We start from the raw sequence: 72089 nt of genomic DNA on the forward strand, positions 1-72089 counted from the left end.
TGCAAGTATAGACTAGGCCTCTGTCTCCAGTCAATGCAATGTTCTGAAAGTTCCAGGGCAGGAGGGAGACCATATTGCCACAGAGAAATAAGTCTGGCTGGAGACAAATACAGGCTAAAGAGGGACAGGAGCTCTTGCACAAACACCGCATCACCAGGGCTCAAATGGAAGTGATGATCCCTGGATGGATGGAGGGCGAGGGCAACTGTGCATGCGGATTAATGAATTCACGGAGCCTTGAAAAGGCTGCAGCTAGTAATGTGGCAATGATACAGTTAAAATGGAAGTCACTACTATTATGGGACAGAAACAAAATGAGAACTTCATTCTCAGACAGGTTAGTTTCATTTTCCTAGTCAATGTTTGCTTTTTCTTATAGTAACTGTATGTGACTTACAAAAAACGGAGTGAAGTTTCTGTATTTTAAAAGATTAAGGGCACAACCCTATGGTTTCTAGAGAGCGTCCTATAGACCATAGGATTTTTCAAAGTTCCTCTTCTGAGTCCTTCGACATTGCTATGTCCTTGGAAGGTTGTAGTAGTGTCTAAGGCCTCAGAGGTGTCTCAGGGCCTTGCTAGACCTGCCGGCTTATGCTGGCAGGGAGGCGGGGCTGAGGCGCGCTACCGTTAGCGCGCCTCCCCCAGGCTTACAGACGGCGGAGACGGAAGCCCTGCGTCGTCCGCCATTTTTTATTATTATTTTAAAGGGGCCGGGTGCGGCCCGAAGACAGCGGACAAGGTAAGAGGGTTTTTTTATTTATTTTTACGGGGGGGGGCGAAGGCTGGGAGGGTGGGTGGCAGGGTGGGTGGCACGGGGGGAGGGCGGGTGCAATTGCACCGTGCGCCACCCGAGCCTGGGCAATGCCTGGCATGGGGCGGCATTGCAATGCCGCCCCATGCCAGGCATTGCCCGGGTGGTGCTCGCACCCACCCTCCCCCCATGCCACCCACCCTGCCACCCACCCTCCCAGCCTTCGCCCCCCCGCCGATGGGCACAGCGCTCCTATGAGCGCTGTGCCAGGTCCGCGGCTTTTCGCGGCTCCTCGCGAGTAAGTGAGGAGCCGCGAAAAGCTGCGGAAGTCCCTAGACGTTCCCCAGCTCCGGCCTGAGGAAAAGGCACGCCATAAGCGAATTCACTTATGGCGCGTTGAAGGAGGCCTCAGCGCGGCCTGTCTCCGGATTCCCCTGTGCGTCATCTGGACGCACAGCAGGGAAGCCGGGACAGAAGGCGTGCTAAGGCCTCGTCTAGGAAGGCCCTAAGGCTTTCCTCGGGTGAGGAAGCTTCTGTAGTTCTTTCCAAAGCACTACAAGTGGGGGGAATCCCTGCTATGACCTTGGACATTTGTAGCAGGGATCCCCACCTCCACTCCTTGCAGTGCTGTGGAAGCAATCACAGAAGTTTCCTCACCTGAGGTTGGAGTGAGGATGGAAATGAGAGAGACAGGAGGGGGAGGGGCAGGCACCAAAGATACACAGAATCCTAACATCACCCAGCTGCCGTCCCCATCTCCGTGACTCCATTTGATGCTCCAAAACATGTTTAGTGAAAGAAGAAACAAAAAGGAAGACAGAGAGATGAAGATCACTAGGTGTCTGCTGGCAGAGCATTGGATATTCAGAGTGCTCCTTTGGTAAGCCGCAAGAGACATAAACATCAGCTTGTTCCTTGCATTCCAATGTTTCTTTCAGAACATTGCAGTGACTGGTGACAAAGGCCTGGTCTACATCTTCAGGAGGATGAAGTGAGAGTACCCTGACATGAGAGAGTGGACTATGGCCATAGCTAGACCTAAGGTTTATCCTGGGATCATCCAGGGTTTGCCCCTGCCTGAGCACTGGATCTCCTGTGCGTCACCTAGATGAACAGGTTTGACCCCTGGACAATCCAGGGATAAACCTTAGGTCTAGCTATGGCCTATATTCAATGGATTGGGAAAGTCTGGTTTATAACTGGTCTTGCATGTCAAAACACCCCACCATTTGTTAACTGTGGACATGTTCAGATTTTATGCTAAGCCACCATAGTTAAGGGCTGGGCTCAACAATGGTACCTTAACATGTCATGTGGGGGAGGAAACTGCCACAATAATGGTTAAGGAATTACCGCAACTCACCATCCCACTGCGGTAGGGTTAAGGGGACCCAGGGTGGCTTATTGCGATGTGTGGAGAGCTCCCTGATGGTTAGAATGGTCTCCCAAGAGACCATTAATGCTATGGAAAAGGAGGGTGGGTAACGGAATCACATAGTGCCACATGATTCTGTGGTCATGTGGCAGGCCCACATGCAGCGGCTTCACTACCTCTTCCCTCTCTGTTGTTATACCCCCAACCCGCCTTGAGTGTGCGAATGGGACCTTTGTGTTGTTGTTAACAGTTTGGGGAGGGAGTCTCACTGCCTGCCCACTCCTGCTGCGGCCGGGTGGAGCTAATCAACCCAGGGATGCTCTGACTTTGGGTTGTTTACCAAGACGTGAAAACAGCCCACAATGCTGGTTTGAATGTTGCAATAAAAAACTCAGGGACAGGGCATCACTCAGCAGGAGCAGGCAGCCAGCCAGAAGACAGCACACTTCTTCACTCCCACTCATTCCTGGTTTAAACAACTTTTAGAAGAACTGTGCTTTCTGATTTTGTTTTGGTGTGCTCCACACCTCAGAATTATTATAACAACTTCAATTTCATTGCTTGATGGATTCCTTTTGGCAGCTGAGAAATTCTCCTGCTGTTATCTAATGTGCTTTCATGATTATTTGTGTGATGACTAAACACTGTAAAGGACTTGGACTTAATCAAGAATCTACATCAGAAAAAAATCAAAGCAATGTCGGTGCAGGAAGGGGAAGAATTCAAGGGTTTATTTAGCCTCTCAACCTTGGGTGTTATCTATCAAGCACTACTCTGGCAGAGCAGAGGCCTCATTCATAATAGTGCCTTGAATAGTAGCACTACTCTTGGATTGCACCTTCACTTAGTAATTTTCTGTCTACTAGGCACTGGAGAACAGTGTTTTAGTATGATGTGAAATGTCAGTATCTTGCATAATGGTGATTTTCTGCAGGCAGCTAAGAATTTCCTATTACAACAGATCTTCAGGATGTCCAGGAGTTGATAGCGCTTTGTTGCTTTTTATCTGTATGACTTGTCTGTATTTTGCTTGTTATTGCAGTAACTTATTCCTTAGGTTTTAATAAATAGATAGATAGATGCCATCTTGGGCGTTTCTGACAGATATGGAAAAGCAGATAATATTATTTTAGGAATAAATAAGTAGTCACATGGTTCCTTTGAATTCAGAGGCAAACATTACACATTCAGAACTATGTGAAGAGCACGATAACAAGGGCTGCATTGATACATATGGATGAGAGATGTTGGGGTTGTTCAGACAACACACTAAGCCATGGTTAGACCACTAACCCTTTTGCAGCAAGTGGTTATATAGCCACCATGATTAGGAATGGTTCACATGATATGCTAAGCCATAGTGTTTAGCTCGAAATACTTAACCACCATGGCTTAGTGAGTCATCTGAACAGGGTTGTTATTATGTTTAAACTCAAATTTACACCTCACTTGCATCTAAGACTATTCTCACACAGGGTGGGTTCACACAACATGACAACCCATACTCATGGTTGAGTATGGGTTGACTGTGGATTGTTGTTGACCCATGGGTTGCTGTGTTGTGTGAACTGAGCTGCACTAACATCCATGGTTTGTTAACCACAAACAGCCCACATAGAGAACCCATGGTTTGTTGTTGGGTTGTGAATTGTGGGTTGTTGTGGTTAACAAACCATGGTTTATTAGCATGGCTGGGTTCACACAACACAACAGCTAATGTATAAACAGCAATGCACACTCAACTCATACTCATCCTTAAGTATGGGTTGCCATGTTGTGTGAACCTAGTCAATGATTGTTTAATAAGTATACAAATACTTCATAATTTTTATGTCTTTTTGCAAGAATACAGATATCTCGGTTAACTTGACAATGACCCTCACTTAACTCCATTTTGATATGATCACATAGGTATGTTCAGCTCTCAATGCTCAGAGCATCAATTATATACATCAAAGAGTCATCACAAATCAAACATGATATACAGAGCTTTCACGACACTAACACTACCTCAAAGATGATACTTTTCAATGGAAACAGTTAACATATCAAGCTGCTAGTTACTAAGGTTCAGAACTGGTGTTTAAAATGTTCCCCTTGCAATGTATTTTGATAATTTCTGGGAAAATATTTATGTGACCTGGATCATGAGCCTTGTAATAGATCTAGAACATACTTTTTCTTCATATTAAAATCCTCAAAGTATGCATAAACTGGACTTGCTCAGAAACCACACATAATACCTAAGCAAATCATGCACACATATTTGGCTTATCCAGAGCACATCTTTCCAATATACAGAAGCTCATTCCATATGGTATTCCAATTATGTAGGCTGAAGGAGTGGGAGAGCAGACTCAAAACTCTGCCCCATTCACATCCTCCATGCATTCTTTGTCTCTCTGTGTACAACTTTTTTACAATGCATTGTAAACTTGGTGCACCTAGTGTTTATACAATCCAGATCCCTGCAAAAAGCATTTTTATTCTTCTAAATGGTGTGAAAGGAACAAAAGACATACCTAGCAGCTACAGCCCCCTCCCATTTCTACTCTAAAGTAGGATTCGGACCTACCATGGGAAGTAATGGGCTTTAACATTCTCCTTTCTTCCACTATGGGAGAAGTAAAGGAAGAGTAAGGAGAATGATTTACCTGTGACTATCCTGCACCAAGCAGGGGCTTGGATTAGATGATCCCATCTAACTCTGCCATTCTATGTGGATGGCATTTCTTCAGTTAGATACTTGCAATGGATAGCTTCAATCACATAGACTTCATGTGTCTATTCCAGTAAATAGACAAATCTGAGGCTTAGGTCCCCCAGTCTGCTACTGACAATTATCTAGCTCCACAGTAGTGGTGAACCTGGAATTAGTCATAGCATAGGATCCATAACATATGTGTACTGCTTAAATAATGTATCTGTGAGGTCATGATCCTTAATAGTTGTAATTTCCCAGAATTTTGGAACTTGAATGAACATGGAAAGCCCTTAACAAAACATATTAAACTGAAAGGAGATGCATTCAATACTTGAGTGTATTGGCCTTTTCTGACAATTGATTTCTTTCAGGCAATTGTTTTTTGAGAGGTAAAACAGGATTTATCGACGACTTTGTACTTGCTCTGATGGTTGTTGCAGGGCTTATTATGCCTATGAACCACTCAAATTGCCAAATCAAAGCTTCAAAGTTAAACTATCATCTGCAGTTATGCACTTCAATCCTACATTAGATGCAACAGTTCAGTATTTCTGCTCTACCCACTTCTTTTGAATCTGTTACAGAGATTGCTTTTTGTTTAGCTGAAGATCTGATGCCATCTGTTTAATCAATGATCCAAAGCCCTGCTGGTTTAAAAACGGAGTTAAGGCTATCTCCTGTTGGCTCAAGCTCAACAAAGACAGGAAATTAGAAACTTAGGGTGATGCCTTAACTGACATGCCCTGTGATCAGTAATGATGATGTGCAAATTAGGGCTGTGCTCCACTTCGCTTAGGGTCGTAGAAGCAGCATTGGAGCAGCCTGATTCACCTCTGGTAAAGGCGGAGGCAGATCATTTCGGGGGCACTGGAGTGACATAGAGTGGGTTGCTGATTTGCAGAGTGCCCCACTTGTTTTCGGCGCTCCGCCCGCCATTTTGGTTTTCCCCCCATCGGATTGCATTGGCCGAAAATACGACTATAACTTTTTTTTAAAAAAAAAAGATAGATCTCTGAAACTTACTGTGTGTAGACATTGATGATTGGGGGTCATTTGTGCTGATTTTCAGAAGTTTTCGTCATGCGGTTTGCTTGCTATAATTTTTATAGAATAGTTAAAACGGGAGGAGGGAAGCACTTTTTTTCCACCTTGATGATTGACAGATTAAACGGCCAATCGTGATAAGTGATAACCTGATGTGAAGCATCCTCCAATCCCAATGTTGGAGGGGGGGGGGAATAAGCAAAACGGAATACTTAGTAACTTGGGATACTAGCAACTTTGATTTCTTTGTCTTTCAATCGGACTTATTTCAGTGTTTTGAAGCAGTAGCCCCAGTAAACACACACACAACCTTAAATCATATACTAAGTAAAATAACAGGTAGGCAACACACCACTGCAAGGTACCCACCATAAACTTGGGGAACAACTGAATAGATGTGGTGCAAGGGAATGATGTCCATACAGCATGTGGACATGCCCAGTGCACACTCCTGCCCTGGAGGGTCATCAGAATCCTCCAAAAGGAAGCCAGTGGAGAAGCCAATGAGTTACATGAGTTGAAGTGTGATGTCGCTTCTCAAAAGCACATACCTAGACAGGAACGGCCAAATGACTGGTGAATCCCCTGTCCCACTGGGCACGTCCACTTTCCCCTTACTGATGATAAAATCAGACAAAGCCTTTTTTAAAAAAATTCTTGTTGTGGTGATTATTACTAGATTCAGCAGCACTGCTGCTTTTAATTCCACCACTCCTGTGTTTATTTATTTATGTATTTATTTATTAAATTTATATACCACCCCCCATAGCCAAAGCTCTCCTGGCTTTCCCTCTTCAGTGAAGTCAGGCAGGCTTTCATTGTAGTTCAAGTTCTTATTGTTGTTGTGATTATTATTATTATTATTATTATTATTATTATTATTATTGCTATTATTAACATTATTATTGTTGTTGTTTAATAATGGCTATGATCACAGTGCAGTCAATCAACTCTGAAGCAAGGAAGGCAAATGTTTACTCTTATCCTCCTAGCCCCCTATTAGTTATGGGATGCAAAAGGATCTCTTTGTGCTGTTCCCACCTCACAAGGCTGGTTTGCATTAATGGCTTTGAATGGCCTGGAAAGTGAAAACAATCCTTGGCTCACTTACTTGTGCCCCCAGAAATGTCTACTGCATGCCTGCCTTCTCGCCTCCACCTGGGTGCTGTTGTTGTGGGGTATTGGATCTGCTGCCTGGGACTTACTTCCTCATAGATCTATGGCACAGTGTGTGTGTGTGTAGCACCTCTCTGCCCTCCTGGTGCCTAGGAGATATAGATGGGCTGTGTAGGTCAACCCCACAAGCCTCTTGCATGCTTGCTCACAGTGCTTCAGGGGCATAGCCGCCACCTGCTGCCTCTCCTCTTCTGTGCCTGCCTCACAGGGCTGGTTTGTGTGTGTCTTGCTTTGACTCAGGGCATTAGTCCTTCCTGGTGATGAAAAGGCAGCTGCATTGCTGCTGCGCTCACCCTGTTGAAGTTCCTTGTTAATTTTTGAAGTGTTGAAGATTCTTATTTAGGTTTATCTTTAAATATTCCCCACAATTCATGGCATGTTGGGATTTCCTTTGAAATGGCCATGAAAAAGGATCTGTTTAGAAACCCATTTACCTGTCTGCAGCTTACAAAATCCCTGAGATAGATACATTTCTGAAAATGGGGTGGGGAATATTATTTTTAAATATTCCCCAAAAATCAGGGGATGATCAGATTTGCTTCAAAATGGACATGAATAAGGATCTAGGTGGAAGCACACATGGTGCTCACATACAGGTCTGTATCTGGAAAAATCCGTGAGATATTTGCATTTCTGTAAATGGGGTGGGGAGTATTTTTTAATTATTCCTCAAAAATCATCAGGGCATGCTCGGATTTGCTTCAGACTTGGCATGAATGTGGATCTAGATGGAAGCTGTGATGGTGCCCATTTTCAAGTTTCTATCTTGAAAAATGATGGAAACTTTTGCATTTCTGAAAATGGGGTGGGGGATTTTTAAATATTTGCCAAAAATCAGTGGATGCTCAGATTTGCTTCAAACTGGGCATGTATGTGCATACATGTATAAGCTCTCAGGGTGCTGATTTTGACATTTCTACCGTTAAAAGTAAAAAAGTTATAGGCGGTGGCTGCAGAGCCAGGTAAGCCCAACTCCCCCCCCCCCGCTCCCTTACCTGTGACTGTCGCAGTCCGTCACAGGCTTCAATTGAGGCCCCAGCTTCAAGCCAGAAGAGAAGGTTGCGGCCTCTTCTGACTTGAAGCTGTGGCCTCAATTGAAGCCCATGATGGACACAGGTAAGCCCTCCTCTCCCCTGCCCCCTTCCATCACCATCGCCATGCGGAATGTGGTGGCAGTGCCAGGTTAGTCCCCCTCCCCCCCACTTTCCTGCATCCGGTGCTCTGGATCGAGGAGAACCACTTCATCTCAATCCGCAGCCCCCTGACCTGATCTGTCTCTGCCTTTGTCGGAGGCAAATCAGGCTGCTCTGCTATCGCTTCTCTGAAGCGAAGCGAAGCACAGCCCTAATAAAGACCTTATTAAGCAACTGTATTTTGCTGCTAAATTGTGTATAGGATGTAATTGGAAGCAAGCATATAAAGAGTGGTGAATTGATAAAATATATGATTATGAAGAAACGTACCCAGGAAGTGCAGCAAACAAAGAATCCTAACCTTAAAAAGATATTGAGGCGCCATAGTTTCCATTTATTTCCTTTTGCAATTTGATCAAAGTTCAATCAAGTACACATAAAAAAATTTCTATGATACATTCACACACAAGCACACACACACAGATTCCTTCTATATCCAATCAGCTGCATTACTGCAGTTGTTTTGTTCCATAAGAATATCCTTGATATACTAAGGATTATAATCAGTGAGTTGCTTTAGGGTGCAATCCTATACATGCTTAGACAGAAAGAAGTCCTACAATTCCCATAATGCATGCTGCAATTTGTAGGACCATTTTCTGTCTAAACATGCATAGGATTGCAGCCTTACTGATCCTGTTGCATTGACATTTTTTGTTTCCTCTAATAGGGTGACCATATGAAAAGGAGGACAGGGCTCCTGTATCTTTAACAGTTGTATTGAAATAGGAATTTCAGCAGGTGTCATTTGTATATATGGAGAACCTGGTGAAACTTCTAAAGCTGCAGGTGCCCTGCCCTCTTTTGAATCTGGTCACTCTATTATAGCTCCTGCAGCTTTAACTGTTATGATGAAGAGGGAATTTCACCAGGTTCTTCATATATACAAATGACACCTGCTGAAATTCCCTTTTCTATGCAACTGTTAAAGATACAGGAGCCCTGTCCTCCTTTTCATATGGTGACTTTACCTCTAACCATTTTTCAAAATAAAATTCCATGGAGAAAAAATGGAGAGGGCTGTTGCCTTCAAGCCTCAATAAATAAGTTGCTGGCTTTCTTGAACCAGTTGACTGACCAATTTTGGAAACAGAACACTGGATGAGATGGACCAATGATTTGCTCCAGAAGTGCTCATCTCATGTTCATACTTTACTAAGACCATGATTTAAATAGGAAATATCTGATCTCCAAAGACTACACACTGTACGGGAATAGTCCCCTTCCTGACTAATGTTCCCTGCCTTTTCACATGAGAGGGAATTTAGAGCTGCTGCCTCTGTAATTGTATTCTAGCCAGCACAGCTGAGGACTAAGGAAAAGGAATTAATGTGCATCACTTGGTAATGCTGACACATTCTTCCATCTCTTGTGAACAAGCTCTTATTATATGGGGAATACACTGTTACAGTTTGGGTCTTGATGTGCTTCGTTTTCAAAACAGACATAATGTTGACAATTAAAATTACATCATCAGCAGGTGCAATGTCATCGTGAACCTTTTCAGCAAGCTGTATTTATGTGAGTTTTTAAAGGCCACCCTTACTTTGCTAAGCACTCTGGGAATAGTAGTCCAAACATGAGATACGAGCATTGCCTTGCCTCCTCCCCCACACCCCTTGGGACAGGCTAATATTTTGTCCATTATTTCACCTAGCCACTGACACTACAACGCCTCCAGACAGGCATTAAATTAGCTTCCCTCCAATTCCACAAACCCAGATAAAAATGTAAAGCTCAAAAGCAGCCTTCCCTAATGCCATGTCCTCCAGATGTTTTGGAGTACAGTTCCCATCATCCTTGGCCAATAGTTGTGTTGGCTGAAGCTGACAGGAATGGTAGTCCAAAACATCTCAAGGGCACCACACTGCGAAAGCCTGCTTTCTATAGGAAATAAATGGGGAAGGGGGCTTTATTTCCCCCACTACCTTCCCCCTCTTTCTCTGTGGTATCATTTGAAACCTGCTTTCTAAAACAGAAGTTGAACAAATGAATCCTTCTGTCCTCACTTTCAGTTGTCAGCAGTGCTTCAGTGTGAGATGAAATAAATTGCTAGGCACTTTCATCTCCTATAATCAGCTCTGCACAGCTGAGTACACCCACAACCCTGCGAGCTGTCTCTGCCAACACTAATTCTATGTGGAATGGGAAGTCTTTGTTAGTGCCACATATCTAATGTTCTACACAGGAGTGGTTCCCCCCCCCCGTACTTTTTATCCTTCACAGTTTTTCTTTTCCTCTGATAAGCTATTGTACAATCCATTTTCCACAAGGAAGGAAGATTTAGGTGGGACTATTATTTACGAGACATTCTTGAAGTTGGATGTTTTCCTTCTCAACATGCACACCACAATCATTGATGGTTTAGGAACATAATACTCCTGAATCGAAATTGGTTCAGGGAAGTCCTTGGACCAATCCCACAGCAAGACACTTTCCCCATTATAAAATAGCCCCGAAAGCTACAAAAATCACAGCAATTGTAGCCAAACCAGAGATTTGCCACAATTGTTTTTATCTTTCCAGTATACACTATAGTTTGGAAAAGAAAGAAAGAACTGAATTTCTGAATAATCTGGAGGCAATAGAAACAAAAACAAACAAAACAAACAAATCAGGAACAATATCTCTTACCATATTTTCCTTTGAGAGATGAGAAACAGACAGAAAAAAACTTTTGTTTGATTAAGCTTTTCAATTGTTCACTATGAATTTAATGGCACAACTCAGAAGGATGACATTCACTCCCATCAATTGGCATTTTTCTAAAAGTAGCTATAACTCAAATCAACTGTGTCTGTAACACTTTCAATACATTTTGAGCTATATGGAAAATTTTCCTTGATTTTTTTTTTAAAAACACACAACTGTAATCAAAATTCAGCTTTCCTGAAAAATGATGCTAAAATAGAACTATATAGAAACCCATCTTTTTGGGACAAAGACTTTTGGGTTATTTCTCTTTAGGTTCATAATGAGGGCTATGGGGATTTCTTATTTCCATTGATATTCCTCTGTGTGTGTGTGTGTGTGTGTGTGTGTGTGTGTGTGTAGTGTGTGTGAGAGAGAGGGGGGGAGAGAGAGAGAGTATAAAAATAAATATGTACTCAGTGTTTATGCATAGAGGGCCGTACCTCCCTTCAATAGCAACTTTCCCCCACCTTTGCTCCTATACTATTACATGTAACTGGCTTGACTCCAACTTCATTGTGTGACCTTCTCTGCCCACCATATTTTTCAAACCTTTGCCTTTTTAAACCTCCCCCATGCTGGCTAGCATGTTTATCCATGTAAATGTTTATTCAGCACACATACACACCTTTTTTAAAATAAGAAAGGCCAACTGATTTTGTGTTGTTGTTTTTTTGTAAGATGGAAAGGAATGGCTTCGTGATTTTCACAAGTGTCAATGAATAAACCGCATGGGAGGGTCTTGGCTTCATGATTTTCACAAGTGCCAGCCAATCAATACTTTGCATAGCCAGGTCGTCCTGGGAACTAGGAGAACCAATTGATCCCCTTCAGAGCCGGCCCTGTCATTAGGCAAAGTGAGGCAACCCCCTCAGGCAGTTGACTTTAGGTCTCATGGAATGAAAGAAAAATGTTAGTTAATTAATTTAGCATTGTTGATTTTTTTTTACTACCAAACAAGAGGAGAGATGCTGGTACGATTTTCTGCCTCAGGTGGCAAAATAACTAGATCGGCCTTGAGTACTAAGCACCTTCTGTGGGTGGGGGATCATTTGCACTCTGCCTCAGGAAACAAAATGTCCCAAGCAAGCCCTGATTGGGACATGGCTTGACTTCTATGTTTTTGAAGATTGTACATCTGACCTAAACTTGGTGACTGTGGATTCACAGCATGCTCACCCATCAAGATGCATGCCTCAGACACATACTTGGCTATCAAGGTTTTCTGTATGTTTGTGTGCATGTATGTGTTTGCACAGTATGCCAAAGTGAGCACAGTTTGCTGCAACTTACTGGGAAGTGGCAGTGTGACCTGTGTGTGTATTTCCATTATGTGAATCTTGCCACACTGTGAAGCACTTTGTACTTCCTGAAATTTAGGTTTATGATTGTATGACAGATAACGAGTTTTACCAACATGTATTTAGAAGGGGAGACAGGAACAATACCTGAAATCTGATATATGCCTTTATTTATTTATTTATTTATTTATTTATTTATTGCATTTATATACTGCCCCATAGTCAAAGCTCTCTGGGCAGTTTACAAAAGTTAAAAACAGTAAACATTAAAACAAATATACAAAGTTTAAAAGCATAAAAACACAGTATATTAAAAGTTTGCTTATTCAAAATGGAAAAGGATTTGCTAAGAGAACTTGCAAGCCACAATGTTCTTAATAAGAACACTATCACTCCAAGATTTTATGGAAATATTTTCTCTGTACAATTAACCATACAGGCTCCTTTATTTTATTCTGGGTAAAATGAAAACTAGATACATGGGGTGCTCCTGATGAAGGTCTCTTAGTGCTGCTGATCAAAGAGCAGTGCGAATCTATTCCGTCTTTTCCTTCTAGGCAGATTAAGCAGATTTTATTTTTCCTGGTAAGAAAACAGACTGAAGAAGCAGTGGGAAAACATGGGAGGATTATGAACTAAACAGCAATTTCAATTAAAGTAAATTCCATGAATGAGACCATGTGATTACACAATAAAAGCCTCATCTAGAAACACCCATGGTCTTCAATACAGTGCCTATTCCCAGGAAAGTCAGCCATTGTCAGTGGAATTTGCCACTTTATTGAGCTTTCTGTCAAATGTTAACATTTTCCCCAACCCTGGGTGGAAAATACAGTGAGAAAAGTACAGTGATTTGTGAGCACAAGGCTAATGAAATGAACTGTAAGTGCTTGAGCTTCAAGTCCCTTAATAGCAAAACCCAGAAGATTTCCCCCCAAGTAAAATAAATAAATAAAATAAAAACACACACACTGTGAAAACAAATTCCCCACAAGAGCTGTCTCTTGGAAGTCAACATGTTCCAACAACTGTTAATTTTGTCTCATTTCTTGGTGCAGCGTTTATATTACAAACAAGTTACGAGTACTTTTATAATCCATTTCAGAAAAAAAGAAAGAAGGGGGGGGGGGGAGAAATATGGCATACTATTAGCACCCAAGCAGTTGTGGCCAATTTGTGTGGAGAGGAGAGAGAGTGAGGGGGAGGAAGCACTGTTGAACCTCATGTCAGAGAAAAAGAAAGAAAAGAATTTATGTCTTTTTTAGTTCAAAGAACCCCCTCTTACTTAGGTTAGTGGGATTTTGTCTTCCCTCTCTCACTTGCTCTCAAAAGAAACCCTGACATGAGGTTGTTTGTGTCTGTTTGGGTTCTGCCAGATGGAAAGGTTTACTCATTAGAGGCAGCTGTTTTAGCAAATTACCTCACTCAGTCTAATGACAGAGTTATAACAGACTATTGAAGAAAATCCTTTCATTTCCCAGTGAGATCATGATAAGTAGAAACAAGTTCAATGAGATGTTTGATTTACTTTGGAAGATATTCAGTCAGACACATGGGGTGCAGTTGGAGACAATGAGATTTTTCTTTTGTTCTTCCTTTTCCCCCTTTCTGTTTTTTTACATATGCTCATATTTATATATTAGACATTTGTCTTTGCTTTGGAAAGAAATTCAGTGCATATATATATATATATATATATATATATATATATATATATATGGGACTTAACTCTCAGGTATGTGTGTATATGATTGTAATCTAAACAGTGGTATATTGGAGCTAGGGCTTCTCAGGAATGCAGTGCTAACACTTTTTTATTAGTAGGGACATTGATGTCACCTGCACCTCTCCTGACCCAGAGTTCCCTGTTCCGTTTGATGTCAGCTACAATTCTTAGTATTTGGGGGGAAATAATTTTTACAACAACAATAAATTTTTCGCTAGGGATGGCTTCGTCTTAAATGGGCACTTAAGAGCCATTTGCTTCACAAAAGACCTGCTTCTGGTGGAGATGAAAGCTGCCAGAACTGGTTTGGTGATATGGATCTACACAGCTGCCTGCAATTTTCAGATTCACCTTAGGGACTGTCATGATGAGCACCTGCACTTCAAAATGTACTACTATGCCACTGAGTTTAAAATATTTAATATTTTCTCTTGGAAAATAGTTTATGGGCTTAATATTCTAGGGGCATGTCTACACCAGCTTTTTTTTCTGGGGTCATCCCTGGATCATCCCTGTGCATCCAAATGACACACAGGGGATCCCAGGAGTGGGCAGGGACAACCCCTGCAATTTTCCAGGATAACTGGTTGCCCAGTTATTCCGATTTTTGCAGCAGTCCCAGGACCATCCTGAGAGCAGCAGCTGGTGTAACTGTGACATGCAACCCAGAGCCTGAAACGGGCACGGAGCCGCACAGGGTGGCTCTGTGCCAAGGGGGCAGCAATTTCGCCATCCTAGGGATATCATGTGTATTGGGCACTTTTTTTTTACCTTTGTTTTTCACTGCACGTATGCACGCACACCTCCTCTTTAAAAAAAATGGCTGCTGCAACATCCCTCTTTCCTTCTTTTAAACATTACATATTTGAAGCAAACCACATTGCTTGGAGAAGAAAGCAGATTGGAAGCTTGAAATCTGATACAACAGATATGCATGCTATATATTTCCATTTGTTTGTCCTTCATTTGCTATGTATTACAGCTGATTGACTAATAAATCCTAATTGATTGTTATGACAGAAATTCTTAAGTATCATCATTCCTGTTAGGTCTCCAGCAGCATCTGTCCCAATAGTGAATAGCAGCATAATTTTGTAAACAGTTTTGTATGTCATTTCTTTTTTTAATGAGTAAAATTGAGTAGCAGGGAAACTACCTACTCCAGATATCACCTTAAAAGAATTAACAAGTGTTAATTTTAACAATGAGACTAAAAATACAATCCTATGCATGTCTTCTGAGATGTAATTCAGATGCATTTACCTGGAACGAAGGCTGCAATCTTAAACCTACATACCAATGTGGCTTACGTCTGAGTAGACACATATAGGGTAGTGTTGCCTAAGAGTTCTTTAGAAACTGTAAATAAATCGAATTAATTAATCTTCATCAATGCATTGTCAGGGAGGACTAATTTTGTATTAAGTTATCTGTATGTCAAAAGCTTTTACTATTTCCCTTCAATATATGCATTATATTTATTTAGCCATTTATAGTGATTTTCTTTTTTAAAAAGGGGGGTTAATGTTATTTACTTATGCTCTTTTTATTTGGTTTAAGTTGCGTTGAAAATAAATTTCAATTGTAAGATGCAGTGTACAGTTTTAAATAAATAAAGGTGTGTATATTTACTGTCCAACTTTAGGATCAGATCAGACTGCAAATCTTAGTAAAATAAATTTCCATAAGTACTGGCTAGAGGTAGCTTTATAGATATAAGAAACTTATAAGAGATAGTCTACCAATGCTGTCAAGTTCATCCTGCTTCTGGGATGACCTGGGGACACATAGCATGCGTTCGGGAATAAAATGAATTTACTCTGATGCAAATGCCACAAAATGGGAATGAACCTATAAACCCTCGGAGTTTTCTTGCAGCATTACTTATGTAAGGCCACATGAACATAAAGGGAGAAAAACACCATATATTTTTTTTAAAAAAAACAGAATGGCTTGCTTATATTATACATATTATACAGATTGCTATAAAGCGAGGACTGATAGGTGTGTGAAATATACATTAGTGTGTTATACTATACATTTTGCACCAGTAAATGGATTTGACTGAATACTGCATAGTTTTAGAAATCAGAGCCAGTGTGGTGTAGTGGCTAAGGTGTTGGACTGGGAGCTGGGAGATCTGGGTTCTAGTCCCCACTCGGCCATGGAAACCCACTGGGTGACTTTGGGCCAGTCACATACTCTCAGCCCAACCTACCTCACAGGGTTGTTGTCATGAGGATAACATGGAGAGGAGGAGGATTATGTTCCTTGGAGGAAAAAAGGCAGGATATAAATGTAATGAATAACTAAAATGAAATAATAAAACCTTGTTGCAGCCTTTCACCAGCATCCACTCCCTTCCCAAAGGACATGTAGTTGAGGTACTCATCTGTATTTTGGACCACAATTAGTTCTTAGGAATACCTATATCGCTGGTTCTACATTGACAAAGAGACAAGCCACTTTTTAAATAGCCCTTTTGGCATCAGAAAACTCCAGCTGTGGGTGTGGTTCTTTCCCATGCACATTTGCCCTGGCCCCTGAGCACAGGTCAGCATCACTGACTCAGAAAATATATTTTCTGATTTGTCCTCATTCCCTTTTCACCCCTCAGGAGCCAGTGCTCTCACTTGGAAGTATGCTGACGCCTTATGCTCTCCTTTTCTGTGTGAGCAATTTTTAGCTGGGGTGGGGTGTGGAAGTCAGAAGCAAATACGAATCCCAGCAGGATCATCAGATAGCGCTGACCATTGCTGACTGAATCACTGAGCAGACATACCACATTATGTGCAAGGCCTTTCCCAAGATTTGATCCACCAGGCTTTTTGAAAACACAACTGCCTTAAAAAGCAATAAGGCAACTACAGCTTGACTTTGCTTTTCTATATTATGGTTCCAGAAAGTCCTCTGGGATGTGACCCTTTCTTGGGGTTCATTGTGACTAAAATGATAATTCCGAATCAAACTGCCTCAGAAAAATAGAGTAATGAATCTATAGCAATATTCCTCTGTGCAGTACATTACTATTCTAATCATATATTATAGGTAGCTGCATACTTCCTTAAAGCCCGTATTTCATCTGCCTGCCATGCCTTGTAGGAACCCTGCTGCTGAGACAATGGATAGCTATAAAGCTAATGGCCTCTCTCACACTCCCACTTTGGAGGGAGAAATGAAGGGACAAATCACACACAGTGATTTCCATCCATTTACGTGTACGTGTCTGTGTGTGTGTGTGTGTGTTTAAAAATACAAAGATAAAGATGACTTCTTTTTTAAAAAAAGAAAGAAATCCTGATGTGCTGGTTGGCCTTCATTAATATTTATCTTGAGATTAATATTGATAAGCCAAAGGCACAGCATGCCCTGTTGTCTACCCTTTCGGTTCCTTGTTATTCAAGCAGCTTGCCATTAGATTGCATCTTCCTCTGTACCCACAGCTTTAGAGAGCTCTGGCAGGGCTCCAGCTCACTTACGCTTAAATGGACACTCAAGCTTCGACGGACACACAGCTAAATAGAGGCCAATAATTCAATACAGTATGACTGTGCTGGGGCCGCTAGTAAATCCATCAAGCAGTAAATATCATCTGAAGCCAATGCAAGCTTTTATCTTTCCAATTTTGTGTATGTCTGTGTGAAGCCCAGGCATTCAGCGAATCATGTAATTTATTCTGCAGTGCAGAGCCTGGGCTGTCTCAGACACATCATATTGACTTTTTTCCCCCATCTGTCAGGAGTAGTCAGCAGCGCACTCCTTGCTATTCTGCACCCCCCCCTTTCATGCAAGCGCATCACATTTCATTTCATTTCATTTATTTATTTATTTCCACTCTCCAGCACGACTGGGCAAGGACATATTTCCTCCTGAGCAACAAATGCTAAAGGGAAAGGGGGTGGGAGGGAGGGAAACATCTGAATGTCATTACAGCAAGCATGTTCAACATTTGTCCAAACCAGTTTGTTAAATCAGCAAAGGCGCTTCCAAGCAACTGCATGTAATGGTTCAGGAAGGGCTCCCTACTGCAATGTTTTTATTAAGCTGCAAATATGCCCTGTTATTTTCTTTTGCTCTTTGGGTCAGCCAGGATGGCAGCATAATGTAAATAATACTGAACAGCTGGTCTTATTGAATTATGATGTGTATTGGGGTGGATAATACTCATACACAGAAAATGAAATTGATACTGGTTAGAGGGGCAAATTCCCCCTCCCAAGTGTGTGTGTGTGTGTATGTGCTTAAGTCACACACACACACACACACACACGTGTAAGGTGATGGTGATGAAACCCATACCCTACCCTATAAGAATGGCTGCATCCTTTGGGAGGACAGATGGCACTACCATTGACCTTATTTCCAGGGGTCAACCAGAGAGCTGAAACAAATGGTGCTTCTCAGATTTGCAAATCAAATTCATCCCCAGCCCAGCTCAGAATTCAAATTCACACATTATGAGAAAACAACTTTGGATATTTGTTTTCTTCCTTGTTGTTACCATCCTGGGTTTGTACACTGCTTGCAGAGTAACCATACAAAATGCTTGATCACAGATAGTTGGCAAGGTGCTACGATTTGCAGTTACCACTGTTGATGGGCACTAAATCCTTGTAGGAACCCTGTGTAACTATGGGCTGGTTCATACATAGCAGCTTCCCCCAACTTGATGCCTTCAGATGTGTTGGGCTGCAACCATTGGACATGGTGGCTGGTGATAATGGGATTTGTAGTCTGACACATCTGGAGGGTGACAGGGGCTGATATTCAGACTATGTAGGTTATAGATGCCATGCAGGCACTGGAACCATCTCCAGGCATAAGCCACATTCAGTGATGTGGGTAGGGCTGGACCTTGGGGCCAAAGTCCAGGGTCCCTCAGCCCAAGGGCCCCCCAAAGGACCACCCAGGGAGTAGTAGGTGATGAGGGCACAGAAGCAAATTCTATTTTATATCTGTAGTCATGATAGTGCTCTGATTTAAAATTATGAAAAAATAGTTTAAAATTCAAAATTGCACATGCTCAGATGATGATGATGATGATGGCGATGATGATGATGAATAAGGGTTGCGTTGTTATTTTAACATATCAGGAATGTAGAACCAGTTATAAAACATGGAATGACTGTGGAGGGGATGGTCAGGGGTGGGGGAGAAACGTATATTAGTTATGCCCTTTACAACTGAAGTAATACAAATGGCCATCTAAAAAGGCCTTCATTAAGATCATAAAGTCCAGGATTTAAAATTACCAAGTGGCACCACTGGCCACACTCAAAGAAATCTGCCCATCCTCTCCAAAGGACAGATAACGGAAGCAAGGCTTACTTGCATCACCATTTACATGTATAGGCTTCAATTAACACCGATGGTCCTACTACCACTTCTGCACCTTGCTACATATAGAATGTACACCTCTAATCTAATGCTGGGAGTGAGGATAGTGCACAGCAATATATCAAAACCAAACTATAACATTGCTAAAACATTGCTGTGGGAGAATGGGTAGAGTTACTTGAGGGCTTCCTTTTATTTGCTTCTGAACTGCATGAACTCATGTTGCAGAAGTGCTCATATAGGAGAAGGGAGCTGTGCTCATTCCAACAATATGCACAATCTGCTGGCTGGTTAGAGAATGCTGAGAGTTGTAAGCCTTTTTTCTGTCTAAATCTGCATAGAATTGCACTGTTAGAAAGTAAAAAACAGACAAGTAGATGAAACAGTGACAACACAGGCAAGTAGGGGTAAACCTGGCCAAGATCTACAACTTGTGTCATATTGATACGATCCCATCATGGTGACTCTATATTCCTGTTGTGCATCTATACCTTGTAGCACACACAATCAGTGTCGTCAGAAGAGTGTTTTATTGCATACTACTGCCCACTTATAGAAGTTAGTGTGTCCTTTAATTTTTGTGAACCGCCCAGAGAGCTTCGGCTATTGGGCGGTATAAAAATGTAATAAATAAATAAATAAATAAATAGGTGACATTGTCTGCCTCCCGCCCCTCTCGCTCGTTTTTCCATCGCAAAATATTATTATTATTATTATTATTTATTTATTTATTTATTTATTTATATAGCACCATCAATGTACATGGTGCTGTACAGAGTAAAACAGTAAATAGCAAGACCCTGCCGCATAGGCTTACATTCTAATAAAATCATAGTAAAGCAATAAGGAGGGGAAGAGAATGCAAACAGGCACTGGGTAGGGTAAACAGGCACAGGGTAGGGTAAAACTAACAGTATAGAGTCCAAACAACATCAGGTTTTAAAAGCTTTAGGAAAAAGAAAAGTTTTTAGCTGAGCTTTAAAAGCTGCGATTGAACTTGTGGATCTCAGATGTTCTAGAAGAGCGTTCCAGGCGTAAGGGGCAGCAGAAGAAAATGGACGAAGCCGAGCAAGGGAAGTAGAGACCCTTGGGCAGGTGAGAAACATGGCATCAGAGGAACGAAGAGCACGAGCGGGGCAATAGTGTGAGATGAGAGAGGAGAGATAGGAAGGAGCTAGACCGTGAAAAGCTTTGAAGGTCAACAAAATAGACCCCTTTTAATCCATTTTTTTAAAAAATGGAATGTACTGCCATTTCCTGCTGTGTGCAGGAAAAGTGGGTCGATATAAACAGCCCCTGAGTGGGTAACATGGTCATCGCTGCTTCCTCTTTCTCTCCCCGTGTAAAGAGACCGTCACTATTGTGGGACAGCAGCAGGAGGCCAGAGCAACAGTAAAGAAACATGAAAATCCACCCGTCTGATGATGCTCAATGACACCTGTTGCAGTCTTTTGGATAATATGGAATAAAAAGCAGAAAATAACGCAAGAAAAGTGGTATACACAATGTGTAATGTATCCCAACAATTACCAGTGGCCTTCAATGCTGATAGAAAGCTCTAGTGTGGATCTAGCCACGTTATCATTAGGACACCCTTCCTCACGCTTTGCTGACTGGGAATGATGGAAGTTGCTCACCAACACATCTGGAAGGCACCAAGTTAGCTGCACTAGAGACAGGGATTGAGTCAGGTGCGACTTCTCTATTCAGTCAGACCAGCATATATTTTCTCTTTTATTTATTTATTTATTATATTTCTATACCGCCCAATAGCCGGAGCTCTCTGGGCAGTTCACAAAAATTAAAAACATTCAAAATATAAAACAACAGTATAAAACCATAATATAAAATACAATATAAAAGCTCAACCAGATAAAAACAGGAGCAATGCAAAATTACAAATTTAAAACACCAAGTTAACATTTATTTATAGACTGTTAAAATGCTGGGGGAATAAAAAGGTTTTCATCTGGCGTCTAAAAGCATATAATGTAGGTGCCAAGTATATAATGTAAAAGCATATAATGTAGGTGATCTTTGGGTTGGATCAAAGCCATGATCAGTTGTAGTGCTGCAGTGGGACTCCCTACCCTTTCTCCAGTACACACACACACACACACACTTGTGTAACACAAACCAGCCAAAAGAAGATATTTTATGTACAACAACAATGCAAAACCATTGTTTTAAAAAACAATGTACCTTAATGAAAACCATCTTCTGAGCTTTTCTGGAAGCAAACGACTAATATCTCGTCCGTGGTAGAGAAGTCAAATACAATAAAAGCTCCCATTTATCAATTCCCACTTAGCATGCAACACAGAGACACAGAAAAAGTAAGCACATGTAGAAATTCTTTCACACACGCACATGCACATGCACACACACACACACACACACACACAGAGGGGTGGGTAGGGCTGGTCCAAGACTTTTCCTGTCTGAGGTAAATCAGCAAACACCCCCTTTCCTCAGGTATTGCAACTTTTTCTCCCTCTATCCACTACCACTATTGGCTTGCAATGATGGGAGTTGTAGCCCAACACCTTTGGAGGGCACCAGGTTGGGGAAGGGCTGCTCTAAACAAAAAAAGAGAAGTAGGTGGCCCTAAGTTGTTCATCATCAGTTTTCCACAACCCCACAGTCACCTCTGCATATCACATCTCCATCCTGCCTTCATGGTTTATCTGCTTTAGGAGAATGAGAATTTCACTGGCACTTTCTGCCTTCTTAGGGAGGATGTGGCGTTAAGGCTTGTGAACCTTAACTCCTAATTTCCCTGCTTTTTGGTGCTTGGTTGAAAGCTGTAGAGCCTTAATGTTGTTTTGTAAACTGTAGGGTTTTTTGTTTAATGAATTATCATTAAGTCATAGCAAAAATCTATGGGTTTTTTTTCTATTTAGGGTGGCCAGTGTACATATCCACTCCCCCACCCTCTATATTTTTAAAATTCCACATTGCTATGTGTTAAGTAAGCCCTTTGGATATCCAGGACATTTCCTGATGGGTATGTTAATATAAGAGTCTAAAACTGTTGTCTTCCAGGATATTTGCAATTAAATTTGTTTCCAAATCTTCTAAGCGGGAACTAATTAGCTCTGCTGCTATTCCCATTGCATACATGTATGAATTATTCGTCTGTGGTCCAAGCCATAACTATTTAAATCAAATAAAAAATAGATGGCATCCTTTACAGTCCAAAGCTGCCAAGTTATGAGTACAGTCTGCAAAGTACTGAATATTAAAAAAAATCACACAAAAAGATGAATAGCAACTGGTTGAACTTGGAACTTTGCAGGATCCTTAATGAGGAAACAAAAATGCTGGTTGAATATAAATTATGGATTTTAACTTTCTTTCTTTTTTTAGAATCTCTCCCAAACCCTACAATCACATTTGCTGAGATACTTCCCTGTCTTTTTCCTGCTGTGTATGTCTCATCATACAACGCATGTAGTGTTCACATCAGAATACACCCTCAAACCTTTGCTAACCTCCATTTAAAAAGAACTTCACAGCATGCTTTTATATTGAACACAGGGCAAATTGGCATGGTACTTTCTAAAATATAAAAGGGGGGAGGGAAAGAAAAGAAACAAATTAAAAAGCGAAGCTCTGAACAATTTCCCAACACCTGAGAGCAATTAATGTAGCCATAGCCACAAAGCATCATCTATGATTTAAAATGAAATGAATATGTAACAATGACCTTCACCAATAGGTATTGGCTTTCTACTTGCACCTGAATAAGCTCAAGGGAAACAAAAGCACGAGAGAGCTTCTGGCTATACACAGTTAAACACACAAACAGAGCATGGAGTAAAACAAAATATTGTATCTGCCATTTGCAGTCCCATTATTCTGTATGCTCAGCTTAAGCTGGCAATCTGACAATTGTAATTCATGCACTTCAGCCCTTCTCTGTTTGCAAACCCTCTCTCCCCTTTTGGTCCAGAGTGTATTATTATTATTATTATTATTATTATTATTATTATTATTATTATTATTTATTGCATTTTTATACCGCCCAATAGCCGAAGCTACCTGGGCGGTTCACAAAAACTAAAACAATTCAAAGTGTAAAACAGTATAAAAACATGAGATAAAATACACGTTAAAATGAATTAAAACATACCATACATGATTAAAACATCCTGAAAACATTCTAAAATTTCACTGGTAGGCCTGCCGGAATAGATCAGTCTTTATTGCTTTTTTAAATTCTAAAAGACTGTCAAGTTGACGAATCTCCTCCGGCAGGCCATTCCACAGTCTGGGAGCAGCAGAAGAGAAGGTCCTCTGGGTAACAGTTGTTAATCTAGTTTTTGCTAGCTGAAGTGGATTCTTCCCAGAGGACCTGAGTGTGCGGGGCGGATTGTACGGGAGAAGGCGATCCCGCAGGTAGCCTGGACCCAAACCATGTAGGGCTTTAAAGGTAATAACCAACACTTTGTACTTCGCCCGGAAACTAATCGGCAGCCAGTGAAGAGATTTTAAAACTGGTGTAATGTGGTCACCCCTTGGTGTACCAGTGACCAGCCTGGCTGCAATATTTTGGACTAATTGAAGTTTCCAGACTAGGCACAGAGATAGCCCCATGTAGAGCACATTACAGAAGTCAAGGCTCAAAGTTACCAGTGCATGCACTACCATCTTTAGGTCTTCCAACTCTAGGAAGGGGCGCAGCTGGCGTATCAGCCGAAGCTGATAGTAGGCGCTCCTGGCTGTCGCATCTATCTGGGCTGTCATTTGGAGCGACGGATCCAGAAGCACCCCCAAGCTGCGAACACAGTCTTTCAGGGGGAGTGTAACCCCATCCAGAACGGGTTGACACACCTCCAAACCTAGGTTGTGGCCTTTGACAGCGAGCACCTCCGTCTTGTCTGGATTCAGCTTCAGTTTGTTTTTCCTCATCCAGACCATTACCGCCTCCAAGCATTCATTCAGAGGAGACACATTATCCTTAGCTGACGCTGTTATTGAAGGCATAGAGAAATATATTTGGGTGTCATCAGCATACTGATAGCACCCCGCCCCATGCCTCTGGATGATCTCTCCCAGCGGTTTCATGTAAATATTAAATAGCATTGGGGAAAGGATGGCACCTTGCGGTACACCGCACAGCAGCTCCTTTTTTGAGGAGCAGCTATCCCCAAGCATCACCATCTGGAACCTGCCCGAGAGGTAGGATTGGAACCACCGAAGGACATTGCCTCCAATTCCCAATCCCCTCAGGCGATCCAGAAGGATACCATGGTCAATGGTATCAAAAGCCGCTGAGAGGTCCAAGAGTACCAGCAGGGACACACTCCCCCTGTCAATACTCAGGCGTAGATCATCCGCTAAGGCGACCATGGCGGTCTCAACTCCGTATCCTGCTCTAAAGCCAGTTTGAAATGGGTCTAGAAAATCTGTGTCATCCAAAACTGCTTGGAGTTGGTGAGCAACCGCCCTCTCGATCACCTTGCCCAGAAATGGAAGATTTGATACTGGTCGATAGTTGTTAAGATCCAGAGGGTCCAGGGAGGGCTTTTTTAGAAGTGGCCATACCACCGCTTCTTTTAAACACGATGGAAAACTCCCCTCCCTGAGAGATGCATTAATAATACATTGTAGTTGTAATCTCACTGCATTTCCTCCCTGGAGATCAACAACAGCAATAGGATGGTGTGTGTGTGTACGTTATTGTAAGAAAATGATCAAAGAGCATTTGGTACTTTCTTGGGTTGTCATTTTCAGGATTAAAAATTGCCATTCATGTGCTATTCAGACTTGTCTGCATGGAAAAAAACGTAAGTGTAGTAGGTAGTGGTGGGGGTGGTGGCTGACTGACTGACTGCTTTGGAGAGCATTTTGAAGATGTTTCCAACTTATGTAATTTTGTCCTGCCACTGAGGTTCTTACACTGAATAGTTGGGACTACTTTAACTACTGCAAAGCAAAAAATTTGGGAAGCAGAGACTACAGTGCCCAGAAGGATAGGGCTCCTGTACTTTACATAAAGGATGTGGGATTTGAACAGGTGCATTCAGATTCAGGGGTGAGACCAACCTGAACATATGAGAGGTCTGTTTTATGGGCAACGATTAGAGCAGCCTTCCCCAACATGGTGCCTCCCTGACATTTTGTATCACAACTCCCATAATGCCTGACCATTGGCCATGCTAGCTGGGGCTGATATGAGTTGCAGTTCAAAACATCTGGCTGGAACCAGGTCGGGGAAAGGGTGTGTTAGAGGTAGAGGAGCTTGGTGCTCCTTTGTATATGTGCACCCTGGCAGAGGCTCTCTAGACTATTGGGTTGGATCCAATTAGCCCCTCCCTCCACTGGAATGGCTCCCGTCAGTGGAATGGGGAGGTGGCAATCCCCCTGTCTCCTCCAGCCCCCTTGCATGCCCTCAAAATCTGTTCTGAAGGGTTTGGGGAGGAGAGGACGAGAAAGTTCCATTGCACGGTCTGCTCACATGAAATTGGATTTCACTAATTAAACTAATTTAGGCAGATCCCATTACAAAAGGTTCAGAGTTTCTGTGCTTTTAAGTCTTTGTAAACTTTCACTCAAGGTGGCTTGCAAATGTTAAAGTAATTATAAAAATAGGGGTGTGCATTTGCTTTAGAAAACAAATGGAAAACATAATGAACAAGCCAAATTTGCTTCATTCATTTCTGTTGTAAAATTGAATGGGTATTCAAATGAATGAGTTACAAATTAATTTCCCGTTCATCACTCAATTGTTTCATTTGGAATTCATTTGGTTGAATTGTTGCCCTGGACCAGCCTCTACAGATAATAAAAATGAGTGCTGGGCCCTATTTTGAAATTGAAATTAAAAGAGAAGTTAGCACAAGTCAGATTATTCTAGTTGAAGTAGTCTGCTAAATTTGGAATCTATACATATCTTATCACACCAAAAGCAGGAAATCGGTAACAGCTTCTTGGCAAAAGCTCAAGTGTCTAAATTGTTGATTGTTTAAAGATATTCCTTGCCAGTCCTTTGTACCGACTGTCAGTCTGCTTGGCCAGATATTTTGAAAAGAGGTGAATGAAACTAAGGAAATGCTCCTTTTCCCCTCCCGGATTCTTTAAATTAAGCAAGCATGACATTTGTCAGCATGTTTTACAAGTCTGTTGCCTCCCATTTCATGAGCCATCATTTAGGGAGTTACATTTCATTTGTGGAAAGGTCACTTTGCTATGAAGGAGCAAAACTGGTATTTAAAATGATTTGTGTTTGGATTCAAAAACAACTTGATTCATTACAGCAATAGTTATCACATAATACTGAACTATGTACAAATACAGCCATTGTATAAATATTTTTATCTCCATGATTGGATATGGTGTAGCAAATAAAATAGATGTTATGTGCAGAGAATAAGGCATGCTCTCTTGTAAAGCAAAATGGAAGGTTAAAGTACATGGGATTCTCCCTGATGTTTTGTTTGTTCATCTGTTTGTTTTATAAAATGCAGTCACAGAGACTGCATACTAAAGACTGATTAGGGAGAAGGGATATTCACCCTTTCCCCTTGTGCAATTTTTTACCAGAAATATCCCCCTCAGCTGTTGTCTCTCTCTCTCTCTCTCTCTCTCTCTCTCTCTCTCTCTCTCTCTCTCTCTCTCTCTCCCGCCCCCTCTGCAGGTAGCTGCATCTTTTCCCTTGCAGGCCCAGAAGCAGCAGCTGGGAATTTTCAGTGGAGAAGCAGCACAAGATGAAAGGGACAAGTACTCTCTGCCCTGAAGCCATCTTCCATTTTCGTTTGTGGTCGCCACAGCTGCATTTCATTTTTATTTATTTTTTAAAGAAAAAACAACCAAACACTAACAAAAGCACATTGGGGACAAACTATACATGACTGAACCTGGCATGTGTAGTTCAGCCCCCTTTTAAATTTCAAATCACACAGATTTACGCAGTGGATCTCTGCAAAGTGTACTGAACTTGGTCATCTGTTCAAAAAGAACCCTTTTTACCTTCTTCCATGCCAAGAAACATGTGATCTTGATAGAAGCAAGAGAATCGAAGAAAAGAGTATCCAGGAAACACCCTCAATAAATAGATACAGAATAAGCAGAGGACAAAGAAAAGGAAGCAGCCATCCCGAAAAGGGGAGCTGAACTTGGAGGTCCTCCTATTGCAAGTAGTCTGTTGAAGTGCTTCCAGGCAAGGGTATTGTTGGGTCATTGCCCTGCCTCATTCATGGAACACTATGGCCATTTTGACACCTTCAAGATGTCAACATCTTCCACTAGGGACCATCCCGTGTTTTCCCATGACTTCCTCCATCTTTGTTCTTCCCACAGAAAATTGGTTAAGAAGAAAAACATAGAACAGCTGCACCACCGGTGACAATTGGAGCGCTCCAAGATGCTAGGTGAGCCCAGAAAGCTCTGCACCATCAGCTAAGCAACAAAGAGGAGGAGGGAGAGAAGAAAAGATGAGTAACAGACTCGAGTTCTCTGTACGCTAAAATCCCATGTCTACTTCTGGAGGGGGATGGATCATAGCCATTCCCAAAGAGATGTTTTCATATTGAGAGGAGTATTTCCAGCATATAAATAATACTAGCTGTACCTGGCGTAACATACGCTATTGTAGCATATCTTAAAGGTTATTAATTAAATATCATTGCATTTTATTTCTTTATTCATTCATATATTTCATTGTAAACACAATTAACAATCTCATTCTTCTCAGATACAACTCTTAATGAGCTCAATGATCAAACTCTTGAGGGAGGAACAGAAGTAAAATTTCTTGAAATTTTGAAGCCATGGGGGGGGGAAATGGGGGGGATGGGAAAATATGCAATTTTTAGCTCTCTTTACAGATCTGAAGTCACTTTGTTGCTTTAGGACAGCTTTCCCCAACCAGATGTTTTCCACTTCAACTCCCATCAGCCCCATGCAGCTTGGCCAATGGTGAGGAACTCTGGGAGTTGTAATCTAAAATATGTGGAGGGCACCAGGTTGGGGAAGACTGTCCCAAGTATAGAGTGCATTTAATTGATACCCAAAAAATAAAAGGAAGAAGTGATGCCAGGGCTCTAGGGAAACACTCCTCCTCCAACCCGCTTTGATCTGGAAACGCTAAATCCCCAAATGGGTGGGGGGATTCTCTGTGGTGCTGAGGGAAATGCACTTTGCACACACTCAGAGGCATGCTGTCCCCGACTCTTCATTTCCAAGCTGAGTGCCCGGGGCGGGGTGGGGGACACAAATGAAGAATGCCACATCCAGGGGAAGGGGTTAGAATCCAGATTTAATCATTTTTTAAAAGTTGGGGGTGGAATTCAGCCCCCTGAGGTAGCCCTCCCCCTCCCCCCAACCTTCCCTCATACCATGTGGGTGATCTTTAAGCCTCCCCTCACGGAGCGCAGGAAAGCCTGGTTCACTGCCACCATGGTTGCTTCTGAGGCAACAGAACGGAGCGATGGGTGGTGCCGGAAGGGGCGCCCGTTACTCAGCAGCGGTGGCGAGCCCAAAGAAGGCCGCTTGTTTCCCCCTCACAGGATGGCGGAACATCCATTGAGGTGAAAGCAGCCGCCTTAGCTGGACCTTAGTCAGCCTTGCCCACCCCCAGGCACCGGGCGAGGTTCAGGTGCCCATCTTCCCTCTGTCGAGAGTGAGGGTGGCCTTGGCTCCCCCCTCCCTCTCTCCCTGCCTGGCCTACCTCACGGGGTGGTTGTGAGGATAAACGTGAAGGAAGAAGGCCCACGTCTGCCGCCCTGAGCTCTTTGGACAGATAGCCATACAATTAAATGAACCACTGGGGATAAGCATTTTTCCCAATGGATTTGTTACATTCATGTGAACCACCCAAAGAACTTCAGCTATTGGGTGGTATAGAAATGCAATTATTTATTTATTTATTTATTTATTTATTTATTTATTTATTACATTTTTATACCACCCAATAGCCAAAGCTCTCTGGGCGGTTTACAAAAATTAAAAACATGGGGGCGGAGCCGTGCTCGAGCTCTGCCTAGGCGGACCCAACGGTGCTGAGGGAGGCCGAACTCACTCTGTACGGTTGCTTAGCAACTGGAAAAGAGCGTGAGGGCATGCGATGTGGCGGGATGGGGGAGGGTTGTGGGTTTTTTGCCTACCTCAGCTCGGTTGCTGATTGGCCACTGGATCTTAGCGTCCCAATGGTCATCCCTCCCTCCCTCCCCCCACCACTCCCCACCTGTGTTTGAGTTACTGAGCTGTAACAGTGGGGGCCGGGGCCGTGGTTGCTTAGCAATGCTGGAATCTTCATGGAAACATACCCAAGCATTATATAGATGCTGACAATTAAGTATTTGCCCAAGTAGTTTGCTGGAGAGCTACTTCTCTCACTTTCTATGTGGATATGAAGAGAATATGCATGCTCAACACTCCCCTGAGAGGTGAGAAGTCCCAGGGTCAGCATGAGTTAGTGCTTTGCCAAATGCACAAGAGTTCTTTTAGGGTTTTGGAAGCAATAGCAACACGAGTGGGTAAAAGTCTAAAGTTTTATGAAGTAGCAGGCTAAATAAGATTACAGCTAAACATACAATGTTACCAAGCAAATCTGAGCAAGATAGCTTACGTCTCCAACCTGTTATCGGAAGCCCCACAAAGACAATGGAGCGACGACTCCAGTCGGACGATTATGCAGCACCTCCACAGTCCCGGTCTGCACTGAAGCTCAAACCAAGTGGGACTTTGGAAGGATTTTTATACATGATTTCTCCTGGGACTACGTGCTGTTCTTCACAGCACCCTAATTGATCACACCTGTGGTGATGGCCAAAGTCTCAGGAAGTAGTTGCTGCCATTGCCAGGTACTCTGCATGATCGCCGGCTTCCCAGGGCAATCGACTGCTGCTGCCTCAGTCCAGGGAGGTGGTGATCTACACTACTGCTTTAAAGCGCTTTAAAGTGCTTTATAACAGTTTTGACAAGTGCTGGGGCCCAGGACACACTGCATATACAGTTTTCAAAACGTTTTCAAAGCGCTTTAAAGTGCTTTAAAAGCAGTAGTGTAGTCTCCATTGATCCTGGAAGGGTGCATGTGACTTCCGCAGGTGCCCTACGAAGGAGCCGCCTATCACACGGAGGAGCCACCGATCAAATGGAGGAGCCGGCAATGGCGGCAACTACTTCCTGTATTCCCTCTGCTCCTGGGCCCTGGTAAGTACAGCCCTCCCAGGCATGGGATGTTGGAAGTTTTAGGCTGTACGGGGGGCCTAGACCTGTGCAAGAAAATGGCGGATCCACCATGAAATGGCCTCTGTGATTCGGATTTCCAAATCCGAGGCCCGAGGCTTGCACAACCCTACCCAAAAGATAAGCTAAATTAAGTGGACAGCAGCCAACCTGGGGCGGATCTACACGGCGTACTGAAGGCGCTTGCGTGCGCCTGCAGTGCGCCCCGAAAACGATGGTGTAGATCCTGCCCAGAAGAGGCGGACGAAGAGGCGGAGGAGGAGGAGGCTGAGGAATCCGGCCGCGTCCTTGCCGCCGCCGCCACCCACCTCCCCGCCGGCCTCCTGCTGCCGGCGAAAGAGCCACCCGGGTAGGAGAGCTCATCGGAAGAAGGCGGGGGCGGCTTCTTCCGCCGAGCTCTCCAACTCGGGTGGCCCACCTCCTCCGCCTCTTTCTCCGCCTCTTCCAGGGCAGGATCTACACCATCGTTTTCGGGGCGCACTGCAGGCGCACGCAAGCGCCTTCAGTACGCCGTGTAGATCCGCCCCTAATAAATCAAGAGACCATCCCGCATTCCAAAGTCACACCATCCAGAGTTGCAATCTGACCTTGAGGAACAGAATATCAAGCCAAGTAGTTTGAAGGCTTTTAACCCTTCGAGTGACCTGACTATGAAAGAAGCAATTGTTGCATGTCTACCTCCTCAATATTACTATCATCTTCCAGTAGATTTCCTCTGCAGTTAGATATGGTTCTTTGGGAAAGGAGAGCACTGGACCTGTACAGAATTTAAGTCCCATTCATTTCAATGGGTCTGCTCTAAGTAGGACTAACACCGATACAGCACAATGTGCATTTGCCACAGAGGGAGAGTGGGGCTGGTAGGACTTTTCAGAGCACCCGCTAATATCACCGAGCAGGTAGCTGCTCCAGGCGTGCTCTCGTGTTGTAGTAAATGCCATGGCAGGGAAGCAACTGGTGGGTTTCTCCAGAGCACTGATTGGAGATGGAGCCACTGGGCCCACCTGGTAGGAATGGAGGGAGTGGTGTAATTCAACACCCTACCCACTCCATCACCTGAGGCGGGGGCTTCAGTCCACCTCATGGGGAGGCTAGCCCTGAGCAGGGTCAGTTTGAAGTAACCTCCTTCAGGTAATACTACCACCTCTCTCTGTTTATGTGTGTGAGTAAAATTAAGGCCAGAATTGGGGTCCAAATGTTACATCAGGACTTTTTAAAAGAGTTGAAGCATGGGGCAAAGCTGTTATTCAAGCAGCAAAATGTCTTGGGCTGATGCTGAATTAAGTGGATAGTTAAATTAGAGTTGTTAGAATAATGAAGATGCATTCTAAACCACCAACGCAAGTGATCACATGAAATGAATAAGAATATAGAATGATTGTTTTGTGGCTACACTAAGCACACAAGACTATATTTTCCAGCTATGATGATGATGATCAATTCTGAGCAGATTACTGAAGATCAGGGGTAGGCAACATGGTGCCCATAGGCACCAATACACCCTCAGATATCTTTCTTGGCAGCCACTAAGGTGCCCTACTCACCCCACCCCTGCCATGCACATGTTTCTTTAAAAAAAAACTACACTTTTTCTTACCAGCAGCTGGGGTTGCTGTGAGTTAGGTTTCTGTTGGTGCTGAAGACTGTTAGCAGGTTGGGGCTCAGACACCATATCTACCCTGTATTCAGTCTTTTGGACAGGTTACTTGTCTTTTGCCATGCCATCTACAGCAGCCATTTCATGTGTGTTCCTTGGACAGTTTCTCAAGTTGGCCAATGTGTCCACAGCTGCCTACCCCTGCTCAGGATAGACAAATGTATAAATTGCTCAGGCACGTAATGTCCAAATAATATTAACCTAAAGATAGAAATCATCAATTTTATTCCAGTAGATGACCCTGGGTAGTTACTATTCAAGTGTTACTACATAAATAACATTGATTTATGCAAAGGCTATGAGATGATCTTCTTTTTTTCTGGATGCCCAAATTCTGCTACTTCTTGCTCGATCGATAACCTTTTGGCTGAACAGTGTAGCATTCGCTACAGATGTCTTAGCAGAGAAACTGGGCTAAGGCAAAAATGAATAATACGTTTTCTGCAGTGCCAGACTAATGACCCTTAAGTGCTTGGTGGAGAGGGGGGAAAATGAGCTGTGTGAGCTGCTTGCCTTTTACAAAGGGATTCTGGCTCGTGTATCAGGAAGCAACTACTTGTAAGGATTACAGTTGTGAGCTGGGAGTAAATACTGCATATAGGGCCTAATTTTATGATTATGGCTGGCAACTGGCATATTAAGTCCTTTCTCTAATGTGCTTCCATTGGCGTTTGCTTAAGTATATTTGCTCTCACCTCCTTCTCCCATGGCTTATACAGATTCTTCTACCTTTTTAATGTACGTTTTAATCATCCTCATCATTTCCCCTGCTGCTTTCGCAGAGCTCATTGTGTCATCAGAAAGACATTGATCATATGCTGACAGGTAGGACAGAAAGCTATTTACTTTGAAACGGTAGGAGGGATTCACAGGGCAGGGAACCACAGTTAAAAATCTGCATTGGTTGGTACTTACATTACCAGCACTATTCATAACTCTACTTGAGCAAGTCCCTAAAGAGCCAGAAGACTGGGCTTAAATTTCCTTCCAGAAATGCCTTTTAAAAAAAAATCAAAAAAAATCTGCAGTGTAAATCAGGAAAAGGAAAACCAAAACACGAGTTAACGGGCTTCAGAAAAAGAGGATTATTCAACGATAATTAAAGAGAAATGTAAAACCAGGGGGTCCCATTGCTCAGGATTATTTGCTGTCATTTCAAATCAACTTGCTTTAAATCCATCTAAAGCACAGCTGATGTTGAAATGAAGCTTTTTGCTTATGGCTTTTTCCAAAAGGGGGAGCCAGGCAAATCATTTAGCATATTTATATGAGCTAATATAATTGGTGGGCAGCAGTTGTAAATTCCACCTTCCTTGGAGAAATTATTTTCTAACTAGTGTGGGGTCATGTAACTTGGTTATGCCATTTACAGCTTCCATTAGGTCACAATCCCATACCTTCCCTGCTAACTTTCATCTCATACACCAATGCTTGCCTTTCAACACTAGCATTATTATTATTATTCTTATTATTCTCTTATTCCATGGAAGGATTCAGAACAGAATCTTAGATTCTACTGTCACATTTTCATTATGTTACTGTTCTATCTTTGATGGGAAATCAGTTTCACATTGTGTTATTCTTATCTCCTTTACTAAGGCTTAGAAAGGAAAAGAAAAGAAGGACCCTTTTAAATTAAGTGGGCCCAGTTTGATAGCACTTCCAAACCAGGGGAGGGGGGGGAAATGGGAGAAGCATTATTATCTGAATAGTTTACTTGAAAGGGGCTATGACACTGAAACAGTCAAATCCCTGAAGTCTAAGCAAAACCATTGAAGTGCATGATCTATAGGCTGCTGTCATTAATAAGGACATTTCTTTAGAACCTTGACAATGCCTTTGTGGAGGTACCTGGATGATGCCTTTCTCTATCATATGGGAAAAGGTGAAAAAATACATTTATAGAAAATGCTTTCTTCATGCCTTTTCAGGGTATTACTCTGCATTCTCACTCACTGAACATGAATGAGGAAAAAGTTTTATTTAGCATTAAAATGGAAAGATAATAATCCCCTCTAGCTGATTAGTAGCATGTTGTTGTTGTTGTTTATTCGTTCAGTCGTTTCCAACTCTTCATGACTTCATGGACCAGCCCACGCCAGAGCTTTCTGTCAGCTGTCGCAACCCCTAGCTCCCCCAAGGTCAAGTCTGTCACCTCCAGAATCTCATCCATCCATCTTTCCCTTGGTCGGCCCCTCTTCCTTTTGCCTTCCACTTTCCCTAGCATCATCCTCTTCTCCAGGGTATCCTGTCTTCTCATTATGTGGCCAAAGTACTTCAGTTTTGCCTTTAATACCATGCCCTCAAGTGAGCAGTCTGGCTTTATTTCCTGGAGTATGGACTGGTTTGATCTTCTTGCAGTCCAAGGCACTCTCAGCATTTTCCTCCAACACCACAGTTCAAAAGCATCTATCTTCCTTCGCTCAGCCTTAGTAGCATAGCAGCCAACAAATAACTTTCTATAGAAACCTATAGATTCCTCTTTACATCTGTTTCCTTCTTCCACATCCCCGTAGGTGACTTCTATTGCAATACCAGGAGCATTAGCTTGAGTGACAGGATTCCCCAGAAAACCCACTGTGCCACCAATGATATTGGCAGGGCACTAGAAGTTCCTCATGCCAGCACAACATAATTTGTGTTAGTGCAATGACAGTGACTGGCCAACGAGACAACATCACACCAGTCCTTTTCCAGCTTCATTGGCTGCCAGTCCAGGTCCAGGCCCAATTCAAAGTGCTGGCATTAACATTCAAAGCCCTAAATGGCTTGGGGCCAGGCTATCTGAAGGAATGCCTCCTCCCATAAGTACCTGCCCGGACCCTAAGGTCATCTGCAGGGATCCTTTTCCATGAGCCACTGACAAAGGCAGGTGGCTACCAGGAGGAGGGCCTTCTCTGCTGTGGAACCCCAGCTGTGGAATGAGCTCCCTAAAGAGGTCTGCTTGACACCTACGCTATACTCTTTTAGATGCCAGGTAAAGACCTTTTTATTTTCTCAACATTTTAACAGTCTAGTTACTTAATTTTTACTTTGCTATTTTAAATTTGGATTTTAAATCTGTATTAATTTCTGCATTGCTGATTGATTTTATCCTAGTTGTGTTTTTGTATTGTATTCTATATTATGCTTTTATACTGTTTGTTTTATATTTTGAATGGGTTTTATGGTTTTAATTTGTGTAAACCACCCAGACAGTTTCAGCTATTGAGTGGCATAAAATGCAATAAATAAATAAATAAATAAATAAATGGTTGTATACATTGTTTGTGCATATACTGCTTTCATAGGGAAACTTCAGGTCTAATGTCCCTATGAGGTTGCGTTGTACACATTGGCCTGGTTAAACCATCGCTGCTTAACCACAAAATGTGGTTATTATTATTATTATTCTCTTATTCCATGGAAGGATTCAGAACAGAATGTGGTTAAGCAGCATGGTTTAGTGTGTTGTCTGAACCAGACCATCGTTGCCATTGTGTATTACGATTCCCCCCTCCCCCAGTATGAACATTGTATTAATTCAGGAAAAAAAGCAAAATCTCAAAATGAAACTTAAGAACGTAAGAATAACCCTGCTGGATCAGCCTGAAGGCCATTTAGTCCAGTGCTCTGTTCCCACAGTGCCCAAATAGGTGCCTACGGGAAGCTCACAAGCAGGACATGAGTGCAATCACGCAAGGTATTTGTTCTCCTTCATCTGCTTTCTCTGTATCACAGTGCCATGGATTGGACACAATGACGTGTCATTTTCTGCTGTGCCAGTAAATCTAGGACCACCTACTACTACCTATGTCACAAATAGCCAGATGAAGGAATGAAATGCTAATCAGAATGACTTCAAAATGGCTTCAGAAAGTAATATGTTTGACACTGTCAGGGGGCACATTTGTATATGATTCTTTATTGCAAGCAATAAAGCAGCCAGTGTGTTTCTATTACAGTAGGAGTCTGTGACGTGTATCAGTACTCACCGTGTTGCTGTTTCTTGACTCAGAGGCTTAGCAGTGGACACATTAGATCCCGGAAGTACCATCCGGGGAGCTCCCCACAGGTCATAGAAGTTCCTGTACGAGTGCCACATTCTCTGATTGCAGAAACAACTGCTGAAGGCAAAAATAATAATTATGGCATCAGGTAGAAACAGCAAAAGGTGCAATCACATTAAGCCAGGTCTCCAGAGGAAGGTTTTGTGCCAACACAGCTTTGCTCTCCTGCTTTTCCATTGAATTGGGCCTTGACATGACTACAGCAGATGAATTCAAGGATATTGATGAATGAACAAAACTCAGGCACAAGCTATTTAATGATGACGCTCCGCAGTGCTTAGTCAAACTTGAAATGCTTTGGTCATCTTCTCCAGTGCTTTCACTATGTTATTATTCCTGTTGGAATGCTGAAATACAGGGAAGGATGTAATGATGCTAGGAACCAAAGTGGTCCATGAGGGGGGGGGGGGGAGGGAAGACGTTCTGGGAAACACTCTTACCACAACAGCACTTCATTTTTGTTGTTGTTCAATCATTGTAGTAAGAGCTGCACAATGTTAAATAAAGTTTATATGTTCTTCACTTTGGTCTTCTGTAACATCATTTTGCAAATCTTTTGCATCAGCAAATATTACAAGGAATATTATTTTCATAAGCATCAGGAAAAGCTGGATGTAGAATAAGCCTCATGATAAGCTATGTTCTTAGAAGATTTCAAAAATTGTCCCATTTCCACCCAAGCCCCACATCCTCTCCTGTACATAAAATAGCATTAATGCATCTAATGTTGCTTCAGCAGGATAAACAAATTCAGCACAAGAATAAGCATATTAAAAATTACCCCCTTTTTAGCATTCTACGAGCAGAAGAAAAGAGTACAAATATATTAATTAGTAATGAAAATGCTGCTATCATTAATAATAATAATAATAATAATAATAATAATTTATTATTATTATTATTATTATTATTAATAATAATAATAATAATAATAATAATAATAAATTTATTTCTTACCCGCCTCTCCATTTTGATTGAGGCAGGGAATAACAGTAAGTATAAAATACATAAAATACGGTAATACCCATCAGCCCAACTTTGACTGACTGGAGTAGATTCTTCCCAGAGGACCTGAGTGTGTGGGGCAGATTGTACTGGAGAAGGCGATCCCACAGGTAGCCAGGACCCAAACCATGTAGGGCTTTAAAGGTGATAATCAATACTTTATACTTCACTCAGAAACTAATTGGCAGCCAGTGAAGAGATTTTAAAACTTGTGTAATGTTGTCACCCCTAGGTGTACCGGTGACCAGCCTAGCTGCCATATTTTGAACTAACTGACCTTTCCAGACTAGGCACAAAGGTAGCCCTATGTAGAGCACATTGCAGAAGTCCAGCCTCGAAGTTACCAGCATGTGCACTACTGTCTTCAGGTCTTCCGACTCTAGGAGCTGTTCAAGTGCTGTCTCTATGACCTGCTTATTGTAGGATAGTTTGTTTTACGAGAGACTATTCCAGCAACAAAGTCAATTCCATCTGAAATCTATTGCCAAGCATTTGATGACATATGGCAGGCTCTTCGATTCATCAGTTGAATCTTTTGGTTGTCACTGCTGCTACAGTTGTTTCATGGGGTGGTAGTATTTTAGGGGAGAACTATTTTTAGCTATTTTACATTTCATACATTTTAATTTTGTTGTAAGATGCCTTGGGTGTTTTTGTTGAGAAAGGTATCTATATTAGGGTATTATTATTTTCATTCATCATCATCATCTAAACTAATAGAAGAACAATAAAAGAGCAGAGTCTGGCCAGAGCCAATTCCTGGTTTGAGGTGGTGGGGACCCCATGCTGCATTGGTACCTCTCCAGTGACAACAGTGGTGGTGAGTGTGGCAGCAGCAATAGCGCTGGTGGATGCCATTCCCACAGTTCTCCAGAGCAATATCACATCAGGTTATTGTGCATAATTAAAATGGTGGTGGTTGAAGGCCCAACCCAACCCAGTCTAGGGCAGGGACAAGGGCAATATCAGCAGTGGGCTGCTGCCGTGGCTTTGTGACATCAGCCTTGTGATACTCAGTAGGGGTGTGTGCTCTGCACTAAAAATCCAGGTGTCTGATGGACCTCTGACAGACCTCCGAAATTGTGGTGCATTTAGGGGATGGTTGCAAAACTGTCATTGTCGTGTGGTTAGAAGACTGTTCAGAGCCCTGAATGGATCCGTAGGTATCCAAAGGTTTTTTAGGAGACATGAGGGCTCATTTCATGTTGATGGGCAGCTAACTGAACACTTCCATATTTGGAAGATGCTGAAGGGGAAGGGAGGGTAGATTTGAAACTAACATTTGTGGCTAACCAATTTGTGGCTCCCTCTGCCCTTGCCCCACTGATCCAGTGGGGCCAGTGGCCTGTCTCCAGCTGCAGGGTGTGGGAGCCTTGCCCATAGCACTGCCACTGCTGCTGCTGCCAGCCTGACTGCTGGCTTGAAGGGTGTGCAGCCTCTTAAGATCTAGCATATCTGAGATCCTCCGCCACCAAAGAAAAATGATCTCAGGCACTAGGCTTGCATTTTGAAAGAGAGGGTATGGGTGGAGCCTCAGGACCACCCACACCCAACTTCTTCTCTTGCACTTCAGAAGAACCAGCAGCAGCAGAGAAAAGGGTGCCTATTTGGGGGGGGACTAGAAGAAACACCTCCCCCTCTCCCAACATGGCCAGAGCCAGCTTTCTTTGCTTGGTTTTCTTTTCTCTTTGTGTGTGTCTGTCTGCTTTTATTTGCTTCTTGCAGTACCACCCCACACTCCCCTTTGTATGTTAGTGTGTTTGTGCATGCATATGTGCTCATGTTCCACATATGGAGAAAGGGGACTTCGATTTTTGTAGGAGATTTCTAGTTTCTGAAACTTCTGCAAGCTCTCTTGAGAGAAGATGAAGAGCATCTGTGGGGGGGGGAGAGAAATGGTTGGAGGGTTTTTTTTTTAATATATCCTAAAAATCAAGGAATGAAGGGATCTGCATCCAACCTGGCATGGCTAAAGCCCTACTTAAGAGCTATCAGGGTGGAGATGTATGCATTTTTGTTAATAATTCTCATTGACGATAATAGAGCGGTTCTCTGAAAACAGAGCTGTTTTCCGCCAGGTAATCCAACAGTGTGAGGACACAGAGCTGCCTCCAAAAGTGAAGTGAGAAATCACTTCATTGAAGCTCTGCCCCAAATTTTAGGGAGGAGCAGACCCACTCTGCACACTCGTAATACTCAATCACTTGATAATGCTGGGTGGTGGGTCTAGATAACCTGAGTCTAGATAACAGTAGAATTTTGATCTTACTCAAGTATGTATGTGTACACTTGTGGCAAACTTTGTTCCTTTCCAACGTTCAGTCATATAAAACCAACTATGATTTGCTTTAGATCATGTTGGGAATTAAATATTCCCAAAAGACTATCGTACAATCTAATTTATCCAAACAACCCAAGGAAACTTTGAATTAGTCTGAAAATCTAAAAACATTGAGATAATATTTGGATGAATAGGATTGTTATTCACTCAAGATGACTTTACAATCAACTTAGGATATTCATGGTTTTACTGAATTCCAAACCAAAATTAAATTACATCACAAACAATTAGGATTTGAATGTTACAACACCACATCAGCTAATGCATGTTTCTTTTTAAATCAGGCCATGTCATTAAAGATGTGAAAGATCAAGACCTGACATGTGTATTCTGTTGCCAAAAACCACTAGGTTAGATCCAGCTTCTTTTTCACTGGTGGGAGCATTGCCTGAGCTGATTTTCACTCAAAGTTCCCATCAGCAGAGAGGGTTTTGGGGGGAAGATGATCTTATTTATTTTATTTATTTACAATATTTATATACTGCTCCCCATTCAAAATTTCAGAATGGTGTACAATATCTTTGTTGAACCCCTCTCCCTCTGCAGCCCCCAGCACCATGTCATCCCCCAACTTTCTGGTGCTGGGTTGTGTCCTCCAACTTTCTAGCAATTTGGGGGTGGGGGTGATAGGGGATTGCAAGAAAAAGATAAATGATGAAGATGGTCTCCTACCCTATTCTGCCAGCAGAAATGTTCTGCTGCCTTCTCTTAAGAGCAAATAGTCTAGTTCATATGTAACAACTGCTTAACCCATGAATTATTGTAGCCAAGTGGGAACCAGTGAGCACACTGCTTCCCACATGATTGTCACTTCCACTTTACATCTGGCTTTACATCTGTTCCTGGGTTGGTTATTGCAATGTGAAAACCCAGCCCTATGAGTTGTTTAGGAGTTAAACCATGGTGATTATTCAGTTAAACTCTGGGTTGTTTAACTCCCTAAATATCCCATAGTGCCAGGTTTGCATGTCACAATAACAACCCAGGAATGCCCCATTAACCCCTGCGTCCTTAACCCATTGAGAAATACAGATGTAAAGCAGAAGTTACGAGTGCACGGGAGGTACTATGTTCATTCACCCCCATTCAGCCATGACAATTTATGGGTGAAACAACCCATGAATTGTTGTTACACGTGAACCAGGCTTGAACCCTAAGCTGCTCTTCCATTCACACGATGGGAAGAGGGGTGATCTATGAACGCTTTTGCTTCCATCTACGGCCCATCCACCATAACTCACACCATTCCCCATGGTCCTGCAACTCCCAGGAGAAGCAGGCAGTAGGGAATTGGAGAGGGAATGGGAAGGTAGAAAAGACCCGTTGCATTCCGTTGACTCTAGCACATTTCACGAAAGGAAAGTCAAAGGTTGTCAAGTCCAAAATGGAAAGCAAAGACAATTTCCATAGGTTACAAAATGCCTCAAGCAAGACAATTCCTATGGCAGTAATTTGGATCGACATCTCTCCCTCAAATTTGTGGTCAGCATTTTGATGGACTTGTACTTAAGAGAGAACAGCTGCAGGAAACTGCCAGTCTGTGATAGAAAAAAATATGACAATGCTTTTGAAAAAGACTCCTTCTGCTGCCTAGGTCCTGCTTCAAAATGAAATTGTTCTGCTTTAATCCCCAAGGATTAAAACAATATGATTTGGAGCTTTTCTACAAGATGACCACTAACAGCCAGAGGGGGTGGAGGGAGGAGGAAATGAAATAATTTTAAACATTCTGGGTGTGTATGGAGAGAGGGGGGAGGGGAGGATATTACATTTTTATTAAAACAGATAACAGGAATGCTATCAGGACAGCAGCTTTCTATTGCCTGCTGAGTCCAGTAATGAGGATTCAGGGCTTGGTAAATGATAGTGTCAGAATAAGCCTATGGATGCACAGTGAGAGCTGAAAAGCAGATTCATTCTCATGCAGAACTTAATCTTATGAAACATTTATTTAAGAATCACCTACCAATTAAAATTGTCTGTTGTTGTTGTTGTTGTTAAAAAGAAAGCCAAATCCCAGCATTCCCCCCCCCCCCGCCATGCTGCCCTCTTGTAGCACATTTAGAAATGAATTGGGAAAATATGGTCATCTCCTAAAAGGGCGCTATGTACCTTGAGTCAATAATGAGGTGCTCTCTCTAGTTAACAGAATGTGCTCTGTGTAACCAATGGTTATGCTGCTCTTCTTTAGCATGCTCCAGTTGTAATCCTAAACACACCACACACCAGTGAAACCAAGGGGGCTTTATCCAAATAAATGCCTTTTAGGGCTACAGAGCCAGAACAGAAAACAACTAGGTTTTTCACAACAGCATAGAATTGGAGTGGGGAATCTTTGATCCCATTGTAATCAGGGAGAGAGCGACCTCATTTTGTGTGGGATACACCACCGTTTTATCTTTGCTTTGTACTGGATGTTTCCTCTCCCATTCATTTCCACTTAGTTCCCTGTTATCTCCACGTCTGCCTAGCTGGAGAGCCCAAGTGGCACCCACCTTTGGGGCTGATTGGACTCCCATCCATTTGACGGGGGGGGGGGGGTGAGCTGATTCAGCTTGGAGGAGGGAGGAGCAGCTTGACATTTATAACAGGCCATCAGTAAAGTGGAACAGCTCTAACGCTGTAGTTAAAATTCAGAGCATTAAAGAGTTATGACAGTGAAGTATGCTCAGGATGAGTCAAAGCAGTAAGCATGAAGAATGTAAAATATATTAGCTCCTTTTTAGAGGTAGGGCAGGCTCACTCATCCCTCGAATATTTGATTTTGTAATTTTCTGTGCATTCGTTTCAGAAAAGTAATTATTTTTGTATGAGTACGTTTGCCAATAAAATGTCACATAAGCTAAGAGGAGGACAGTAAAACACATCATGCTACACTTTTTCACATGAAACGGCAATGGATTTAACATCAGGTAATTACAGAGGCCCAGAGAGAAATATGGTGTAATGAACAATATTATGCATTATACCATAATAGAAAGCACTCGTATGGCTCTTCTTTCATGTGCTGCCTTTGCACTTCTAAAGGCCAACATTTGAAAAGCCAAGAGTTAGTGTGGTGGTGCATATTAAACGCAGGCATTTCTGCTTTCCACACAAAATGGGAGAGAAAGACAAGAAAAAGTACCAGCAGGAGATACAGCACTTACACACAAAATGTCTACTTTGGCAGGCAATTATCCATGCCGGAAAGGCAGATACTTCTGTAAAAGTCAGAACATATATATATATATATATATATATATATATATATATATCTCACTCCAACATATCCTTACACATACCATGGCTTTTCTTAAGATTTGCTGTGAAATTACACCTGTAATTCCCAATATGAGCAAGATGTTTTAAAAATGAAGAATGCTCTCTGAAACTCAAGGGTTGTGCCTATGTTCATATGACAAGATGTGGAGGTGGGAGGAGGGGTGAGAAACGCTTAACTACGCACATCCAGGAGATATGGGAGAAAAATTCCATGCAGAAATGTCAATCGAGACATATGATGTCCCTTCAGTGGCAGTGGAAGTAAATTCCAATCTCTTCTTTCAAGGCTTATATGAAGACATTAGCACAGTGGAAAGAGAAGTGCAATTCTTCAGACCTAGGCCTTCAAAAAGGTTTCTGTGAAATGAAGGGGTCAAGGCCCGACCTCCATCAGCTCAAGTCTCTTTAGCTCTTCAGCAGTTTCTTTTTGATATTTAGGCTCTGACTTTGGACAGGAGCTTCAATCAGAGTTCACAACCAAGTGATTTTATGCTAAGAACAACTTTGCTCAGCAGTAGGAGCTGGCCCGTAAGGCCCCGTTCTTCTGAAGAACCAAATGTGTCTTCTAAGAAAGGGACTGCAATAAGGATCTACTGGAGGGAAGAAAGGCCTAATTGCTGACCTCATACCTGGATGAAATATTTCTTTTAGTTTCACCTTGGGTTTTGTTTTGTTTCACATTTTTTGCAATTGATTCAGTTTTAAAATATGATTACTTTGAAATGAGACCCACTGATGTTCACATAATTGCTTTAGAACCAAGGGGCTGGATACTTAGTTATACTTAAAGTAGGCCCCTTCAAAACAATTGTACTTCAGTTAGTCATGAGGGAGATGCTAACGGCTGTTGCCGGCGTCTCTTACATTACAGGATTTACTTATGGGTAAACATGACAGAAAGATCTTGACCATAATAGGAGGCTTTGTTGGAGAGCTTTGGCTATTGGGTGGTATAGAAATGCAATAAACAAACAAACAAACATAGTGTGAAATTAAGTGCCATGCAGAACCAGGATTGTAATTCCATTTCTAGCTGATTGCAGAAAAGCAAATATCTCAGCAATACTAAAGGGCTGTCCTGTGGAAATAATCCATGTATCTATCTTTTCTATACATTAATGATATGCATTTCATTTATTTCACTCATCCTAGCCAAAATGGCTGGTATGCTGTTGTGTTGTATATAAACAAACAAACAAAACTAGTGCTAGTTAATCTCCTTAATACTGAATCAATCTTCAGAAAGGTGTCACAACCAACCACAAGAGCAAACTGCATTTCTTTGAGCAACAGCATGATGCTTTCCTATCGCCTGTTGGTACATGGAAAATCTCTTATTAAATGTTCATCATTTTCCAGTGAAGCACTCTTAGAAGAAGATGTAATTTGTCAACCTTTAGCCTAAGAGTGCAATTTTTGTTAACATGCTGTAGGAAAGCAAGCTTTGATATTTTGCACCCAGCAAGCTTCATGCTTGTCTGTTCAGCTTGTGCCAGCAACCCACTATGAACAAACTAGATATTTATTTATGGACCAACAAATGCTTGTCGTTTCAAAGGATAAAGCGTGTGTGGAGGGAGGCCTATATATTGCAGATTTCTTTTGGGGAATGTGTCTCTGTACCATCTGGATTGCTGATAATAGCTCTGGGATACCCATTTTCAAGGAAGTTGGCTGGTTTTGCCTCTCCCCAATGCATTGTTAACTCCAAAACCAGGATTTCACTTTACTTTAAACACACACACACACACACACAAAACCTGAATAGAAATAAAATACAAGGGAAGACTTGGGAACACCAGAGGGTCTACAATCTGTCCTCTTCCCAAATCACTTCAATATTTCGACCACTTTTCCTGCACTTCACAGTTGTGTTTCATATTGCAGCCTACTAACTTTATCCCTTTGAACTGGATTGTAACAACTGAGCCTGCCCTATCTGCGTAGCCCACCCTGGGTTTCATTTCTTGGTCTAGAAACCAGTGATGAATGAGAAATTTGTTCAGTCCAATTTTTTATATGAATTTACTCAGTTTGTACCTCCCAAACCTATACATGAAGTGAAATATACTTGCCTGCCAAAATCCACACTTTTCAGAATTTTGCAATACATTTCACAACTCAGATAATGCGCACAAGCATGTATATTATTAAGAAAGATTGTAGTCACAATTGTATATATTAGGTGAAAGTATGCACAAAAATGCATCACATAAGGGTAGAAACCACTTGTGGAAGAAGTATGCATACTAGAAAAAGTACATATAAATTTGTACATTAGAAACGTGCACAAAAATGCATACAAATTTTCATGTGGACTTTTTTTTGGCTGAATTCGCAAGCTGATCTGGAAATGGGGAAAATGAACTTATGGTCAGGAAAATGAGAGACTCAGCAAAACTGAAAGTGACAAATTCGCCCATCCCTACCAGAAACCCTATATGAGGGATCACAGATTCATGCTGACTAGCCCTGTCCTCCCTACAGATGCCATCCAATTCTGTTGAAAACCAACCAACCAACAAAAATATGTGATAGCCATTTGTTGATTTTCCAATAGCAGTTATTGGGAAGATATGAAGCAAATTCCTGAAGCAAGACAATGAGATGGAGTCAGACCTGAGTCAAATCAGGCAGCCTGCCAAAGTGTGGTCTGAACCGAAACTTGTGGTCAGTGCATATCCATATAAATTGCATGATGTACCATCATAGCAAACTAACTTTTCTTTTAGTTGAAAATTTACACCCACCCACCATTTGATACTGTACCCATAAAGCTGAAAGTATGTGTGCGGGTTTGTATGTCTCGAAATGTTTACCCACTTCCAGATGAGTTAGAAATTTGAAATTTGGCATGCTGATAGGTCCAGCTGTACAATGTATCAGAAAAATCTAAAGACAGGTTTCTTTATTTTATGTATTTTTTAAAATTTAATAATAAAAAATAGGCTTACATCTACAACTCTCAGCATGCCTTGGGTGGAACTTCCAACACGCCTTGGGTGGGAAGCCAGACTTACCAGCCTTTGGTGGCCATTGTAAGAAAACATTTTGTATACTAATATAAGAATCTATTTCTCAAGGACTGAGTGTTCTGCCTTTGAAGTTACACAGAGCCACCTCCCTTTTCTCCATGCCGTAATAAAAATATCCTACCCACTTAAAGATGAATAAGTCACAGATATATTTGTTATTTATCAAATACACATTATTCAGGGACCTGAGCAATGCCAGGTATATTAGCTAGCATAACCTAAATTTAGCCTGGTGGAATGTAAACCCATTGCTTCTTGAAGATGGCAAATAGCCATGGACCAATTAATGCAAGCCTCAAGAATAGCTGCTAAACAATTTATTTTTGACCACTTTCTCAGTGTGCATGTCAGTAGACAAAAGTTACATTTTTAGAACCAACCATTTGCCCTTCAGTTTCTAAAACTCCTTATAATGGAATTGTCTGCAAGAATAAATCATACCTTACTCCTCAGCTATTCCTTCTCTGTGTTTTACAGGATAATTGAGTGCTTTAAATATTTATGGTCCTCATTTTTAGACAGTAGGCACCCAGCTGTGTATGAAAAATGCAGATGAAACTGGAGAGTGCCTAAATGTGAAAAAGAGACTAAGATCATTATTTGGACACTCAAATTAATATGTAGGGTTTATAGGCAGGAATACACCACAGAGATGAGGAGGGGACATCTTAGAAATTGCCATCCTGTCTCTGTGCTCCTATCTCAATTGCAGAGACAGCCAATGGCAGCACAGATCGCTTGCAAACAATCCTATGATTTAATGGATAGATGCCTTGCCAAGAAAAAAAACCCTCATACACTTTGGACCTAATAACATGCTTTTCTGCAGCACATATTTCTGTATAAACATTTATAGATATGCAGTAGGCATGTGCTCCGCTCCGATTAGAAGCGCAGAAGCAGGAGTGAATTGGCCTGCTCCGCCTTGCCCAGAGGCAGAGTAGAAGCGGACAGCGGACTCCTAGAAGCAAGGCGAAGAGAAGCGCCCATTTTCGGAGCGCTCCGGTTTCCGCGGTCCGCTTCTATCGCCATCTTGAAACATTTCGCCCATAGGATTGCATTGCGGAAAAGAAAGGGGGATAACTGTGTTGTTTTTGAAGCTATCTTTCTGAAAATTCTTGTGCTTGGAGAGTCGTGGATGGGGGTCATTTTGAGACTACTCTCAGCTCTCTGCGTGGTGCAGGTCGCGCGCTAGAATTTTTTTAAAAACCGGCGGGAAATACCTTTTTCGAAGGGCTGAGGGGCAGAGTCAACTCCCGGTCATGATCACATGATCCCAAAGTTGGAGGAGGGGATAGGCAAAGTGGGTAACTTGGGATTCTGGGAACTTCTCTTTCTACTCTGAACGGACTTTTCCCAGTGTTTTTTAAAACAGTAGCCCCACCAAATGCACAAACACAACCTGTGAAATCATATACTAAGCCAATAATAAGAGACAGAAACACAGCACTTCTACCCACCCTAACTTTGGGAAACAACTGAAAAGATGTGGTGCAAGGGGATGAGCTCCCCTAGGGCATCCCATGTGGACGTGCCCTCACTCTCTCCTGTACTTGGGGGGCCATCAGAGCCTTCCAAAGAGAGTAACCCAGTGGAGCAATGCCTATCATGAGTTGAAGTGAGAGTTCTATTTCTCAGAGCTCTCGTGGTGGAGCAATGGCTTTCATAAGTTGAACTGACAGCCTTGCTTCTTAAAAGACTGGTTACTAGGACCAGTCAAATTGGCAGCTGCTTCCCCCTCCCCTGGGCACGTCCCCCTATTGCTGGTAAAAGACAGATATAGCCTTTTTTTAAAAGTTCTTCTTGTTGTTTATTCAGCAACACTGCTGCTTTTAATTCCACCCCTCCTTCGTTTATGTATTAATTAATTTATTTATTCCATTTTATATGCATTACTGGCTAATCCTTGGCTCACTTCCTTATGCCCCCAGAAATGTCTGCTGCCTGCCTGCCTTCCCTCTCTCCTCCCCTGCCTGCCTCGCAGGGATGTTGTGTGTGTCTGGCTTTGACTCAGGGGAGAAGTCCTTCCTGTGCTCACTTGGAGTTTTGGAAGTTCCAAATCCATTTTTCAAGTGTGGAAGAAGATTCATATTAGGTTGATGATCTCTACTCCCCAATTCATGGCATGTTGGGATTTCCTTTGAAATGGCCCCATTGAGATGTCTGCAGGTTTAAGCCCCGCCAAAAAAAAGGGGATGATGGGACTGCCTTGAGTCTGGGCGTGTGTGTGTGTCCCTGGATAAGCTATCATGATGGCGAGTTTGAGGTTTCTAACGTGCAAATTGACGGAGCTATCGAAAGGGGTGTGAATGGGGTGTTGGATTTTCATAAATTCCCCAAAAATCAGGGGATGATGGGACTGCCTTGAGTCTTGGCGTGCATCTGTATCCCTGGATAAGCTATCATGGTGGCGAGTTTGAGATTTTTAACGTGCAAATTGACGGAGCTATCGAAAGGGGTGTGAATGGGGTGCCCGATTTTCACAAATTCCCCAAAAATCAGGGGATGATGGGATTGGCTTGAAACTTGGCGTGCATGTGTATACCTCCATGAGGTGTCATGGTGCCAAACTTGAGGTTTCTAACTTTCACAGAAAAAAAGTTGTATACTTTTTTAGCTTAATGCAAGCCTATGGGGGGGAAACGGAGCTCCGATCCGGATCCGGAGCTCCACAGCGGAGCGGAGCGGGGGCGGAGCAAAGCGGGCCAATCTGAAAATTGCGGATCTGGAAGTGAAGCGGAGCGGGGGGGTCTGTGCACACCCCTAATATGCAGCCTTAAATGTGTTATAGAGATCCCCTAAGACATAAAGAAGTGTAGAAGACATCCTAGGGTGTGTATGTGTGTGTAATATAAAGAGAGAGAGAGAGAGCATGCAGGTGTGTGTATGTTTCCTCCAATGTTCAGAGATTGCAGTCTGGAGTGGAAGACCAGCATGGACGGGAGAAAGAGGACTGCTAAACCCTTTCCCCCCACTGGCCAATTCAGCATAAAATTATTTATTTGTTTATTTATTACATTTATATCCCACTTTTCCTCTAAGGAACCCAGCATGGCAGAGGCAATCTTCTTCTGCTCCATTTCATCCTTACAACACCCCTGTCAGGTAGGTTGGGCTGAGAGTCTGTGACTGGTTCAAAGTCACCCAGGGGTGATCTACACTACTGCTTTTAAAGCGCTTTAAAGCACTTTGAAAACGTTTTGAAACCTGTATATGCAGTGTGTCCTGGGCCCCAACAGTTGTCAAAACTGTTATAAAGCGCTTTAAAGCAGTAGTGTAGATCCCCCCCGGTGAGCTTCATGGCCAAATCCCCTGAATATCAGTTCAAAAATCCTAACCACTACACCACACTGGCTCTTCCTTTCAAGCTGTTTCTCTAACCCTGACACACACACACACACACACACACACACACACACACACACACACACCTTTACCTTACAGGTGGGGAAACAGGTACAAGGGGCATTTTGAATAAAGACAAGGCCAGAGGGGAAAAGGTTAAACAGTGTTCCCCACACACACACCTCCTGCTAGTCAGGAGGCTGTTTTTGTTTAACTGAGTATCATATGTAGTTTCAGCTTAAGTCTGACTGACTAGGGTGCTTACCCTTACCAGTCTATTGACCATGGTTTAAACACCCTGATGATTTACTGAACGCCAATAACTACAGGAGGTAAAAATCACCAATCAGCAAAGCTTTATTGTGGTAGTGTTTTCTGCCTCAGTATATCTGTATCAGATATCAAATCTATCTGTGCAGTGAGGTCATTATCAGGAAGCAACTCACAAGCAATAAATGGTGCTATCCAGACAAACTAGTTACTTCATCTTATATAAGAATACAATAGTGTATTATTACTAGAGATCCATCAGATTGATTTTGCTCATTTTTCTTTTAAACTGAAGCTTGAGCAACGTAGACATGCAGAAAATTTTGAAAGCTTGAAAAAGGTCAAAGCTTAAGCTTTGAGCAGTTTGGGAAGGCAGAAGAGAGCGGGATAAGACAAATTGCATATGCTGACAAAATGTATATACCCCACACAGTGCATGTAATGCAACATGTGACAGTGTGTGTATGCATGTGTAATAACCCTTACTCCTGTGAGCTCTTGGAGTGCTGGGCCAATGAAAAGATAGGCACAGAATGTTGGAAAAGGGACAGAAGAAAAGTCAGTTGATGATGAAGGAGGAGGAGGAGGAGGAAGAGGAGGAGGAAGAAGAAGCAGCAGCAGCAGCTGCTGCTAAGGAGAAAGAGCTGAAAGGACACGATAGGAAGAAGAGAAAGATCTTACACCATATGTTTTTGATCTCAAACTTCAAGAAGTAGTAAACAATATTTTTAAAAATAACATCTTTTTTGTTTTTACCTTTGCCTGTTTATTTGTAGTACATTTATTTAAAAGTGTAAAGTTATTCCAAAAGCAAGGGAGACAGGCAACAAAATTGTATCCAATCATTCTTAGACTTTTAGGCCCTGTGGCAACATGGGATTTGCACTAGTTGTTATAAGATCTTGAGTTTTGAAGTGGAAATAAAATATTTGGCAAACAAGTGTCAAAACAAAAACCAAGACAGTAGAGGAGCATGAAAACATTAGGGAGTTGAAGATATAGAAGGATATAGAAGGATTTGAAGTCCTGTCATGGCAGATCCTTACAAATTCTTGTAATAATAAAATGTCACTTAAACCACCATAAGTTTAGATTCTGTTCACTAATATAATTGTGATATAATTGTTCTTCTCTTTTGGGCATACTGAAAGAGGATGTAAAGTACCAAATTAATCTGCTCTGATCCCTGTGATTGTGAAACACACTTAAAAGAAGCAAGAAAAGTAGTCTTACATTTTGAACATTAACCCTGTATAATGGGTATTTAAACTGATAATACCTAGGAGATATTAGGTCATCAGACCTTGTAATAAAGGTTCTTAACACCAGCAATTCCATAAACATCATATGTATGACCGTGCCTCATGGCAGATGACACATAATAATTATAAGAAAATATTAATGGATATAAATGTGACACCAAAACAGAAATACGAACATATTATACATTCAGATGCCCCATTTGCACAACAAGCCTCATAAGAGATGCTGTGTAATCCACCCAGAGAACACTGCTTATTGGGTGGATTATAAATAAATATGGTACCCTATTTCGTCGATTCTAAGACACACTTTTTTCCCATATAAACATCTCTAAAAATGGGGTGCGTCTTAGAATCGTGGGTGTGTCTTAAGGTTTTTTTTCTGTTGGTGGTACTGAAATTAGTGTGCATCTTACAATCGATGGCGTCTTCCAATCGAAGAAATACGGTATATGTTGTGTGATTCAGCAACACCTGGGTTGATTGAGGTTCTCAGGTTTCCACCTCAAAACTCTTTCAGACTTGTGTCCTTATCAGAATGCAAACTTGGGGTGGGGAGAGGGACTTGTACATGAAGATTAGTGTATATTTTTGGTCCATTTTCCCAAACGCACACATCAATTATGCACATTTTTCAAATATATGCATTTTTCTCCCATTGATTAAAGTGTGTCTGTGCACATTTTTGAAATGGACGGATTTTTTCCCCCATACACATTTTTTCAAATGGGCACTTTTCTGAATACATTTTGTTGTTGTTCACTGGATTGCAACACAAGCTCAGAAACGTATGGCCTTCAAACGGCAGATTGCCTTCAAGTCTGCATTTGGGTCCAGGAGGTGCAAATTGTATAACTTCTGGTCAAAAATGATCTGAAACTTTTTTTTTTTTACCCATCCCTGTATGATATACCTAACTGTGGAATATTTGTGAATGACATAACATAGGTGATGCGAATTGAATGTTTTTTCCCCCACCTACTTATCACCTCACTAGTAAGCAGTTGGTGCGTGTGGGTGTGGGTGACAGAAGGAGCCTTATTCTTCTGATAATCAAGGCAACTGCACAACATAGGCCTGGTTCAGACAACACGCTAAACCATGCTGCTAGGTCATAGGGTAGTATGTTTTAGCTTCGACATGAAAGAGGTCCAATCGGGTTGGTTAGGACTCAGAACCCAAGTGAGTGACATTTCCTCACTTTATACATGTGCAGCTCTAGAAATGGAATGATTTCCTGGCTCCGTTAAAGTCAAGGAAAATAAACCCCTCATGATCCAAAATGAATTAAATGTGTGATAATGAATTACAAGGACAAACTGGAGGGTAGCCTTTTTGTCTTAAGGTTACAACTGTGCAAAATTTATGTCTTACACTCAAATCTTTTATATAGGAAAACATGCATCATCCTTGTGTAACTATTGGAATATTCACGCCAGATGTATACAGTATGACCATTCTTTCATGTTATGGTTCAATAGCCAGGTTTTTGGTTCAAAGTTTTATGTTATTTTAATACAGGTTGTCTTATTTTGGAGTATATCAAGATTTTTCAAGAATGGCTTCACCATCCAAGACAGGTCAAAGTATATTGCTTCATGATATATTTCTACCTTGTTCAAAAGATACTTTGTTCTAGAATCTAGATAAAAGAAGAGATAATTTGTACATAGCAAGTTTAAAGGATAGTTTTTGAAAAGTTAAAAAAATAAAGAAAAGAAAAATAAGTCTTCAAGTATAACATGAGGATAAAGAGAGAAGAAACAGAGGTGTTGTTTTCAAATGACAGGAGCCATATTCATAGATCCAATACAAATCTCATGTTCACCATCATTTCTTCATGCAGTCTCATGTAAACATGTCAAAATGGTTTGGTTTGCCCAGACTCTGATTATCTGTTTTAAATGGGTCTCAGATAACTTGATTTAAACACTGTTTTGTTATAAGGGAAAGGTGATATATTCAGAGATGAGAATGGTAAATATGAAGTGAACAGATGATATAAATCTTAGAAGAACCAATGAGAAAAAGGATCCTAGGGCAATTTTGTCTTTATCTGCAGAAAGGGATGTGTTTCACACTTCCTCCATCCTCCATCCCACCATTCTGCTCTAAGCAGAAATTCTGTCAACAAAAACTATGACTTATCGATTCACCTAGTTATGCATTTCTCTAAATTCCCTTAAATTGTCTATAGGAAAACATATCTAAATCTGTATTTATTTATTTTTCTGGCAGCCCTTGAGAGTTTAAGGGGTGAAGTCATACTTTCCGCATCCTTGTGTCAATTAAAATCAATTCTCCCTTTCAATTTCAGCTAGGTGTATTGGAACAGGGTGTTAGGGTGCATAAATGCTTACATAGGCAATGGTAGCTTTTTCATGGTGGAGATCTGGAAACATGCACCTCTCTTCCATTATGCACATATCATAACATCTGGTGTGTGTGCTCCAGAGTCTGATGTGCACAACATCCTGATTCATGCATCCCCCCGCCACACACATTTTTCCTGAGTAACAGAAATTCTACAAATGGTGTAGTGACACACAAAGTTGTCTGTTGAACACCTGCATCACATGTTACATTATTTAGGTGGAAGGGAGAATACTGCTGTGCCATCCCAAGAAGGCTGTTTCTACCCATGTAAATACATCCATCCTTAAATACACTGGATTGGAATCAGATTTAAGCTGGATCAACTGCATAGGCAGAAGTGGACTTCCCTGCCCCTCCTTCCAACAGCAGTTCCCTAGAAATGCCTTAGAGAGAGTCAGGAGACCCTGCTGAATGGGGTGGTCAAGAATTCTCGTGTTTCTTTTGTTCTGATTCAGTACAGCAGAGAAAATTTGATATCATAAAATGCAGAGGTGGAGAATCACTGGCTCTCCAGGTGTTGTTGGACTACAACTCTCACTATCCTCAGCTAGTGTGGCCAATGATCAGGGATAATGGGAGTTGTAGTACAACAACTTCTGGAAAGTCATTATTTCCTCACCTGTTATTTATTTATTTATTTATTACATTTTTATTCCGCCCAATAGCTGTCTGGGCGGTTCACAAATATTAAAACCATGAAAAGCATAAAAACAACCAACAATTTAAACACACGAATACAAAATACAATATAAAAAGCACAAACAGGACTAAAACCACACAGCAAAAATTGATATAGGTTAAAATATGGAATTAAAACAGTAAAGTTTAAATTTAAGTTAAATTAAGTGTTAAAATGCTGAGAAAATAAAAAGGTCTTCAGCTGGCGATGAAAGGAGTACACTGTAGGTGCCAAGCGAACCTCTCTGGGGAGCTCATTCCACAGCCGGAGTGCCACAGCAGAGAAATTTCCACTACCAGAAATATAATGTAAATCTTACCATGGCATCACAAATGGAAGCATTTATTTATTTATTAGATTTATAGTCCACTCAATAACAAAAAGATATTCTGTTCTCCATCAGTCATTCTGGATCCTGTTTCCTTATTAGTCATTTTGTACTTACATTTTGTACCTTAGCCAGTAAACTCAAGACATGTCTACACCATGCCTATATCCCAGGGTCGTCTCTAAGTCATCCCCGTGCATCCAGGTGATGCACAGGGGATCCCAGGGTCAACTGGGGATGACCAGAGACTTTCCCCATGATAATTGAAACTGGGGGGTTCCTAATTTTTCTGTGGTCCCATGACAACCCTGAGGACCACAGCTCATGTGGCATGGAGCTGTGCAGAGTGGCTCTGTGCCCATGGGGGTGGAAGGGCAGCAATTTTGCCATCCCTGAGATGGTAGGGGGTTGGGCACAGAATTTGGCAGGGGGATTCCTTATTTTTTCACTGCGCACATTAGGCTTCTCTTCAAAAAGAAAAATGGTGCCTGCAACATCCCTCTTCCATTCTGGGACATTGCATGACTGTATAGATGCTAGGGGAACATCGTGGAAGCAAGTAAGTCTGCGATCCTCCCCCATCCCTCTCACTACACCCTTAGGTGTAGATGAGCCCTCAGTGTTTATTGCTTTCAATGGCATATTACTATTGAATTTCACTCATTTTCTGTTAATTCAGTTCATGAGGGAGACCAATTCCTTCTACCTTGAGCATTTGTACACAAGGCTTTTATTGCACACTCATGATCAGTCACTCATGGAGGTTTGCAGGTCCTTTACATGACATCATCAACCTCCAGGACATCTCTTGCACTTTCTGACATTTAACCATTTTTTAAAGACCAATAAGGACCATCAATTGAATATATTGACTGTGTGTAATTGCGCAGTTCCACTACAACCACAGCACCATATATTGGCTGTAAAATGAAATATATAGAACATGCCAAGAAAAGAATTCACTAATTCAAAGTATGTGTCCGCCAGAGTAAAGGAGCCAATCTTAATTCTGCAAAGAATATAGAAACAGAAGCTCTGTTAAGGAGGTGGGATTTCAGCCTTGTGTGGTGAAGTCTATTATTTCCTGATCTTTCTCTGCAATGCCTCCTAGCATCATTAGGAGGGGCTAGTGCCTGCTGACTATGATCCTACTTGTCACCTTCACATATTTATTCATCCCAAATTATTGCCTGAAATGGGATTTTGTGGATATATATATATAAAATCATTGAGAGGTTCTGGGGACTTTCAATGAAAACTGAAAAGATTCACTCAGGACAAACTGCTAAAAATTAAGGCTTGATCTGAAATTTGCTTCTGTATTTCAGAAAATTATCTACTCCTTAAACTGTGTCAGAATGCTGCAACATGGCAAACACTATGATATGGTTCATCTAGTGAGTTTAGCGGGAGAGGGTCAGCTGTGCATCTATCATAATCTTCACTCACAGACAAGTACAAGAAGCAGTTTTGGACAAAAAAAGATGAAATTATTACTCATTTTAGGTCGAAGAATTAATATAGGTTGCCCAGGGATTGTAAAGGCCTGCACTCTTCAGGTACATAAGTCCAGGGATAAGCAATGACTCATAAGAGGTAACTAGGGAACTGTCAGAGATCAACAAACAAGATGCTAGGGTTTGTGGATCCTTACTTTTTAGCATGTAATTGCTGTCGAAGCCCTGAGGGGCTGACCTCATGAAGGAGAGTTTCCTCCATGTGCAAGGAAGGATCAGACTACTTCTTGTTTTACAAAAAAAGAATTTGTCTGGAAGCGGAAGATCTCCCCAGTGGTAGCTTTTTCCCCAGAATACAGGATATGGTCATTATCACCTTGTTGCTGTTTTATGTGATGTTGGAATGACAAGAAGCCAATGGCAGTATAACGTCGTCATAGCAACACTGGAAATAATGAAATTAGCATTTGTTATCAAGCAGGAACTTTACGATTTGTTGCTCGTGCATTAGAATATCTAGCAGTGTGTGTGTGTGTGTGTGTGTGTGTGTGTGTGTGTGTGTGTGCTCAGAAGTAAGTCAATGGGATTTGTATATAGGATTGCAGCCCAAAGTGGTAAATAGGTTATTATTTTTACTTAGAGTGGTTATTTTAATGATCTACCGAATGTGGATCTCTACTTACATGTTCACATCACATTCTTGAGGAAAGAATATTGTTGCAACCTGCCCCCCCCCTTTTTTTTTTTTACCCTGACAGTATGGGAACTGAGGATCTATTGATCAGGGTCCAGAGCAACCTTTGATCCAGAGACACCAAATAGCATCTAAGAATAGGGATGTTCACCTTTTGTCAAATCCATTCTGTCTGGGGTTCGTAGATTGTCAGGTATCCTTCATTCTGTTATCCATTCATTGGCAGATTCAGATTTTTCTTAACACCCTGAACTTGTGTTTGCTTTGGAAAATGCACATGTGGAGCAATAGGCACTTCTGAAAATGTGCATTTGTGCTAATGTGCAAATCTTCCCCAAATTTGCATTTTCACACTTCAGCCAATGTGGGGAGGGGATGCACATTGTTTTAATCATTTGTAATTTTATATGGCTAAATTTGTGTACAATTCCCAAAAGAAGAAAACTGGTCTGCTGCAGAATCCTTAGGTTGTATTCATAGAAATCTGAACACAACTGTTAAGGATTTCTCTGACATCACTTTCTGGGAGTAACAACATAAGAAAAGCCATGCTGGATCAGACCAAAGCTCCATCTAGTCCAGCATTCTGTTCACACAGTGGCCAACTAGCTGTCAACCAGGAATCCACAAGCAGGACACGAGTGCAGTAGCACCCTCCCACCCGAGTTCCCCCAGCATCTGGTGTATCTAGGCTTACTGCCTCTGATACGGGAGGTAGCATATAGCCATCATGACAAGTAGCCATTTATAGCCTTCTCCTCCAGAAATTTATCCAACCCCCTTTGAAAGCCATCCAAATTTGTGACCATGACTTGTGGTAGTGAATTCCATAACTTAACTATGTGCTGTGTGAAGAAGTACTTCCTTTTATCTGTCCTGGGTCTCCCACCAATCTGCTTCATGGGATGACCCCGGGTTCTAGTATTACGGGAGAGGGAGAAAAATGTCTCCCTATCCACATTCTCCACACCATGCATAATTTTGTACACCTCTATCATGTTTCCCCACTTAGCCTCCTTTTTTCCAAGCTAAACAATCCCAGCGGTTCTAACCTTCCCTCATAGGGGAGATGGCTCCAGCCCCTTGATCATTTTGGTTGCCCTTTTCTGCACTTTTTCCAGCTCTACAACATCTTTTTTTAGGTGTGGGGACCAGAACTGTTACACAGTATTCCAAGTGTGGTCGCACCATAGAACTGTATAAAATCATTATGATATTGGCAATTTTATTCTCAATTCCTTTTAAAATTATGCCTAATATAGAGTTTGCCTCTTTTTCCCCCGCCCCCCACAGTGGCTGCACCCTGGGTTGACATTTTCATTGGGATGCCCACCAGTAGCTGGAGAAAGGACCAGAAGACTGAGGAGCCAGGCCCTCCTCTTCTGTCACTTTAAGGAGTTATTATAGCATTTAAGGTTTTAGGCAGTTGGGACACAGTGAGATTTTATTTGGGCAACAATAGGCTAAAATGGGCCAGGGTGTGGGGAATAGGATTTTTAATAAAAGCTACAAACATGTTACACAGCTGCTACTAGGACACAGAACGTATTAGATGTTCCCCTTGACCTGACACAACAATCTATTTCCTGAAAGAAGCTGTGCAAACAAAGAAATTGTCTGATAAAGTTTAACCCCAGCAAAACCTGTGAGAAAGAAAACAGACAATACCTGTAAAATTGCAGGTCATTCATCAAATGTTAAACTCCTATAAATAAGTAATTTCTTACCTTTTCTACTTCAAAACTGACCAGGTTTCAGATCAATCCATTGAGCCATTTTCTGAGTAGAAGCCATAAAACCCACTGCTCCCCACCCCACCCCCAATTTCTGGTTATATTGTAGGATGCAATTCATATAAGTCATCCTCAACATAGGGACACAAGTGCGGCTCTATAATATTGCTTGGTGTTTAGCATTTATGAGCTTGTCGGCTACATCCAGAATGGGCGTACGATCTCATGCCGAGCAAAAATCATATACAAGGGGGTATATTATTATAGTTATATGTGCCTATGGCTGAAAAAAAAAGTTAGCATCAAAGGCAGGAGTCCCTGCTCTAACTCAATCTTTCTTTAGGGGCAAAATGTAATTTTTACATAACTTTTTGAACATTTAAAAGCATAACCAGTCTCCAGGCAAGACAGTGGAGGATGAATGCTAGATTTGCCCTGATAGGTAGATTCACCTTTGCTGCAACCTGAGAGGTATGGGGAATTCTTCTGAATGTTTCACTATAAAACACCATTAGAGGGTGTTTTTCCCATTCAGCTATATGAGCTGGGAGGTTTTAAATCACAGGTCACATGGTCGCTGCTCTCTTCCCATGAAATTCAGCTCATTTCAAATGCAGAAGAGAAGCAGGAAGCAGAGCAACAGTAAGTAAATGTGATTTCCCCTTGTCTGAAAGCACTCTTAGGCCCTTTCTACACCTTGGATTTTACCCTGGATCATACCTGTGCATCCAAATGATGTCCAGGGGATCCTGGGAGCAGGAAGAGACGATCCCTCCATTTTCCTGGGATAACCAAGACCTCAGCTGTCCCGGTTTTACCTGCTGTCCTGGGACAATCTTGGGAACCGTGGGTGGTGTGGGCGCCAGTCCAGGTTTCTTCCCTCCTCCTCGTGAGTAGCGGGGGTCAGCAGAGGGAAGGAACCAGGCCAGGGGGAGTCCAGGGACATCAGTGGAAGGGGGAGGGGTCAGGGCTTTTCTTGTTTGTTTACTTTTCACTGCAGCGCTAGTGCACTCCGGCTCCTTTTTTTAAAAAAAAAGGGGGGGCAGGCGCAATGGGTGCCACTTCCCTCTTCCTTTCCAGGATGTTGCACTTCCGTTTAGATACCCAGGGATGATCCCGGAAACAGGTAAGTCCAGGATTGTCCCCCCCTCCCTCCCCAAAGGGCCTTAGGTATAGAAAGGGCCTTAGTTTCTGTTGGCCCTGAAAACTGTGGATCCAAAGAAGTTGTTTCTTGTGTCGTGGCTCAGTCCCTACTCTGTCTTTTGGGCAAGTTCTTTGTGATTAGCCACCCCGTCTGTGGCAGCCATTTCGTCGTAGTGCCCACAACAGCTTCTCAAATCGCCCAACATGTCCACATGTACAAAAAGGTTGCTAACCCCTGCCTTGGAGTGATATGGGGATTTAGGCAACCAGAACTATATAAGAGGAGAGTCTGCAGAGAGCATTGAGATGTGGCATGCCTTCACTGGACTGGCTTGGGCATAGTCAGAGTGCTAGGAATGTGAGGTCCCAACTCTTGAAATAAACTCACTGCCCCATCCACAGATCAGCTGTTCATTATCAGCAGCTGTTATATTTAGCCTAAATGACACCTCGAAGGAAAGCGTGGGGAGATAAAGACAGAGCTGTTGCTGCTTTTTTTCAGGAAGAATCTGGCAGCAGGGAGGGCCTGGGGGCTTATTTTTGTCCCCCCCCCCCATTTTTAAAGCGTACATTGAAATTCGAAAGAGAGCTGTGATTTAAATAGCTCCCTGTCTCTGGCTTGACAGACTACAATTAGTCCATTGTAAAAGTAATGATATGTTTCATTTATTTTCATGTGTTATTTTAATAGAACATTTGGAGGGGAGGGGTTTCGTGCAGGAAACTACAGGATACAGCTGAAAAGCTGAGCGGCGAGCTGAGAACATTGAAGAAACATCTGTGATGTTTAATGCTACTAACAATGTGCGCAAAGGCTCCATGTTGTTTCTTATGGCACACACACACACGCCTACATGCCAAACAGCCTCAAAGTTTCTCGAACACACCCATAATGCCCTTGTCCTCCTTTTAATTTGAAATGCCTCCAGTCATAGTGGGCATACCTACAGTCAATGGCTTAGATCCAGATTTCAGCTAGATCAACTGCTCTGGCAGAAGTGGTTTTTCCCACCCCCTTCTTTGTACAGCAGTCCCCCTCCCCCCCCAAAAAAAACAAATGGAGAGAGAGACCTTGCATGAGTGGAGCCCTTCATTTTGTGCAGGGTCCCTTTTTCTTGCAGGAGGCAGATCCTGAACACATTTTAGAACTACTTGGGGAATAGGTGCAAAGTTCTTCCTAGGTTTTTAAGGAAGTTCGTATGAAACCTTTCCTGATTCTATGATTCTAAGAGTCTAGAGAAAAGGGCCCCACAGTTCTATATGAGTATGAGTCCTCCACCTGCCAGGGTTCCCAATTGGATGGGGGAGATGTACTTCCATGAGACCACTTTTTACTAGCATGTAGCCACCATGGGACTTAGTGTGTGGGGCGGGGGATGGCCAGCAGGTAAGATCCTGCTCCCATCTCATAGGAAAGTAACACCCTAAGAAGGGCCGGGCTTCATCACACCAAGGAACAATCTAGTCCAGCATTCTGTTGAGACAGTTGTCAACCAGTTCCCACAGAAAACCCAGAAGTAGGGATTTTGCAAGAGTCTGATTGAGGGCTTGAGCTCAACAGGTTTCTGCCACGGACCCCAGTCCATGGACCCCTGAACTAGTCCATTTTGGCACGTATCAAGTTGGGCAGAATGGGGATCACAGCTTACCCATGAGCTGACATTTTTTGGAAAACGCAGGTAAGCATTTTACATAAATCACCATTTTGCACAAATGGAAGTCATAAACAGGGCCATTTACCCAAAATTATAGCCATAAATGGTCTATTTATACCAGTTATGCCTTTAATTTTGCATAACTGGCCCTATTTACATCTGCCACTTGCGCAAAATGACAATTTTCATAAAAGGCTTACCAACCATTTCCTGCAAAATGGTGGCCAACAGAGCAGCAGGATGCCACACAGAGCTCGCCAGATACCCGCAGACCATCCAGTGGCTCACCACATGTGATGAACAGGGTCTGGGTGCCATCAAGTGGTCTGTGAGGTAGGGAAAAGTGAGTTCTCCTATCCCTACCCATAAGAAGAATGTGAGTGCAACAGCACCCTCTCACCCATGTTCCTCCTGTACATTGGGACGAATACTTCTATTGGCACCAGTAAGGAACCCACACCTCCCCACCACCACAAAGCAAATACCAGGTTCAGAGGTGTGTGTACCTTTTTCATAATTTGCATAATTTGAGTCTAATTTTTTAGAGTTCTGGGAGATGACAGTACAGCTTTTATAAGTCGCTCCTGAAATTGTTTTTTAATGCCACTGCCAAAACTCCGTTAATTGAAGCTGGGTAATCAAACATCGCACTTTACTTAAGAAGGTTAAGAAACAAATATCTTGTGTTCGGCCCATTTATGTGTTAAATTCACATCATATGTATTGATAAAGCATGGAAGTAGAGAAGCATTGCAGATGATCTTGGCTAAAGTGCATGCAAGGCTGGTGACTTTAGATTCTATACAGACTAACTCCTGTAGTTCTAGAGGAGTAGTTATTGCTATATATGGAAGTTGAAAGCATATGATTAAATAGACAATATGAAAAGATACTATTTCCTACACTTAAATATGTTTGGTTGTGCAGATGGATGTGCTGACTCCAGCACTGGCTGTTCCATTAGGAAAAGTGAGGTGGTCTCCTCAGGTGGCAGATGTCGGGAAGCGGCAGCAAGGTGCTGGGGGGGGGAGAGAGAGCTGGGTCCGATGTAGCCAGCCCTGTGACCCGTAGACTACCCTGCTGCCTTCAGGTTAGGGAAATTAGTTGAATCTCTTTGGGGGATGGAACTCAATGATTTTTTTGTTGTTGGTTCGGCCCCTGGACTTCAGTGGGTTTTCCATTCAGTGGCCCAACTCAGCCTGCAGTGAGTCAGGCCAGTTAGTGGATTTTCTGTGTTTTTTTCAATTTGTGCAAATTACAGCTGCAATTTGCGCACACTCGCATAATTTGAGCAAATTTGCACAAATTGCAGCCTGAGAACTCCCCCCATCTGCAAAAAGTTCCCAGAGTTTGGGGAAAAGCCTGCGGTTTGCCTCACAAATGCAAGCCAAATCAGGTGGGCACATCGGGCCCCAAAAGGGCTGGATTTCCAAGAGACAGGCATCCCTACTTCAGGTGGTAGAGGACACTGTCCCATCACTAGTGTTGAAATAAGATTTAACTCTGGGACCAGTTGGCTTCTCTACACAGAATTTCACCTCCTGTCCTTTGCTGTGGACTGCGAAATGACTTGGGCTGGACCCTAGGACTCATAGTTCTGAAGGCTTTTCTCACAGTATTGAACAACAGATTGATTTCCACCTTTAGGCAGGCATGCCATGGACTGTGCCACACAAGATTAATATCATCTCTGTGTATGGCATGTTATTATAACTACCACAGACCTGGCTGTCCCTCTGGCAATATGTTCGCATGGCATTTGCATGTGGCAGCGTGCAAGCAGGATACATGTAATTTCCTACACAGACGTGATTGTTTTGCAAACAGCCATCCAAAGTTACTTCACATCAAAGGATTTCTGACAAAGAACTGCTCCTTCACTTTCCCTGGTTGGGGCCAATAACACAACAGCTATTTTTGTTTTATGAGAAATGTAACAGCTGGCCATTTTTCATATTAGATTAATAGAAACTGCATTACAGTTTTGTCTGGCAAAGGAACAATAAAAGGCTTATGTCTTACACTTTCTTTACCCTTAATTTTATTTTTACGTTCATCCACCTCCCTTTGCCAGGTTTATCTCTTGACCTGAAGGTGACCTTTAGACAAATGTGCATGCCCTCATTGCTTTGAAACATGATCTGCATTTTCTTTGGTGTTGGGAAATGTAAATCAGGACTCCGGGTAGAAGAACGGCTGGGCTTTGTGTCATGAAATGTAATTCTGTGCCTTGGCAGGGTCAGGTTTTATGCAGCGATCAAGATGAGAATAGTCTAGCCAACACCTACAGTGCTTTTCAAAGGAGCACCAGTTTGTAAATTACACATTAGTTTCCTGAACCATTGACTGGGCTGTTGGTTTCTACATGCTGCTTCCAGTATCAGGGTCAGTCTGCCTCTGTACACCAGTTGCTGGGAACGTGAGGCAGAAGGTGCTATTGCACTCATGTGCCACTTGTGGGCTTCCCACCCACAGCCAGTTGGCCACAATGCTGGAGTAGATGGACCCTTGGTCTGATCCATCAGGATGCTTAAGGCCTTACAAATATTCTTAAGTAGCCAACATTGTCAATACACATTCAGCACTCTTTAACCATCATGTCATATAAAAGACTCAAAAACAATTATACTGGGAAAAATCTAAACTGGTTTTTTTTAAAAAAAAACTGGTAGTAGGATGGGGGTGACAGCTCTCTGTTCTTTTCCAAGGGAGATAAAGAAGCTATGAGCTATCAATGAAATTGAAAGTCCTTGTTGCCCTGGTGGTTGACTTAGGGCATGTCTACACCATCTTTTTTTCTTGGGGTCATCCCTAGATCGTCCCTGTGCATCCAACTGATGCATAGGGGAACCCAGGGGCAAGCAGAGAAACCCCTCCATTTCCCTGGGATAAATGAGACCTTGGTTATCCCGATTTTGCCTATGGTACTGGGACCATGCCGAGGACAGCAGGTGGTGTGGGAGTCCGTCCCAGTTTCTCTGTTCTTCTCCGCAAGTAGCAGGGCTGGGCATGGAACTGTTTGGGGGAGTTCCATGCCCTTCAGGGGTAGGGGGAGCAATTTTGCCATCCCAGGGATGGTGGGGGGGTTGGGCTCATTTTTCTTGAAAACTTACCTTTTTCACCGCCTGCGCACACAGCTCTTCTTCTAAAAAAAAAAAAAGGCGGATGTGACGTCCCCCTTCATATCCAGGACATTGTGTGGCCATCTAGAAGCTGGGGGGAAATCGTGGAAGCAGGTAAGTCCGTGATCATCCCCTCTGCCTCCCTCTACACCCTTAGGTGTAGACACGCCCTTAGTGATTAACTACACAAGATATTTACTACATGGCCCCAAACAATATCTCCTCTTTTTCTTTAATGAATTAAATATGTGGGACTCCAATTCTTATAAAAATGACAGTGTGGGGAGAGGGAGAATTATTCCTTACCTCCCCAGCCACAATGCTCTGAAATACCTCTTCCCCCTGCATCCAAGCAGTGAGAAGCATAAGGGGGGAAATCTCCCAGATGTTTGTGCAGGCCAATGTTGAGAGCACATTACACCAATTATAAATCAGCTATACTGGCTACTTCTGAGCTCAGTACTGACCCCTGCTTTTGGACCATGTTACTTGAAGGATGGTCTTCACCCTTAGGGACCTATAGGCTTTTTTTTATAGTTCTATAAACTGATGACTTCAAGAAATGAGGTAAGTTTTTAAGATAAACAACAAATATTAATGAAAACAACCATGTGTGGCCAGTCATTGATTATTCCCTAATAAAGGAAATGATTTGCTGAATTGCATCTTGTGTATATATGCATTTAAGTCAGCTTTTAACATTTGTTCCGCTCATTCGTTTTATTGCATGTGATTGAAATTTGAGCCAAATTTCTTAGCTCTGATCTCTCACTTCAAAGTTCTATAGCTTTGTTTCCATTTTCTGATTGAATGAGTATATCCAAACTTGCAAAAGCATTTAATGACATACAGACATGAAGATTTTGAAAGTGCTTTGAAAACATGTACATCTGGGATTTCACTGTGAATAAGCATTAGAAAAAAATCTTATCTAAATCACAGAGAGAAGGTGAAGCAGCTAAAATAGGTTAAAATTTAATTATACCAAGGAAAGGTTGTTAAGGAAACTGTCAATGTTCAAAATAATTTGTTTTGTTATATTTGAAAGGGAAATGGGGGACATTAATAGAAATTTATATTGGCTTATTGTGAAACAATCACCATATCAGCTGCAGGGATGGACAAATTGGAGTGCAATCCCAAAGCTCTGATGTTTGACAGAAGCCCTTTGCCTGATAGGCAAAGAGGAAAAGGAAAGTCCTTTTACCTTCCTGTCCCTCATTAAATGTATTTAGAGCTAGATGGGCTCATAGACTTGGGCCATAGTTAGACCGAGCGAAATCCCAAGGTGATCCCTGGGATTGTCCCTGTGTGTCCACATGATGCACAGGGGATCCCAGGATCAGGGAGGGATGATCCCTCCCTTGCCCCGGGATCTCACCCTCCCCTTTGGCCCCGGTTTTTCCACAGTCCCAGGCTGAGCCCGAGACCATGGAACGTGTGGCCGGGTGCCGCAGGTTGACCTGGCTCTGCACGATTCCTCGCGAGGAGCCGGGAGCTGCACCCATCAGGGCTAGGGTGGGGGAACTGGGGAAACTAATTTAAATTTTAAAAAACCACTTACCTTTAGCACACGAGCATTTGTGCGCTGCTGCCCCTTTAATTTTTTTTAAAATGGCGGGCGCAATGCCTCTCCTTCTGAGGTTGTCACGCATCACATGTAAACAGAGGAGGGATCTCGCGATAAACACATCGTGGGATCTTCCCTCCTCTGTTGTGGGCTAAACGGTAGGTCTAGCTAAGGCCTCAAAGAACATAAAAAGTAGGGATGTGCTCTGCTTCTAATCGGACTGGTGAATTAGAAGCGGAGCGGGGGGCTTCGCCTGCCCTTAAGGCAGAGGCGAAGAGGATTGGGGGCCGGCGGAGCGTGGCGAAGAGGATCGAGGTGAAGGCGGATCCTTCGTCTCGATCCAGAGCTCTGCCGGAAAGGTAAGTGGGGTTTACCGGGCCCTGCCGCTGTTGCTGTCGCCCATGCCACGACAGCGGCAGGGCCTGGTAAAAAAACCCTCCTCTCCCTTACCTGCGTCCATCCGCGGTCCATCGGCTTCTTCAATTGAGCCCGCGGTTCAACCAGGAAGTCTAGGCCGCACTTGCGGCCCAGACTTCCTGGTTGAACCGCGGGCTCAATTGAAGAAGCCGACGGACCACGGACGGAGACAGGTAAGGCCCCCCTCCCCCTTGGTCCCTTACCGGGCTCTGCCGCCGTCGCCGCACGGGCGGCGACGGCGGCAGGGCCCGGTAACCCCCCTGCCCTCCTCTCCCGGCCTTACCTGGCGCCACTCCCCTCCACTGCGGAGCTCCGATTCAGAGCCAGAGCTCCGCGGCGAAGAGGAGCAGAGTATGGGCGGAGTGGTGTGGAGCGGGCCGATCTGAAATTTTCAGTTCGGCCCGTGGGGCAGAGTGGGGGGTCCATGCACAACCCTAATAAAAAGAGCTGTGCTGGGTCAGTCCAAGGAGTCATCTAGTCCAGCATTCTGTTCACACAGTGGTTGACCAGATGCCAATGGGAAACACAGAACCACAACATGAGTGCCACAGCACTGTCCCGCCCGTGTTCCCCAACAACTGGTGCTCCTAGGCATACTGACTCTGATAGAGCCTTGGGCAGGGAAAATTTGCCTTATCCTATGGCTCCCCCAGACACCATCTGGGAATCATGGGATTACTCTTTGTCTATTTCCAGTTGATGTCACTTTCACATCTGTTCACTCCTAAATCTGTTCCTCCATTAATATGTATATGTGAGGGTTTTTTAAATTGGCACAAAAATTGCATTGAAATACATTTTAAAACATCCTTTATCTCTGCATGCACATTTCTAAATGCACTTTGAAACATTTGTTGCAATATTTGGAGAAGCGCGACAGCTATATTCTTAGTTCATGCATTAATCCTGGGCCACATCTACACCAAGCAGGATATAACAGTTTGAAAATGGTTTGAAAATGGTATATGTAATGTGTCCTTGGCCTGAACAGTTGTCAAAACTGCTATAAACTGTTATAAATGAGTAGTGTAGATTGTGCCCTAGAGTTGCAGATTACGACCATTTGCATCAGAATTCACAGAGACGGAAATTCTCAAGTGTCCCTGGGAAACTAGATGGGCCAGCTCTACACCAAGCTGGTTATAACACTTTGAAAGTTCTTTGAAAATGGTATCTGGAATGTGTCCTGGGCCCAACAGTTGTCAATACCATTATAAAGCAGTAGTGTAGATCCTGCCCTGGAAAAATCCAGTAATAAAAAACTAAAGAAGCCAATTCATATTTTGCCATAAACTGACCCTATCCCATACTAGTTTTTATGGAAAGTTCATGTTGTTCTTTCAATACCTTTTTCATTAATTTTACATTTATTGGAGAGAAAGTGAGAAAGTGGATGAAGGCAGATATAATATAAAACCAGAGCTCCCAGAAAATTCTTTAGCTGCTGAAAATGGCAGACATGCATACAACTAAAAGGAATGCTACTTCAGCTGTCAGCCTCCCTTCTCCTTCATGCTTAGTGTCCATCTTAGTTATTTTTAGAAATGCCACTTAATGTTTGTGTGTTTATACATTTTGAATTGATTTTTTTTAAATAATAATAATAATAATAATAATAATAATAATAATAATAATAATAATGTTTTTATCCAGTGCAAAGCTGCTCCTATGATTCTGAGGGTAGGCTTCTTGGTGACATGACTGATGGGCCAACCAATCAGAGCTATTCTTTCTAGAGCGGAACCCTGGACAGGAAACAAACATTTGGGTCTGCAATCCTGTGCATACTTACTATGGAGTAAGCTCAATGGGACTTACATCTGAGTGGTGAGCCATCGGATATGGCAGATTACCCTGTAAAGTAAATGCAGTAAGGGTGCTTCTAGGTTGGTATGTGATTTATTTATTTATTTTAAAAAAACAGTACCTGTATCCTCAGTCCCCACTCAGGCCTTAGCTAGACCTACCTGAAAGTCTGAGGGAGAGGAGGGGAGACCTCACATTGTGATTAACGTGAGATCTCGCCCTCGTTTACACATAAGGCGTGACAACCTCAGGAAGAGAGGCGTCGCGCCCGCCATTTTTTAATTTTTAAAGGAGACGGAGCGCACGAACACTCGTGCGCAAAGGTAAGGGTTTTTTTTAAAAAAAATTAACTACTTTCCCTGCTCCCCCCACCCTACCCTCGATGGGCACAGCACTCCTGAGGAGTATTGCGCCCTGTGTGCGGCTCCTGCCTCCACATGAGTAATCACGTGGAGCCGGATAAACCCGTGGAAATGGGCCACACGCTCCACGGTTTCAGGTTCAGCCCGAGACCGTGTAAAAAGTGGGTCCAAAGTGTAGGGCTGTATCCCAGGGCAAGGGAGGGATGATCCCTACCTGATCCCGGGATCCCCTGTGCGTCATGTGGACGCACAGGAATGATCCCGGGGTTCACTCCGGGATGTAGCCTGGTCTAGCTAAGGCCTCACATTGTGAATTTATCAGGCTTTAAAACCACCTAAATAAACTAGACAATTCTAAATTTGTGGACCCTCATTTTTTAGAAATACTTGGCTGCCAAACAATAACATCATTTTTAATTAGCCGCTCTCCCTTCCCCTTCAAACCCTGAAAATTCCAAACTAAGGAAACAAACAACTCCCCCCCCCCAACCCTTTTATGCTTTCTCATGACCATTCAAGTGCAAATTTTTAATAAAGTCCAAACTGGAAGATGGATAGTTCTGAAATGGTCATTAAAATGTTTCCATTTCAAATGTAATGATCTATTTAACATATTAGTTCCTTCTGGCAGGCTGAGGTTTCAGTTGGCATGTGAAATATCCAGCATGTCAGCCTTGGCATTCCCTTTTTCACTGGAAGTTTGACAACATTAATGGTTCCATATCTGTGATGACTAACGAGAGAAGCATGAAATAATTGGATCAGATTTGATTCCTTATTCAACCTCCAGTCACCTCTTTAGCAAGTCATATTCTGCAGCAACACTTTATGTCAAATGAATAGATGCATGCCTTAAAACATAGGTGTCAAGAGGCTATGGTATGGTGTGGAGGGGGGGGGAACTAGATTGGGATTGGTTTGGATCCATTGTTAGTCATGGATCCAGGGTTTAGTCAAGGCTTAGTCACTTGACTAAGCTAGACCTAAAGTTTATCCTGGGATTGTCCTGGGGTCATCCCTGTTCATGTAAATGACACACAGGGGATCCTGTGAGCAGGCAGGGACGACCCTGGGATGATCCTGGGATAAACCTTAGGACTGGCTAATGCCTTAGAGTAGATTAGGAGTGTCGAATCTCTTCAGCCCAAGAGATGTCATCAGTTTTGGAGATGCTCTTGGGAGCTGCATTCCAGTGGTGGGTGGAGCTGAAGGCAAAAGGGGTGGGGCTAAAATACCCAAAATACCAGCATATTTTATCTTATAGTCCTTACTGCCAATAACAAAGCCTTAGGAGGTGTATTTCCACCTTTTAGAATGGGAAAAAGGCCCATGTCAAAGCCAGGAAACCACCAAACCATTGGTTGGGGGAAAGGGGGTGGGGCCAACTGGAAAACCCCAGAGGAGTGGATTAGGGTCCTCAGGTGGGCCCAAATTGGCCCCCGACCCTGAGATTTTAGACTTCTGCAGTAGATCTATTGAAATCAATGAGGTTTAAGTAACAACAAAACTTAAGTCTCACTGATTTCATTGGGTCTACTCTAAGCATGGCTAAGTGTTGATACAACCCATTATATTTGGTCTTGCTTGTTGCAGGAACTTCTAGGCAACAACAGTGTATGTTTAGCAAGCAGTTTATCTACTACAGCTTCAATCCTAGGCTTACTTACCTGGGAGTGAGCCCCATTTAACAGTGGTCCTGTTCAGACAACACTCTAAGCCATGGTTAGGTCACTAATCCTTTTGTAGCAAATGGTTAGTGAATGTGGTTATGTAGCCACCATAGGAATGGTTCACACAACACACTAAGTCATGGTTCACATGACGCACTAAGCCATAATGTTTAGCTCAAAATGACTTAGCATATTTTTGAACAGGGTCAGTGTTAAAGTTAATGTAGTTAACATAGGACTTCGTTCTGACTAAACATGCATAGGCCTATGTTGTAAGGAAACATGGACATCTTGTACTTGATAGGTCCTGTTTCTCTCTTGAGGAAATTGGCTTCTCACCCTCTATTTAGTTTATTTCTTAACTTATGCAGTATAGCAGAATAAGGACACAAAATAAATCAGGATGCCAAAAGAGTTTAGTTACACCGCATACAGAAAACACTTCAGTTACATTATTTGCACAGTTTCTGCAGGGAGTTATGAAAGGTCTTAAATTTAGCATGCTTGGCCTACTTCCACCTGGCCTTAATTCAAGCCCATTGCCTGGCTGCTTACTGAAGGCAGAGTGGGAAATCAGTCATTATATTAAAAACTGATGGCAAATTATTCCAATTCACTTTATTTTTCATCTGGTCTGTTTTTAATCTGGAACCTGACCAAACTGAAAATTTCTGAGGTTCGACAAGTGGGACTTTAAATCTCTACTTCAGACTAAACACACTTCTTGTTTCCAAAGCTGATCTAGTCTTTATCGTTTTTGTAGCTGTTATGCCACTAGCTGATGCTACAGACAATCCATGACATCATCAACTCCTATTCTATTCTTTCCATTTTTCATAGGAGGCAGCCCCCAAGGCTCCTTAGCTGCAAGGATCCATGTTTTAGTACTGCTCAGGGTTCTATAAATCTATATCAGCTTTTGAGTGAAGTAAAAGACTCTATCCCATGAATAAAATACACCTTTGAATGAAACTGCTGGACATGGTTTTGCTTTGCAATGTCTTCTATTCCAGATTTATTGTCTTTCATTTTTATGCTTCAAATGCATGTGAAATATCAGATACCTTTTAACTTCTAAGTTTTAAGTGGAGGAGAGCATCTTTCTATGAATCCATATTTTTAAAGACATGGTGCAATTATAGATGGATGACACATTTTCAGTGCCAATTCAACTCTGGTCACACACAATTAGTTGCACATGACCAATAGGAGCCTGGATGTGAGCGGGTGTGCACAGCGCCAGACACCAGCCAGTCTGTACCAGTGGGGGAGACAGCTCTCACGGTTTCTTCTCCAGATGGTCGTGATCTCTCTTCAGAGCTCATCTCGTCAAGAGCAAATCATACACAGTCAGTGGGAAGCCAACATTCTTCCAAAGGAGAGAGCACCGACAGGCTAGCTGATCCTAGGTTGCACCACAGGCTAAAATAGGTGGAGTGAAAGGAAAGCGAGAGAAAGTCAGCCCGGCTCGTATCATGTCAGAAACCACCTCAGAACTAGCCTCTCCAAGTAAACAATTGAAAGGACAATTGTCTTGCTTAGTTTGCATAGTTTTGCCTAGAGGAAAGTTCCAAGAGATTAGACTCTCTTCAGGTGGGAAGAGATGTTTATTGCTTGAATAAAGCTTTGTGGATTACTTAGCAGATCTCATCACTGTCTCCCAAGAAGGCAGGAGGTTTCTGAGAAACACGAGCAACCTGCTTGTTCACCTCCCTCTTGCAGGAGCCCAGACAACTGTGGTAGTGAAGCAATGGAGCAGTAGATGCCACCACCTACTTGGTCACTTCCCGTCAAGCAAATCGTAGCAATGAAGAGGAAGAGGAGAAGGAGCAAGAGCAGCTGGTGACAATGGCAATGGTCAGCTCAGTGAGGGAGAAGGCCCATTGAGGGTTCTTTGCCCAAGGGCCCTCACAAATTTGGAGTGGGCACTGGCTGAGCCGAAACATCATTCCTTTTGTGGGCTAGAAAGGTAAACCCCTTCACCAAGGAAGATAGGCCATGAACATGCATCAAGTTCAGTCATTGGGCAGGGAGAAGGGAAAATCCCCCTGCATTGCTAACACATCTCAGGGATGCACACCAGATCTTCCAGTGCCATGCCTGCCTCCCAACACAGGTCAGAAAAGCAAAGGATGTTTTTCAACATATACAGAACACTAGATGCCACATAAATACCGAAATTGTATGGGTTGGATAGAGCATTTCCTTCCACCAGTGGAAACATCCCCTGTAAAGAGTTACACTCAGGCAGGATCTACACTATAACAGTTTTGACAACTGTTGGGGCCCAGGACACACTGCATATACAGTTTTCAAAACGTTTTCAAAGTGCTTTAAAGCGCTTTAAAAGCAGTAGTG

The sequence above is a fragment of the Elgaria multicarinata genome, chromosome 6 (genome assembly GCF_023053635.1).
Source record: "Elgaria multicarinata webbii isolate HBS135686 ecotype San Diego chromosome 6, rElgMul1.1.pri, whole genome shotgun sequence".
NCBI lineage: Eukaryota > Metazoa > Chordata > Lepidosauria > Squamata > Anguidae > Elgaria > Elgaria multicarinata.